The following is a 72089-nucleotide window of genomic DNA, read 5'->3' as shown; positions in this document are numbered from 1 at the left end:
GACAAAAGAAACCAGGCCCTGGTGATAGCCACACCATCCCCTCATGCACCGTTTAGGCCTCAATAGGTGCTCGCCAACAACACTTGCTCTGACAATATATACGGCGATGTAACAATGTGTGTCTGTATGTACATACCCATGAAATATTTGTAAACATTTATATCTATATAAAGTACTGCATTTTTATTGAATGTACTTTACAGACAATATTAAAATAACTGGAATAGCTGCCATTCGCCACAGCACTTGTACCAAGCTAGGTGCACTTTGAGGCCACTTGGAGTGTCTAAGGCTCGCTGTATATTTATGTATTTATATCCACACACATGTACACACATCATTGTGAATGGACGGTCTAAGGTTCTGTTGACCTAAGTTGATTCCTCCAGGCCAATCTGCCAAGAGGCAATACCTGGCACAGTGAGTGATCGCATATCGTGCACATATAAATTACACTGACAAATGCAATTTTTAAAGAATTTGTTTCACAGTTTATATATTTCTTTTACCAACTTGGGCCATTTAAGACAATGATTAATTTGATTGCGATGCAATGATGGCATTTGTGGCCCCTCCATTTCTGCCAACTCATGAAATTTTAAAGAGATCATCAGTTCGGGGTAGCATTACAGGCAGGCTGTGGCATTGACAGATCCCTCTAATAGCAGGAGCGAGAGGGCAGTGGCTCGCCACTACTCGCCCTCAGCACTCGCTCGCCCAACCCCTTCGATGCCCCAAGACTGACCTCCCTGGGACGGGCACGGCTCATGAGACGCAGAGGAGAAGCCTCGGGGCCCCGGGGCTCCGAGGCTCCGGGGCTCAGAGGCTAAGGCGGGGGGCCATGCAGCCGGAGCCCGGGTCAGGAGAATGCGACACCGCGGCGATTGCAGTGGCTATCAAGTTCAAGAATGGGGCTCCGGTTGCCGCCGCCGCCGCCGTGACGAAGGGGGTGCTTCTTGAGGTCAAGACCGGTGGAGGTGGGATCGGTTACGGTGTGATGCCAGAAGGCCAGGCCCCGCCAGCGTTGGGACATGGGGGCCCCATTCTTGCTTGGGGTCTGGGTGGGAGGAGGAGGAGGAGGAAAGGGGTGGGGTGTAGGGCAGTGGCAGCGGTGGTGATGAGTGAGTCCGGGGGCTGGGGTCACCGACGAACAAAAGCGACAACTCCCACTCGGTCGCTTGCGAGGACCGCGCCGTCGATCTGCAATCACGGCGGTGAGCGGTTTGGTGAGCGTGCGACCGGAGGCGTTCAGACTAATGGGGAAAGGAGGATATCCATCGACGCCGTATCAAGCTGTACCTCATTCACAGGGGCATTGCATACGTGAAACAATGCGTTTCTTTACCTTAAGGATAATATTGATGAACTGATATGATGTGTATCTATTTTTAAATAGTCGTTATTTTATATTGGACTCGTGTGCAATGTACGTACGCTCGTCATGTATATGCTATCCAATACAATCTTTATTACACCAGGTAATGGAAACAAGCCATTAAGACAAAAATGTAAATATGGTCCTGTTCACAAGGGTAACCTGGGGCATTCAAATTGTTATATTATACAAAATGATATCATAATTTACAACTCTTTGTCAATCTACTACTAGAAGAAGACCCTCCCCTAGGCAAGGTCAGGATTTGGCCATACGTCACCATTCTGGTCTGCGCGGGTTGGTGAAGGAGGAATCCAGGACGGGTTCAGATATCACTTGGCACTGATGTCAGCCGTGGCTGAGATGAGAGTGCAAGGTGTTCACCACTGCACCACCGTTCCACCCCACGTTCAAAATAATGTTATGGAAATTGCATTTCATACAAAGAAGCCCATGTCTTTTTTTGTTGTTAAAATAGCACAAAATGTTCTTAAATATTTTCAACACTCCTGACTTTTATCATCAAAGGTATTCCGGGGCTAAATCAGCCGTGTGCACCAAGGGTTTGTGCATAAATGCAGTAGGTGGGACAACGTGTATACGAATATAAATCTTGTATGTATACAAATTCCGCTTTTAAGGTGTCATTGTACATGTGTCACGGTTGTTCTCCCCAAACAGTAGCACATCCTAAAGCATTTCTTCACGTTACGTCTACTCACCGTTTGAGCATGCGGCAACACTAATAGTAGGGTGGGGCTACAGCACAGTTGCTTACACACTGCGTCATGAACTCGGCAACCTGAGTTCAATTCCTGGCAGACGGCGAACGTCAGTGGCGAGCGAAAGCTGCACTGGTCCTTTTTCTAACCCATCCCCACTTCACAAACTGAGCAGCGTGGTGAAATATGGTCTAACAACCCCAACTACTGACAAGACATGGGGAGGCCGTTAAAGGGCCATTAATTATGATTATTTATATTGTCTTGTGAAATGTACATCACGTGGTGAAACCAATGACAATTTCACATCTCTATTGGCCAGTCCAAGAAGAGCTACTTAGGTGACCCAGGGTCAAACGAAGAGAACAACCTCCACATTCAGAACATTTACTCTTGGGACATAACGCACAAATTCTGAGGCTTGACCACGCTTTGCTCTCAGTGCGACAAAATCGGTTTTGCAGGAGACGCACTGGCCACAGGAACTAAAGGCCTCTCGCCATTGTACCTCATTTGCCTGTGAAAAATATGATAATTGTTTTTTTACACTTTTATCTGGCAACAAAACTGACACCTTTTTCACGAGGAGTCATGTTTGCATAGACCATAATACCTGCAGTCGTAATCAACTTCAAGCGCAGTGCATACATTATCAGAGTTATTTTTTTCGTTTGCATTATGACTGCAGGTATTGTGGTCTATGCAAACATGACTCCTCGTAAAATTAACCCGTAAAAACAAAGTTTTTCACTATAAATCCTTTATATGCGTGGCGGTTAGAGTCCTCTTGTTCTCTGGCTTGAGATGGCTGCCACCTATGGGTCAGATGATTGTCTGCCAGCATTAAGCAATTGGTAATTAAATATTTTTAAAAAAATTCCATAAACAGTGTAAAATTTGGAAAAAAAATTTTACTAAAATTAATTGTCACGCACAACGAGTCTGTGTGGAAAATGTCAGCTCGATTGGATCACGGGAAGTGGGTTAAAAAACGACCGAAAGATTTGCGCGGTCGTAAGCGCGCAAGCAAGCAAGCACGCAAGCACGCAAGCACGCAAGCAAGCGAACTTAATATAAAGGATTTTAAAAAAGGTGTCAGTTTTGTTGCCAGAAAAAATGGTAAAAAACCCAATTATCATAAAGGCCTCTCGCCCATCGCGACGTAGAGAGGCCCCTCGCTCTGACCCCGTCCCACCGTCGCTGCCCTCCCAGGCTCCCTCGCCGCGGCAACGAAGTCGCGGCCCCTGTCTCCTACCCGGGGCGCGGCACCACGACTTACGACCTCCGATTTGGGCCATTCGTCATCGCCGCGCGCCCTTTGCCCCCACCGCGCACGACCTCTCGCTCACCCCGAATCATGAGGGTCATGGGATTAAGCTGTCTCGAGCACAGTTATCGACAGCTCTCTGTATTAAAGGAATTACAGTTCCGTCCGGGCCTGCCTGACAACGCCTCTCACTTCTGGGACCGCTGAAATCGGCCTGGCTCATGTCGTAATGCGTGCCGAGACCCCCAAGCTAAAGGAGCCCTGTACATGCTGATGTTATTTGTTTTTTTTTTCGTAAACTCGCATGCAATGAATTGTCGGCCTCGGAGTGCGGCACGCAGTGGAGGATCGCTCTCCGTAATCTACTTTTTTGGGGGGAATCTGATCTGGAATCTCTCATGTACTTAACGCTCTAATGGATGCGCCTTGTCTGTCCTCTCATACCGTTCAATTGAGACCTATACATATTTAAATCATAAGGAGATCATGGAAGTGCAAAATAATATTTTGGTTGTCATGATTTAAACAAAGAGCCGCATTATTGCTTCACAGCAGTGCCACAATTCGTTAATAATATCTTCCCGTAAATTGTTATTTCAAGTACCATTACGCTAATATGGATCGGGAGCACCACGCGTGATTAATTTTGATTTGAGCATCACGGTATGGACACGTATTTACGAAAATGATTTGAGCCGTCATTAGAGTGCGTGTAGGTCACGACCTTGCCTTGCCCGTCTCCTGAACGCCCACTCCCTTAGCCCCCCCCCCCCCCCACATTCTCCTCCTCCCTTGCTCATGTCATTCCCAGAATCCATGCCCCCGTTTCTGTGCCGTCCGTGCAACGTTGACAACATCGGCCGGCGTCCGGGGGGACGCGGTTTAATTACACTCGGCGCGACTCGCTTACGCTGCACAGTCCGGTCTTGGGCGATCATTACGGAGCAGCGCTACCGTTTTTTAAACAAGTTTCCGCGGCAAACTCTGGCGCATTTGGTCGGTGGTGAAGGTTTTTTTTTTTTTTTGGGAGGTTGCCTGCTCCCGTGCGCATTTCGCGTTTAAATAGCAAATGCTCGTGAAAGATCCACGTGGAATTCGACAAATCGCGACGTTGTTAACCAATCGGCGCCAATAAAATGTATAAATTAATAAGATGTGTGTTCTCTCGTGCGCGTCTCGGGCGGCAGTGCGGGAGCGAGCGCGAAACTTTACGGCGATATCCGCCGAGCACCTCGGGCCAATTCTTTAGCCCAATTCACCGCAGATGAGCGCCACTGCACCACGGGTAAAAGCTCTCAATTTTACAGCCTTCCGTTCACACCACGAGAAAGTAGCATTAACACTTAGGGGACCGCTGAATAATTTACCAGAATAAACTTTCCTGCAGCATGTTTGTTTCTGATGCTTGTTCAGTAATCTATGCAATTCTATCGAGTCTCACGCTGAAAACATATGTTTTTAATTTCCTAGAATTAGTGGGGGTCTTCGACAATTACAATTATTTTTTGTTGGTGAAGAATGTAACCTTTTGTGCAGCTGGTTGACCGCGTGCCCGCCAAGTCATGAATGCGGAAATTGAGCAGCAACATCCCACGGCACAGACGGCTCTGCTGTCCCAGCCAAAGGCGTCGCTCCGGCAATTGAGAAAGTGACCAAACAATATCGTCAGCGCGCAATCAATCAATCAATGCCTTTGTTTAGAACCAGGTGAGAGCCTGTTGGGCTAAAGATCTCTATTTGACACTGGGCATCCGAAGACCTGACGGAGCGCCCCTGGGGGAGGGCCTTTTAAGCGTGCAGTGGCCTTTTTGGCCTTTGTGCATTTATTTTTCATGTTTCCTTTAGCGCGTGTGTCTGTATTAAATCACAATCGCCATCACTTTTCATACAAACAGATCACCAATGAGGGGATCTTTCTTATTGGGGCATTGTAACCCTTCGTGGTATTTAGAATAATGTCAGGCCCAATTCCAAAAGCATCACGGTCTGAATTGTACCCGTTCGTGGCTTGTGATCGCCCAAGCCTCAACTTGCCGATGCACTTAATGAGACAACGTTTTCCTTTAGGCTCTGAGGAAAAGTAGCGAGAGAGAAAAAAAATCAAGAAAGGATACGAGAAGAGAATTTCAGATGACGCAAAGGAAGGGGGCATGGTGCACCGGACTGGCAGTGCGCCGGCGTTAATCTTCCGTTAATTGAGCCGCACCGAGCACAAGGCAGCCACCGCACGGTGGGCTGGCAGAACCGCGGTGATTGTGGTGAACCCGGGGAGAGTGGGCGAGCGATGCGTGGCGGACCACACGGGCACCCTCGCCGCCGGGTTTTTCCCCCTTCCACCTACCCGGCCGTCCGGTGGTCTTGAGTGGCAGTGCGAGGGGAGGGGACAAGGGGCGATAGCTGCAGGAGGGGGTGGGGGGGGAGAAAAACCAGCGGTGTTTGCGCTGCAGTTAGAACTCAAGCAGGGCTGGATTATTATGCTAATGAAGAAGAGCAAGATTGCCTCCCCCCCCCGCCCGCCACCTCTTCCTCATTTCTCTGCTAAAAAGTCAGGCAACCCGCCCCGCCGGCCCCAGCACCACACAGCAACCTGCACCCCCCCCCCCCCGCTTCTCGCAATAAACAGGAGCAGCTCTTCCCCTCTTCCCAGCTGGATCCCAGGCCATTAGCCAGCCTCCCCGGGCGCGTGACCACAAGCGCAGCTGCGCACTGGTGTCGGGGCCGGGCCAAGCGGGCCGCGTGGCCGTGGTGGTGGCGGCGATGGTGGCGACGGCTCAAAGCGGCGATCCAGAGCGCCTTCCTTGGAGGTGGGGTTAGTGGATCGCGCAAAGATGGAATTGTGTGCGCGTGGGGGGAGACACCCCGTTGCGTTGGCCGCGTGCGGTGCCAAAGACGTTCAACGTGCGTGCATTCTGTAGGAGATGGAGTAAAACGGTAGGCGACATTGCAGCCTTCATATAACACTGCTGGATGAAATTCATGGGGGTTATTTGGGCGTAGTTCACTGGACTTTGGCATTGCAGGTTGGTGAACGGGAGGCCTGGGACTGGTTCAGATATCACTTTCCGCTGACATTAGCCATGGCCAGGACTCAAACTGCAGCATCGCTCCCCCACAAGTACAATAGGCATGAGATGACGCATCCATTGGTTTAAAATGGGTGCTTATATTCACATGCATCCACTTGTGTGTGTGAGAACCGGATATGTTATTTTTGCCATGCACGTTGTTGTTTTGTTGATGAACCCCGATTGAAGGGTTTATTAGATTTCAGTGTACTTCAAAATAAACTGAACTGCATGGATTCGCTTGATCGCTCTAGCCACTAGAGATTCTACATTCACCACGGTGTTGGACAAGAGTTTTCTCCAATCAAATCTGCTACCCCCCCACCACCACCCCAAATTGCGACGACGATTCGTTGAGACATTTTCCGATGTGCGCCTTCTCCAGACGACCGGGCTTCCTTCTTTGTGAAAACATTCCCGGTAAAGAATGTGCTCGTTGTTTTTTGAGCAGCGAGGGGAGTGGGTGGCACTTACACGAAGGCTGTGAACTTCAGGGTTGCAAGGTTCTGGTCTCAATCTCGGATTCCACGCGGCTGGGAGTAGTGCTCAGAGAACACGCTGTCTGTCGGCTGAGACACAGTGTCAACTGTTCCATCTGCTTTGCTCCCTATCGTAAGATATTCTACACAATTGCAAGTAATTCTGAAGTGCGGCAGATTGACATGCAGGGTGTATACCTATTGGAGTAGATGTTGAGTAAGATTAAAAATAAAGAACTTAGTGATGTAAATAATAGGTGGAGGAGCGGTGGCGCAGTGGTTATCGCGCTGGTGTTTTGAACACGGTGGCTTAAAGTTTGAATCCTGACCACGACTAAGATCAGTGGCGAGCGATATCTGAACCGGTTCTGGGCCCCCTCTCCACCAAACTGAGAGCATGGGGAGGCTTTCAACCACCAGGGTACTTATTATAGCCTCAAATTATTATTAATGATTTTCAAGATTAACCAACAATATTTTTATAAAGATTTGTCAACTCAACTTGCGGAATTTTCCTTCCCAGTTCTGCTTTGCTTGAGACGTGCATAGGTGCACATGAGGTCAACAAAAGGGATTTCGTATCAATACCGAAAATACATATTTAATTTTCATTTGTCCAACAATAGCATGTTTACATCAATAACTGGGATAGCGGTTAAAATCCATATTAAATTCTCTATTGACATTCAATAATAAGGAAGAAAAAGCCTTGCTTTGTTATTGTAAACACCAATTGTAATCACTGAAACGGCAAAAAATTGATCGATATGAAGTAGATGTGGGCAGTGTAGTTGAATGAGAAATATGGTTCAGGATGCACGGCCCCTTTGGGTCAGGGTAAACAAAGTGACGGTTTGCTGAAAGAATAAAGATTTTGATCGGCGTATATCAGCCGCTTCGACGCGTGGATCAGAAACACGGACATTGACATATAGTGTATTGAGAAGCCCCTGGATCTATTAGGAATCCACTGGATCTATGCACTTTTAAATCTCGATTGAAAACTCATTTCTGTAGAACTGCTTTTTGTGTGTTTAGTTTGTTGTCCTTCCCCCGCGCCTCCAATTAGCACGGTTGGCTACGTACGGTGCAAAAGAAGCTCAACGTACACACGTGCAGTCGATGAAAGGTGCACAAAGATACATCGATGACAGACATGCTTGGAATGTATACTCTTAGTTCTTTCGGTAAAGTCACGTAGGTAAAAAAAAAAAATCATTTTTTACCTACATGACTTTACCGAAAGAACTAAGAGTATGAATCCTTGCAGTCACGAAAGCTTCAAATCTAGAATGCTTGGAATGCCTCTCTCTATGTGCCACGTCCTTTCTTGAAGTCGTGGGCGATCGTCGCCCTTATTCCATTCAACTCCGTCTGTGACATTTACTCAAGAACGCTGCATCGGATACTCCCACCAGTTGCACGCAATTGTTCAAACTGATTACGCCACTGGCTTTCTCGTACCTGTGATTTCTGTTCCAGTCAAAAACATCACATTGCAATGATGCTAACGGATGTAAAAAATGTAAAAACGGGGGAACACAAATGCCCGAACGTGCACAGCTGAAGGATGCATTGCGCCCGGAAGGAAGAGTGAGTGTGCTTGAGAGCCGAATGGCTCACAGAGCCATACCAAATAAATTTAAGTGAAAATCCAAAAACTGAAACTGAGAAGCGGGGATGATTGCCGGTGGTCAAGACTGACGACAGAGTTGCAGCTGAGCGAGGGAACGCACCCAGGAGGAGATGGAACGATGAGATCCAGCTCACGGGCAAGATCGAGATCGATTATCTGCATCGCATTAACGTGAGAGATGGCGCCGGCCTGGACAGGCCTTCAGTCAGCAGTGGATATACCATGCTGCCACATGGGAGAGTTGAGGGGGGCAGTGTTATTGACACACGTGTTGAAATCTTCGTTACGTGCGCTTGTGTACAAACTGCCGATGCACAAATGCGGTGCGTTTCACACGAGTGTTGTGCTAAGCTTGGGATGAGAGTCTGCACACTGACGATGCACAGGATACTATTGTCGCTCCCGCGTTAACAAATTACAGCCCTACGTGCGTTGAACTTCTTTCGCACCGTACGTAGCCAGCCGCGCTAATCGGAGGTGCGGGGGAAGGAAACCAAACTAAACGCAAAAAATCGGTTGTCAACAAATTAGTTTTCGTTCGAGATTTAAAAGTGCACGGCTCCAGTGGCTTCCGATATCGGAATGAAGAACGTTCCGAAAGAAAACCCCAAGATGATTATTCGTCACGCTTCGCTTCACTATCTCCTGGGATTCTTGGAAGCATGTTTCAAAAATAGTAAATTAGATATTTCATGTTTCATTTAATGTTTAATTAAATATCTGATTAAAACAAACACGCCGTGACTTCCACTCGACATCCCTCAATTCGCTCCCCGAGTTTCCGTGTAAAGTGGCAGGCGCGCATTACTTATTTATTGTTATTTGGTAAAGTGGCTGGCTCTTCGCATGACTTAAGTGCTACTTGTATCCACCAAAAACATCATCATTTTCCCCCTCTTCCAAGCACTAACAACCATTCGTCTCGATGCGCGTTAAATGACAACGCATTTGCTGGATCGACTGCATCGCGTGCGACGTAACTGAACGAGTCGTTTGAGTATGCTACTCTTACAGCCTCCGTCAATTAACTGCTGGATGGAGGCCTGCTCATGCCACGTTGATTATGACGGCCGTTTGGGTATCCTTCGCCCACATTTGCCTCTGCGGTTTGAATAAAAGGCCTCGGGATCGCTTCAGACATGACACGCCACCCATGTTTTCCCAGAACTGAACTTGAGTTGCCGGGTCCTCCCCTCCGTCTCCTCTGAAGAAGGGCCATCGCCTGAAACGTCGGCCGATTGTGAAGTATATTTTGAGAGGAAATGCTATGAGGTGGACGTGGTGATAATTGTTTTGTTCTATTTCTTTTAGATTGCGAACAAACTTGCCAACAGGAGTCGTCCTGCAACTTGTAAAAACAATTTATTTGCAGAACAAAGAAGCCTCGATTTCTTCTTGGTTCTTTCGGCAAAGTCACGTAGAAGGGAAATAATAAAATAATAAAAATAAAACATAATACAATACAATTCTCACGACGTTTCGGCCACAACGCAAGCAGCCGTCCTCAGGTGAAGAACAGGTCTGTCGGAAAGACAGCGTCTGAATTTTATTATTTTATTATTTCTCTTCTACGTGACTTTACCGAAAGAACCAAGAAGATGAATCCCTGCAGTCACGAAAGCTTTAAATCGAAAAATAAAAGCCTCTATTTGTCTGCGAAAATTCATTTCACTCCCCGTGCCCGTGTGGCGTTCGTGGCCTGGCGACTGAGGGGACGCCGAACGCGCCCCACGTGTTCCCGGGGCGCGCGTGCCCCCCGCGTGGCCGCGTGCGGGAATCTACGGGGGTCATTTCCCTGCTCACAGTGCCCTCTACCGATCGCGCTTGGGTTGGTGCCAACTGCTGCAGCTTGTCCCCCCCCCCCCCCCTTTGCTGCACCCCAACCCACCCAACGCACTCACTCATCAACAAAGACAAAGATCCCCCACCCCCCCCCCCCAGGTATAGCCTGAACAGACTGTAGGGGCAATTGCTGTAAGCGAGCACCTGTAAAGGCCGCCACGTGCACACGAGGGGCTGGGTGGCCAACACCACGAGCGGCCGTCTTTGTCTCCCCAGTGGCGATGTGTACACCGCACCAGGTACTCAGTTGAGGCTGAGTCGACCTAAGGGAGGCCCAGGACCGGTTCGGATAATCCTCACTGCTGTTGGCCGTGAGCAGGGAATCGAACACGGGTCGCAGGGTTCGTAGCGCAGCGCGCTCACCGCTACACTACCCGCTACACCACCGCTCCCCAATCATCAACAACAACAACCGCCATTCGCCACTAAGTGGCGGTGACGTCACCACGACGCTTGTGCCAGGCCATGTGCGCGCACATGCTCAGCACACCGGACCCTTCCCCACATCTAATTCCGTTCGCCAGTCCTCCCTGCAGTGCGTCGGGGTTGGTGGGCTCAGGGTTGCAGCATCCCGTAAACCCTCCCAATCCACCTCGCCCTGCAACGCAGCATCACTCCTTCTCCTGCTGTCTCTCCAATCCACAATCTCCACTGCCACCTTCGATCTGCCCGTACGCTTGCACACACACACACGCGCGCACGCCGCAGAAACACGGCTGTTTCTACCAGATCTCGTGGCAGTCAACCCCTCTTAGCAGAAGCCGTGGTAAAGTGTGACAGGGCTGCGGACGGTAATGAAATGACTAATGGGAGTGTTGAGCCTGATTTTAATAATTTAGCGATTTAAACCCGGTAATTATGCGCCACTGAGCAACCTCTGCTCTGCCTTTTTTTTTCTCCCGCTCGTTTTCGCCCCGTCACTAAATATTTATGAAAAATGAGCGTTTCCGTAACAGCTCGCCAATGGGTTATAATGCGCTTTGGCAAAAAGGTTAACGTGTGACCTTTAAACTCTTTTCGGTTATCGCGCACTTTTTAGCGAACTGAAACGCATCATTATTTATTGTTCGAGCTGACGGCTCCAATGCTGAAAGCAATCCAGAATCAAACTCCTGTTCTGGCAGATCCCATCGGTTTCTGTAAATGTGGAGCCAAAGTTCACGTTGCAATTACCTGCGCGATGAAACGTAACATACACATTTCAATTTAGTTCAAAACAAGATAAATAGTGGACTCGCAACTGATGCGCCTACTGGTAAAACGCCTTAATGAAAATCAATTGTGCTGTACACGTTGCAACTGCAAAAAAATGTGTGCGGGGTTTTTTTTTTACTCGGATTACAGTCAGTCGATGGCCACGTCACGTGGGGTGGTGGGGTGGAGTGTGGATACTCCCACTCGTTTACAATGCTTCTGGTCAACGTGAAAGAGTAGGCCAATTACTTTCGAGAGGGGCTCTACAGAACAGCCTCTAGTGTAGGCCTTTCTGCCAGCACGGGCACACCTTAATGATCTCAGTTTTACTGGCATTACGTTTGAATACAAGTGCGAATTGTGAGACAATCGAGGTTTAATATATTTTTTTTCACCCCATCGTTCACATTTTGCAACGTGAAAACAAACAAAAAAATAGCGGTCACGCTTACAAGTCTCCGACGCTCTATTGTCATTCCTAACGGGCCCATCACGGCTTTCTCATCGCGCGCGGTGTGCTTTTCAAAGATGCCCATCAGGGATTCATATCGCAGCCCAATCACTTTGTAGCTCAGGTGGAGAGGAGGAGATGGACACATGTGGCGGTGGGGAGAACGGGGTGCTCCAAAATGGAGCTCCCTGCGCTACCTGAAATTTGCGAAACCGTTTTCGGCCAGCTCAGGGGGGGGGGCAAACCCTTTGTGTGTGTGTGCCTGTGCGCGCGCGCGTGCGTGTTTGCGTGCGCGCGCGCGCGCGCAGCGGAGCGGCTTGAGGGAGAGAGTCAATTTCCAGCGCCGGGCCCGTCACAATGCGTAAGCGCCGCCCATACATGAATTGCTCTTGGGAGGACGCTCGTACGTGCACATCCACGCGTGCAAGTGCACGCACTTTCACGCCACGTACGCGTCCGCGCAGAAAGATAAAGATCCCCCATACAGCCGTAATAGTCCTTTGGGGCAAGTGCTGTTAGCGAGCACCTCTGAAGGCCGGCACGGCACGGCACGCGAGGGAGTGGGTGGCCAGCACCCCGCCCGACCCCCTTTGTCTCCCCAGTGGCGATCTTGACACACCGCACCAGGCACTCATTTGAGGCTGAGTCGACCTAGGGGAGGCCCGGGACCGGTTCAGAAAATCGTCACCGGAGTTGGCAGTGAGCGGGAATCGAACCTGGGTCGCAGGGTTTATAGCGCAGCGCGCTAACCGCTACACCACCGCTCCTCAAACACGCACACACACATTTACTGACACACACACACATACGCGTTCACAGGTGCCGCCCAGGAAAATGTATTGTTTCTTCTCTCTTTATTTTTTTTGCGCCCCGAGACATCTCTGACAAAAAAAAAGCCACCCCCCATTTCCCTGCTGACAGCCCCTAATGGACGGGCTAGGAGAGATGTCCGGCTTTCTGAAGAAGGAGCAAAAAAAATCGCATCGCCGTGTCATTTCTCTTCGCGTTTAATGGATCATGCGGTTCTTCTTCACCCCGAGTCACAAATGGGCCTCGAGAGTTCGTGGATGCTTCACGGCCGCTGGGAAAATGATGCCCGGTGTCGACAAAATGTTTACAAAGTTTGCAATTAACAGAGGTGTGGACTCGAGTCATGTGACTTGGACTCGAGTCAGACTCGAGTCATGAATTTGATGACTTGCGACTCGACTTGGACTTGCATAACAATGACTTTGTCCCACCTATGAGATGTGGACTCGAGTCATGTGACTTGGACTCGAGTCAGACTCGAGTCATGAATTTGATGACTTGCGACTCGACTTGGACTTGCATAACAATGACTTTGTCCCACCTCTGGCAATTAATAACACCAACAACAACAACAACACTGGAGTGGAGGATGGCAGCCTTCACGCGGCCCCACTCTGTCGGGTGTGAAATCACGACGACTGCCGTCAACGCGGCGACCGTACATCGATCATCGATCTCCCGGTCTCCAGAGCGACAGCACGAGACGACGACAATATTTTACGAGCAGATTTTCACAGCCAATGTAACGATCACGGTATACAGTAGGGTGGGTAGAATAATACATAGTGTAATATTACAATGTATAGTCTAAGGTATAGGGTGGTGTATAATAATGCTGTATATATCTTCTTGGTTCTTTCGGTAAAGTCACGTGACTTTAACGAAAGAACCAAGAAGATGAATCCCTGCAGTCACGAAAGCTTTAAATTGAAATGCAGTATATAATTTAATGTTGGGTTTGTCTATGGCAGTATATAGTACGGGGTACATCCGTGTGATGTAAGAAAAAAAGTTTAGCTGGAGGCATGTTATATTTTTTGCGACGTAGAATTGTAATGTATGACTTACTGTTAGTAGCTCAGCTTATTGGAGAGTATATTGAGTATATTGATGATATTGATGTAGTTTATATTTAAGTTTTTTACGTGGTGGTTTGGCTGCTGCAGCTCCTTACTATTAAAATTCCCTCCCTTTATTACTGCTAATCCTTCTTCCTCCCTTTATTACTGCTAATCCTACATAATACACGAGCATAATATGAGAGACCCCCCCCCACCACCACCTACACATTCCACAAGTAGTGACTAATCCCATATCTGCATTTGCCATAAATATGCTAAATTCCTCTGTTGATATGCAAATTCCTTTGTCAAGGCGCCCACCTCCTCCAACCCAGCTTAAATATACGCTGCCAAGCCTGGTGGTGTTCATTCAGACGCTGTCTTTCCGACAGCCCTGTTCTTCACCTGAGGACGGCTGCTTGCGTTCTGGCCGAAACGTCGTGAGAATTGAATTATGTTTCATGTTTATTATTTTATTATTTCCCTTCTACGTGACTTTACCGAAAGAACCAAGCAGATGAATCCCTGCAGTCACGAAAGCTTTAAATCGAAATTTAGATCATGGATGGCCCTCCTGTCAGTTCACTGCTGGATGAAGGTCTCCGTCGGTGTTTACTACCACCGTGCTGGTGCAATGTGCGGTTGCTGAAGAGGGTGTGCAGGATGGTTCAGGTTTCACTCGCCACCTCGTGTTAGCCGCGGTCGGGAATCGAACTGGGGGTCGCGAGGTTCACAGCGCAGTGCGCTCGCTAACGAGTGTGCCACTGCTCCACACCAATATCTGTCGCGGGCTTACTGAACCGCGTTTTACTTGGGGTTTGTCTCCCTACTGGTGACGTTTGGCAGGTGTCTAAATCGCATTCAGAGGGGTCAATAACACAAGGGCTGTTGGAAATCAACTTTAGTTTATACGTGATGTGTGTGCGTATTTATTTAATTAAACTTGCTAGAATTCCATAAGATTGGTGAATTTAAATAAGTCAAATATGCAAATATACCCCATAAAACAATATAACATCATGCCTTCACTATCAAAAAAAATACTATTATATATAACACAACAATATATGTATGATGTAAATATATTCATGATTCTGTAATAAATACCATGAATGCAGTTTAACGCGTAGACTTTCGCGACCAATCGCATCCATAATAAAGGTCTTTTTGGGTTAGTTTGCTATTTAAGCAATTCTAACCCAAAAAAACCATCTATTTTTAGGTTAGATCGCGATTTACGCAATCTAACTCAAAAACCCTCTATGATGGACCATGAAAGCAATTAACTTTTCCTTAAAACACGAAAGCATGCGCAAGCAATACCTACTATTTTACAGTCGTCATTAAATACGGTTTATAAATTATCATCTGAGGGTTGATTGGATTATACTTCACTGCTCTGGTCGCGTGCATGGATGCATGTCGTATGTCTGTTCAACGTCTTTCTTTCACACCGTACTTAGCCCAACCGTGCTAATTGGAGGTGGTCAGTGCACATTGGTGACAGGGGCATGCCAGGGTCAGGGTTCAAATATCCGTGTTGGACGAGGTCCATCAGGCTCACGTTAATAAACGTCACAGTTTGATCATCGGCAAATAACTTTCGATTTAAAGCTTTCGTGACTGCAGGGATTCATCTTCTTGGTTCTTTCGGTAAAGTCACGTAGAATGGAAATAATCAAAAAATAAAACATAATAAAATTTCGATTTAAAGCTTTCGTGACTGCAGGGATTCATCTTCTTGGTTCTTTCGGTAAAGTCACGTAGAAGGGAAATAATAAAATAATAAAAATAAAACATAATACAATTTCGATTTAAAGCTTTCGTGACTGCAGGGATTCATCTTCTTGGTTCTTTCGGTAAAGTCACGTAGAATGGAATTAATAAAATAATAAAAATAAAACATAATAAAATTTCGATTTAAAGCTTTCGTGACTGCAGGGATTCATCTTCTTGGTTCTTTCGGTAAAGTCACGTAGAAGGGAAATAATAAAATAATAAAAATAAAACATAATAAAATTTCGATTTAAAGCTTACGTGACTGCAGGGATTCATCTTCTTGGTTCTTTCGGTAAAGTCACGTAGAAGGGGAATAATAAAATAATAAAAATAAAACATAATAAAATAATTCTCACGACGTTTCGGCCACAACGCAAGCAGCCGCCCTCAGGTGAAGACCAGGTCTGTCGGGGAGACAGCGTTTAATTTTCATTATTTTATTATTTCCGTTCTACGTCACTTTACCGAAAGAACCAAGAAGATGAATACGCAAATATTGCACTCATCGTTTTTTCACATTGATATTGTCCTACCGTGTTACGGTCTATCAGATAAGAAAAAAACGATGAAAAGATCATAAATACGGGAAAATACGTATAAAAATAATTACTGATTATATTATAAGTGTAACATTTACATCTTTCAACCCTTGGGCATTGTTTGTTTAAACAAAAAAAAAAGCATGGACTGGTTTAGACTTCGCTCAGCCTTATCAGCAGGTTCAGGTCAGTTGCCTTGATTAAACAAACAATGGAGTGCATTGGTCCATCAGCCTGACTTGTTTATGCACTTGAATGTGATTTTCTTGTCGCGTTGAAACAAACAGCATCTCTCTTTATTTTATTATTTCTTTCTTTATTTTATTATTTCTTTATTAATTTTATTCTGCTATCTTGTTGCACGAGCCTCCACACTCTGCCCAAGAAAGTGCGAAATGATTTTAACATATATTAAGGGAGGCTGTCTGTATGTCACTCCAAACATATTCTTAGATTTTTTCCGGTAAAGTCACGTAGGTCAAAAAATTTAATTTAAATTAATAAAACTAAAAAAGTTTAGTTTAGTTTAAGTTTATTTTATTTATTTTAATTTTTATTTTTTACCTACGTGACTTTACCGAAAAAACCTAAGAATATGAATCCTTGCAGTCACGAAAGCTTCAAATCTAGAATCACTCCAAACATGTTGCTTATAAAAATTTCGGGACAGGCGCAGTACTGTACCGTCACACCGACTTGATGCACACGTTTTCACATAAGCTTTGGTGTGTTTGATCTGTTATTTCTGGGGCCTTCTATCAGATGCCTCGGTCGGCCTCTGCTCGGTGGGAAGTCTCTCCTCTGCTGCCCCCATTGTCTGAGGCTCCCCCAGTCATCCACACCATCCACTCCCTGCCCCCTGTGCAAATCCAGGCTCATCCCCTTCCATTTTTACCTCTGCCTATAACCGGGCTGCATCTTTCTCTCTAAAAAATACCTAAAAGAATTGTGCCTCCTACTCCCACAGTTGCCAATGTCCCAGCGTCCTATGTGGCGTCTTGAAAATGTTTTGTCGCATTTTTAGACGCTTATATAATTCAAAACTTGAATTGCAATTTTTTTTTTAATGCACCTTGTTTTCGTGCAATGCTTCCATACGCAGATGCTGTTTCTGACTGACTGCCTCTCTTGAGGCAAAGGTCTGCTAACTGGCCATGCGGGGGTGAGGGGAGGTGGGAATAAGAGAGGAATAAAATGTGAAAATGTTGAGATTTTTCCCAACGTTTCCACCGAACGGGAAGGCAGATGTGTGGAACCCTCTTCAGCCTTGCGAAGAATTCCGCACAGGAGAGAGTGTGTGTACGGGCACGCGCGGCTCAGCCTCAAATGAGTACCTGGTACGGTGTGTAAACATCGCCACTGGGGAGACAAAGGCAGCCGGGCGTGGTGCTGGCCACCCACCCCCTCGTGTGCCGTGCCGACCTTCATAGGTGCTCGCTAACAGCACTTTGCCCCAACAGTCTGTTTAGGTTATACGGGGGATCTTTGTTTGCACGCACGAGAGTATGCCGCAGATGGCACGCTGACATCAGCATCAGCCATCCGGCCACATTTAAAAGTGGCATTGTGTAAGCTGACATTGTTTTAAATTATAAATAGGACATTCTGTTCATTATGTTGCTCTATTACAGCTTTGCCCTTGTAATATGTCCAGTGAGGAGTTGGAGTTGCCCAGAGCTTCGCGGAGATGTAAAGTAAAATATATTTGAATACGAAGGAATTTCGCCTTCATCTCTTGTGACACTCGCTGGTAAAATTAAAAGCAGGTCATCGGAAAAAAAACTTGCTGCAGTCGGATGTGTTTTGGCAGTTGCACTTTCCGCACAAAATGTTTCCAAAAACACAAAAAAATTGCTGCAGAGGAACACCAACCGAGGGTTGGTGGCATGTCAGAGGAGTTCTGTCACTTTTTGAAATTGTTTTTCTTTGTATATTGACAATTGGGTCCGTGTGCGTGTATGTGAATTAACCGATGGGCGCGTGCTGTTTAAAAAAAAAAGTTACGTATTTTTCAAAGAGCCCGTTCACCCAACATCATATATTTAATCATAGTTGTAAACTTTGCTCTAAGTTTAAAACTATTGTCAGCAACTTCATTCTGAATCTGATTCAGGATGTTCATGTGCAGGATCGTGAGAGTTGGCGAATTGGGGAGGCCTTCATCCAGCAGTGGATTGAACATGATGATGATGATGATGATAAAGGGCTTGCTGACAGTTGAATAGAGCTCACCCCTGGAATGTCTCTCAAAGGAAGTATTTTCGGTTGGAGTGCCATTTATCCTTGACTGAAAAATGTAATTGTTAAACCTCTGCTTAATTGAGTATTTTGACGTATATATAGCATACACAATGGCATGACATAATAGCTACTTTGCAGCAAGTTTTGAAATTGGAAAATTAAAATCATAACAATAACAACAACAGCGTAATATTACATGACCAGCTAATTTAATTTTCGTTTTTGACTGGAGTTATTTTAAAACATCTGGGAAGCACGCTTTGACATTTTCGCCGGCGTTGTGCAATAACTTCCGACCTCCACTCGTGTTTATATAAATAAGCGCGTGCACATTTCATACAAAAACGGGAAATTACGCGCGCATTTTAATATTTTAATGCCCGTGAAATGCTTTTAAAAATTTTACAATAGAAACGGCGTGATTTATTATTTACACTTTGGCTAAGTGCCTATTGATGTAATGAACGTGGTTGCTATACGAGTCATGACCGCATTTGCTACGCGCACACATTTTTTTCAGTCCAAGCACAAATGTTTTTTTTTTTAATTACGCCGCTGTCAGTAGGAATCCGTCCACCTGTATCTTACTTTATTTAACAAAGAAAAAATTCTAACCTCTAAGGTAATAAGGGCGAAATAAAATAAAATAAGAGCCTGCATTGTAAGGACACACGTGTGTGTGTGTATGGTGCCTTGGTAGACAATAGTAGCCCCCAAGTAGTGGCAGATTCTGGGCACAACCGACATCCTTGCCTATTACTTATTGATAAGGCAAACAAAGAATGAAATTATCAATGTTCTTGAATTAATTATGACCAGGAATAGCAAAGTTGGTCTCTGGAGCCGGAATCTAATTTTCCATTCAGTCTTAGTTGCACATTTCAGATGGTTCCCGGGGTTTAAAAAAGGCAAGCCTCTCATGATACCGCTCACAGTAAGGCTGCCACGGTCCCGTGCATTACTCCGCTTGCTCTGCTTGGCCGTGAATGCACAGGTCCGTAGCTCAGGTTCATTGTAAAATGTAGTTTCATCGCGGTGTTGATGCGCGGTGTTTTATGCATTGAGGCTGTGTAAATAGCGTTGTGTTTTTTTTGTGTGTTTGGCTTTCCCTAGGCCAGGTCGAGATGTTGTTCCCGTGGACGCGCCGTGCTCCCTGCTAATGTCCACATGGCGCGAGGTGCAGGATGGTCTGGAGGCAAACACATATGACGGGAGAGAGGAATAGAACAAGAAAACATCATGGGGAGGGCGGCGGGGGCGGCACGAGGAAGACCTGATCACCTGGCTCATCGGCAGAGCTGCGCCTTAACCGTAAGACACGTAAGAGACCTGAAACTCTTTCTCTCTCTCTGCTGTCGCTTTCTCTGTGAGCCAACGATGCGTTTTGTTTTGACAATAACTTTGCGGTTGCGCTCATCGGGATGGGTGCAAAGTTTTTGAGTGCGTATCCCAAAAAAAACAACGGATTGTTGGGCAATTTAATGCATTTGTTGGGTTTGTGTGCTGGTTGGATGAGCAAATGATAATAATCGGTGTTGAGATGCGGCTGAATTTGGACACTGATCAATTCAAAGTTTGTAAAGTAATTATTTAAAAGCAAAGCACCACATCACTCACCATAATTCCAAGGAACATTTATTTATGAAAAAATTAAGGTAACTTTTGTGTTTACATTTAATGTTTTGTTCTCCGATCTTGTTTGATCACAAATCATATGTATTATGTAGGGGACTAATGATTACATATATTAAAAAAATAGATTTTCAGATTTTTTTTTAATCCTTTATTTTAGCAGCAATGAAGAGAGGCATAGCAGGAAAACTAATCAATTAACAATATTACAATGTTTAGCTTGTACCAAGGCAATGCCCTTGCGATGAGAATTTTAATCTCGTAATTAATGCATTACCCCACCAGTAAGAAACATGTCTCACCTTTAAACATTTGTAGAGAGTTTAAATTATTCAAGCGTAAATTGGTAACGTTATCACCTATAAATGAACATCGAAAATTCACCGTAAAAACAATGCTGCACGAGCAAATCACGATCAACCTTGTCGTGGCAGCACAATGATGATAAACCAGACAAAGCATGACTTTATACAAATTAAAGCATCAACACTAGTTTTGGTCTTCTTCGATACACACACAGACACGCGCGCACACGCGCTCGGTCAATACACGGCAGATCAAAGTAAATGCCCTTGTTTAATCTACATTAAGTAACTAAATAACCAAATAAAATAAAAAGAAGTACAGAAGGCCGTTCATTACGGAAAACTGCCGGGCGGCGTTAATTAGTTGTCATTAGCCCCTGTGATGAATCGCTGCCCCGTAACCCTGGGGTGGATATCGGTCCGATGTTGGTGTGAAAGCCGGCGATAAGGCAGGCCACACGCGTGGGTTGTACGTTACCTCTCCACGTTCGCCCAGATAACAGCACCCTCCCCCCGCACCACCACCCCCCCCCCCCCACTCCACACAAAAAAAAGAAATCCCACACACGGTGAATTTTGCTGACGTTGTAATCGTTGACGGCAGAATGGAGAAGCAAGGTACCGACCACCCCCCTCCCCCCCCCCACACGGTCTTGTAATTGGATGCCGGTTGCATGGACCGCGTCACTTATTGATTCTTCCTTCTTCCTTCTTCCTCTGCCTTTCTTCTTGTTCTTCTCATTTTCGTGCTCTTTACTTTTAGCGCTGCCGCGTTGTTTCATTTATATTTTTTTGAAACCCGCGTGCATCATTGTAGCTTGGGCAATGTGAGCTGGGCTGAGCTAAAAACAAGTATAACCCGTAAAAACAAAGTTTTTCACTATAAATCCTTTATATGCGTGGCGCTAGAGACCTCTCGTCTCTGGCTTGAGATGGCTGCCACCTATGGGTCAGATGATTGCATTGCACCATTAAGCAATTGGTAATTAAATATAATATTTTTGTCCTAAAAAGTGTAAAATTTGGGGAATTTTTTTTTCACGAACATTAATTGTCACGCACAACGAGTCTGTGTGGAAAATGTCAGCTCGATTGCATCACGGGAAGTGGGTTAAAAAACGACCGAAAGATTTGCACGGTCGTAAGCGCAAGCAAGCAAGCAAGTGAACTTAATATAAAGGATTTAAAAACACAACAATCCGAGTTGCCGTAAGAATGTTGACCTTTCTCCGTACGCACTTTACAACAACAACAAAAAGTTCAGCGACCGCAAATGAATGACAACAACAGGAGGGCGGCAGTGGTTGTGGTTTTCAAGTCCGTCTGTAACACGGGGGCACAATACGGAAGTAAGAAGAGAGATAAGCGCTTTGACAGGGCCGATGGGTGTTCGGAAAATCTCCATGGGAAAGGAGGAGTGAATGGGTTAAAGCATTCGCCGGGGTTACTGTAATATTCCTGGAAGGATAAAGGAGGCAAGACTGAAATGGTGTGGGCACATGTTGAGAAGAGTGAAAGAAGATGCAATTAGAAGGGCTGTCGAGATTAGATACTCATAGACTCGCATAGAAGTGCATAGACTCACACAGAGAAATGTGGACTCAAACAGAAACGTTTAGACTCACACAGACACCCATGAACTCACTCATAAGCCAATAGACTCATACAGAGACCCATAGACTCACACAGAGAGTCACGGACTCACACAGATACATAGAGACTCATGAAGAGACCCATACACTCACTCAGAAACGTAGAAACTCGCACAGAGACTTACCTACTCACATAGAGACCTATAGGCTCATGCAGAGACCCATGGACTCACACAGAGACTCACAGACTCACACAGGGACTGACAGTCTCATGCAGAGACACATAAACTCACTCAGAACCCCATTAACTCACACAGAGCCTCATGGACTAGAATGTCTATGGAAATTCCACCAGTGCAGGGCAGAAGAAGTAGAGGCAGACTGGGGGTGAGATGGGGGGATGCTGTGGAACAAGATTCAGTATAAGGACAGTGGATAGGAGTAGAAAAGAGGCACAGAATTGAAGCGCATGGAAAAATAAAATCTAAGCAGCCCACCTCTGGAGATAATGCGACTTTTGGGTAAGAATGAGAAAGAGGAAACGGGTCGTATGCACTCGTTTGCAGACCATAGCTCCCAAATGTAGTTTCACCGTTCCAAAATTATGCGACGCTGTACATCCAACAGCAGTGCACGGGGTATTTTAAAAACGTCCTGATGAGCTCTGTGTACTGCGTTTGGTCTCAGCAGGGTACCATCGCTCGCCCCGAAAACAAGGCCACAAGTGAAACGTGTTGGACAGATTGACGCCGTGTTGGACCGACACTTAATGTGATGCTGCGGATTAAGTAAAAAATGAGATTGTTATGATGAATGCATGCATGCCTCAGTCATTTCAAGCTATAGTGACGCTCAGTCTTGCTTGCGTTACTCATATTGCGGCAATATTCACCTTCGCAAGTGGAAAATCAAAGGGAACCCCGCAGTGTGATTGCGGAGAACCTGACCAAACCGTGGAGCGCATCATAAACCACTGCCAACTGTGGCAATTTAATGGCAGCAAGGGCAATTGACTCAATCTCACCTGAAGTGTTTGTGTGGCTTTCAATCCTAGACGTACATGTTGAAGTTGCTGTTTACTCAGCCATACACAGGGAAGAAGATAGGAACGTGGAGAGTAAACAAGCATTCTGTCCTGGTTGTCATCAATGCTGAGCTGGCAATACGGTCAGACATTTCTTGAATTGGCCTAATTTTGGTTTGGCTTTGAATGCCATTTTAATTGTGCAGGATTTAATTGTGTAACCGAACATTTTGTTGGTTTTGTAACACCGATTTTAAAACAATGCGCTTTGAACCAGGAATGTTTATGCCCACACGTAGCCTACAATTACATTGTGTTGATGTGGTGTATTTGTGGAGCAGTAGCGCAGTGGCGAGCCCACTGCACTATGAACCCAAGTCGCCTGAGTTACTTTCCCGGAAACGGCTAGCATCAGCGGTGGGTGACTTCAGAAACAGTCCTGGACCCCCCCCCCCCCGCATCTCCCCTAACGAGTGTTGCTACCTCTCCTGGTTTCCATGAATCATCCTCTCTTTGAGGCAGCTGTCCTGGGAAATCTCGAAGTCTTCCCGGGATGATAAAAGTCCCGGGGTGTGTTTTGTTTTCTGTTACGTAAGAACAACAATCATGTTTCTCCACTCAAGACAATTCATCGCCATGTCGTTCTCCCCTCTTCCCATAATTTGAGATGTATTTCTTCTCGCGATATATCTCGGGGTTTTTTCTTTTTGCACTTCAGAGGTGGCAACCCTACTTACCACCTTACCTTCACCGACCCGCGCTGCCCAGCGTGGTGAAGGATGCTCAAACAACCTCGTGAGTGAGGTCCGAGCCCTACGGCGAATTGACAAAGGCCTGTGAATTATTCTACAATTATATCAAGCACGTGATATCGGTTAGGTAGCGACATTTGTTATTCTCGGCATCGTATATATGAGCAAGGCGCGTTCTCCTGTAACCTCCGGCCAACTTTTCATAGCAGGAGGAAAAAGCCAAAAGCCACGTTCCTCGCCTCTGATAAACATCAATTCATGCATTTAGGGAGAAAAAAAATCCTGGCCCTGCAAATCTGTCTCCTGGCACCGCCTGAGGGGAGAGAGGTGGCTGACGCCCGCACGCACGGGGACTTGGGCACAGTGTGCGGTGGTGTCGGAGCCAGAGGTTGCGACAGAGCTGCGATTAAATCAATCTGAGAGCCACCCTTCTTCGCTCCTCGGCATGAGCCGACTCCATTATTTCGTCGAATTCAGGGGGCGACGTGATTCGACGACGCGTGATGACACCACCCACAAATGTGCGCGTGTCACGATTAAAAAATTTGATTGCGTGGATCCGACAAAAAAAAATTAAACCCACCCAGGCTGCTGCTGGTGCTACTGTTTGTGGTGCTTCCTATATTATGACTTTTTATTTTTTTTTCTCAACCCCGTCCTGATAGGGGGTAAGAGGCAGGTCTCTGGGTTGGTCCTAATTGCATTGATCTGGAGGCAAAGTGGTGGCCTGGGACATCTGGAGGCACGCTGAGAGCCCAGCGGGCGGGTAAATGTCATCGACGCCACACTGCCATGTGCCAGCCACGCTCGCCCAGTGCTGGCCTGTCGCCCCTTCAATTATTAATAAACCCCATCACTTATTTATTTATTTACTTACTCTGTCATATTTGTGTGTGTCTTAAAGATGGGGCATGGTAGCTCATATTTTGGAACAATGTGCCTGGCCGTTGCTCCCTCTCTCTCAACACCACCACCACCACCCTCACCTTTGCCTGCACCCCGACTCCCTCCGCTCGTGACCCAACAACGGTCCCCTATTGCTTGTGTATGTGTGTGGCCTTAATAGGCACTCGCTAACAGCACTTGCCTCGACTGTCCAAAGGGGCGATCGCCCTTTTTTATGTGTGTGTGTTTGTGCGTGCGTTTGCCGGGTAGGATAAAGGGGTCTTTAATGTGGCCCAAACAGTGGGCTTTTTATCATTAATTCTGGACCAACATTTAAAAAGCCATAGAGTGTTGCTCTACACAGAGCTTTCCTTGTGCTATAATCTCCATTCCCTGCAGTTTAAATGTCATTGAATAGCGATTTGTGTGTGTGTGTGTGCGTGTGTGTGTGCACGTCTGTCTGTATTCGTGTGTGTGTGCTTCATTTTACATTGAAGCCCTTGAGTTAGTTGCTGCATGATAAAATCAGCCCTTAAATTCAACCTCATTTCAAAGCAGACAAGTGGTTCCAATGCCTTAGGAGTATGTTTCCCTCTGAGTTCTATGGTTGATGGTTCAATTCCTAGGAGCTCGGGCTAAAGAGGTATTATCAAGAGACAATAAAGCTGGTAGTAGCTTGCAAGTGCACTCATTAAACCTCCCATTCAAAGAGCCTTGCTCTGTGAAGGACCAAACAAAGGCAAAGGTTTCCCCACATAGCCTCTCACGGACTGTTGGGCCAAGTGCTCTCAGCAGGCACCTATTCAGGCCGGCACGGCACACGAGAAAGCTGCATGGACAGCACCTCCCCAGGTCACCTCAGTCTCCCCAGTGCTGACGTGTACGCATTGCACCGGATGCTCGTTTCGAGGCTCCGCCGATTCCTGGCCACGGAATCGGTGGAGCCACGAAAGGAAGCGAGGCTGTCGCGGGCGTTAAGCGTAGGGCGGACGTGGTCTGGTCACAGGCAGCGAAATGGGATATTCACCACGGCGCTTGGGAGTAAAACTGAGATATTCACCTGGAGTGCTGGGGGAGGGGAGGGGGCGAGGACCATCACTCTGGACGTTGCTGTGCGTGACCTTTGCAACGGTCGTGATCGTTTCGTGATTTAAAGCGTTCGAGTACCTGCGCCTCGGCTCACCTACTTGTCTCTATCGGGGGGGGTGGGGGGGGGTACTGAGCACAGGCAACAGCAGGGTGGCCTACTGATCAATCCGCAACTGGCAGCCGAATGATGGCCGCATGCATCCCGGGCTCGCCGATACCTGCGGTTGCCGATCGTTAATGGATTTTGATTGATTGCGGGTAACCGGCTGCATCGGTGCGGGGGGCAACCGCCTATCCGTCGTTCTCCTTCACGGCTCTGCCTCTCGCCTTCCACCCCCCCCACTCCAACACCCCCACCCCTCGAAAAAAAATACGTGAATAAAAAAAATATATAGAAAGTGGCTTCCGTTTGTAATGTAATGCACGGTGTATGGGGGAGCCCACCCACAGAAGTGTGAACTTTAACAAGGCTCTTACTCATTTGTGCGGAAACATTCGCGCATTGATTTTCTGCGTTAACAAGTGATTCTGTTTTATTGTGCTATTATGCGATAACTTTGCTGTGGTCTGTAAAAAATGTTTAACGCGTCCGTTATTTCAGGCAAGGGAAGCTTCTCTCCGCCTCTGAACTTTTGCGTTCGCGTGAGCCTTCCGAAAAGCGTCGCGCAAAGTGTGATTTTTATTCCTCTTATGGTATACCTAAACGGACGCTCTTAAAAAAAAACGCTCAACGTTCCACGTTAGTTTACCTGTATCGATGGCCCAGATTTTTAGGGAGTGAACCTTAGCTAATAGAGCAGTGCCGTGTAGCGAGATGTGTGTGCGTGTACCACTGCGCTGTTGCCTAACACCGCATTACACTTGCGCCACGCTGGAAATATCCCCAATCGGACCGCCCGCCCCCCCTTGCCAAACGACCACCAGCGCTCCCACTTGGCCCAGTCCGCGGCGGGCAAAGTCCCGCGCGCGGCGGGGAGCCCGGGCTAATGAGGCCACTAAAAGCCCGCCTCTCAGCTGGCGACGGCCCCTTCACGCCCGTTAAAGCCACTCGTTGACCCTCTATTTGGGGAGACGATAGGCGACATTAGAGGCGAGCTCACGTGCACCTTAACCCCCCCCCCCCTGCGTCCGTCGGTCGCTAACCCCCCTCCACCCTTCCGACTCCATCCACCATCCCCCATCCTATTCCGCTTGCCTCCACCGCCGCCGCCGCACGCCACCCTTCTTTGCTCCTCATTAAAGCTCACGGACAGGTCGGCGGAGGGATTGCTCATTAAGGGGAAGACGTGTGTAACGAGGGGGTGTGTGGGGGTGTCGGTGCGCGGAGAGGAAGATTGGGGCACGCTGTGCCCGGGGCCCACGGCCATCCATCGCGGGATTCTCTGCCGTGGCATGAGCTCGCAGCCGGAGGCCGGGTCGCTGAGGCCCTCCCCCCGGTTTAATGCTTAATTGGCGGCTCTCCCGTGTCGTTTTGATGTTTTAAATGGCCAATTTTTGCGCCTGATGCAGAGCGCCGTGTCTTTCGCCAGCTGCGACATTCTTCACGCCGCAGTGGTTTGCGGTCTTAGTTACGGGGATCGATGGCTCGTCGCACCCGACGTTCTTTAACGCTGAAATATTTATTGTCATCGCTCATAATATCCACGGCGCGAGGTGTACCAAAGAAAAAAATCATCCCAACACAGTGAGAGCGGAGAGGGGGGTGGGGGGCATTTTTTTTGACTTGTGTGCCGCTCTTTCCGCGTCACTTTGTAAAGTGTTACAGTTTGTGTGTGAGATTGCTGGCCAACATATTTTTTCAATATTTGCCCATCTATTATTTTGGCAAGGCGTGCGTCGTTACATTGCGTTACTCTTGATGGTCGCGGTTTTATTTTCGCAGTTTGAAAGAGATGGGGGTCAGCCTTGTGAGGTCATCAAAGATATTTGGACCTAGACCCAGGCTACTAAGATATACATTGAGTTAGTCAGGCTTTTAGTGCTGAAAGTAAGGGGACGAAAAAAATGAATCACGGGTAATGGCAAGATGTACATTAAAAGGCAGCTTCAGATTAAATGACATGCATGCAATCTTCGCCGTGCTCAGTGGCTCGTGTTTCTTTGGGTGGGGGGGGGGGGCGCTAGTGATGGGGGGGGGGGCGCGCCCGTGATAGTTGAGCTTGTGTTATCTCCTTTGTGGTCCAGCAAATGTATATTAAATCGAAAGGTGAGCATTTATTTCACTCTTCATGCACAATCCAATTACTGGTGTGCGGCACCAGACTTCAACAGTTTTATATTAAAAACTAATCCGGTTTTATGCCCCCCCCCAGATGGATGGTAATCAAAAGTAAACCTCATTTTCTCTCGCTGCTTCATTTTTGAGCTAAAATAAAAGGAAACTGCTTGCAGGATTGTCATGAAATACGATTGCTGAGCTGTGAAGATTGTTTTTAAAGGTTTTAATGAAAAGCCAGGACGCGGTCTTTTGCTATCTGTCACGCCACTACAACATCTTTCTGTCGGCATCTTCCGGGGTGCCAGCGATATTGCATACGCATCTTATATCATTCGCTGTTATGTTTACTGCTGCGCCCTTCTTATCTTATCTCTCCTCCTCTCTTTTTAAATCCTTTATATTAAGTTCACTTGCTTGCTTGCGTGCTTGCGTGCTTGCTTGCTTGCTTAGGACCGTGCAAATCTTTCAGTCGTTTTTTAACCCACTTCCCGTGATCCAATCGGGCTGACTTTTTGCACACAGACTCGTTGTGCGTGACAATTAATTTTCGTAAAAAAATTTCCAAAATTTTACACTGTTTAGGGAAAAAATGTAAATATTTAATTACCAATTGCTTAATGGTGACAGACAATCATCTGACCCATAGGTGGCAGCCATCTCAAGCCAGAGGACGAGAGGACTCTAGCCGCCACGCATATAAAGGATTTATAGTGAAAAACTTTGTTTTTACGGGTTAATTTTTTTTCTCTCTCTCTCCCCCTGTTACTCCGTGCCAACTCCCATCCACCTCCTTACCTTCAAAACAACGCGCTCTCTCTCTCCTTGCTTCCCTCTCTCGCTCTCCCAGTTCCCCAGTTGCGTTTGTTGTACATAGACTCCGTAACAGATAAATGTACCTGATGCTCTCTGCCCTTCCCACCACACCCACCGTTTCCTGTCAAATGTATCGATTTCCTTCCAAGGGAACCCTCTCACATGCAGCAGAGCTTTCGTGTGCCTGTGCGTCCGTGTGACGGTGATTTGCGTGTTCGTGCGTGCGCCTGTGCATGTTGCATGCCGCGTGATTGTGCGTCTCAGCCTTAAATGGAGTGTCTACATGATGGGAAGTGTAAACATCAACACTGGGGAGGCAAAGGTGGCATGGATCGGTGCTGGCTACAGCGGTGTCTTTGTGCGCTGTGCCGGCCTTAATAGGTAGTCGCTAACAGCGCTCGCCACGACACTGTCTGTCGGCTACATGGGTGATCTTTGTCTAACTGTGCTCGCTCGAGTTCACTGGCATCTACTTGCTCCGTGTGTTTATTGTCAATGGCTGTACGGGAACAACTGCCAACCGTGCATGTGCACGGATCATTCGGGATCCACCTCTAATGTGTGTTTCTAAAACTTTGTACAAAAACCATCAAAGGTTCACACTGCCAAACTAGGGCATTCGGTGTGTCAAAGGGGCTACAAAAATCACCATTGTGCGCGAATAATTGCAAAAGAGATTATAATTATCGGACCGTAACTGCAGCAGCGAACGTACGCAAGCTAGAGACACGTCACTTTGACTGCTAAGATAATTAAGTGGGCATTCGCAGGAGGGGCGATGGCCACTGGACGAGACTAACAACAGAGTAACAGCCAAAGATAGGCAACATGCCCGGAAACCGATCGATTGTAAAAGATGGAGTGATGAAATCAGCTCGTGTGCAGGTGCTAGATGGATTGGTATATTGCAGGACCACGGGATATGGCGGATGGCTTAGGGAGGCATTCATCTGGTGGTGGATAGATAACACTGGTCAACAACAAAAAAACTTTTTTTTCTGGCCTGGACTTTTGCAGCTGTTTTAGACTAATTTCAGGGTGCTGATTCCAAATCTGATCTCAGATTTGCTCTATCACATCTCATTTTTATGCTATCGGCATACCCCATTTTCATTGATTTTACCCAAAATTAACTCTGTCACTTATGATTGCAAGTTGTTGCGAGTCAGTGACTGCTTTAGTGTTAAAATATGGTGCTGTATTTTTAGGATAGTGTGTTTATAATATTATTTTATGTAGATATCCACATTTATTTAATATTTTTCTTCTGCAGTTTTTATTGAAAATGCAATATTTGATATCTCAAAAACCTGATGTGATAGACAAAAACTGAAGCCAGATTTGGAATCAGCACCCCAAATTTACCTTAAAACCGTTGGAATACCTATTGCCAGAAAAAGTGTGTTGACCAGTGTAATCGATTAATAATGATGATGATGATGATTATGAAGACAATGAATTATAATTCGCAATTTTTCGCTCACATGGAAAAAACCCCAAAATTAAATAACCTCGAACAGAAACCAACGGAGATAAATGCGAATTGATTGAATTGGCACCGATGTGATTCCTGGGACTTATATTGTGGTTGAATGAGACAGGGAGGACTAAATAGGGTGGAGCGAGTGTGGCGAGATGATCGTCTAACACCTGCTGCACTATTACTAAATCACACGATGGACGAAATTTTATTATTATAATAAATAATAATACACAGTCACGTAGGTAAAATAATAAATAATAGAAAATATAATAGAAATAAAATCATTTATTTTAGCCATCTGACCTGTAAAATATTGAATATATTGTGTTCTATTATTTTTTCCTATTATTTTGTATTCTTTATTTTTATTATTTACTTTTTTCCTACATGACTTTACCGAAAAAACCTAAGAGTATGAATCTTTGCAGTCACGAAACCTTCAAATCTATAAATAATACACAGATCTTTGTCAATCCACTGCTGTGAAGAAGGTCTAATTATGATGTCGTAACTCGCTGAGCGTTGGGCGAGGGGCGGTGGGGGGGGTGCTGTGGGGGTGGGGCAGAACTGGTTCAGACGGAACTCACCGCTGACGTGAGCCCTGGCTAACTCGCGTTAGTGGCGTCAGAGTGCATTACTAGCGCAGTGCCAGGAGTCGCACTCAGGTGAAGAGCTCGTGGCAAAGGGCCAGAACCATTGCGGTGAGGGTCCTCGCTCTCGAATCGAAAACAGGCTGCCAGGTTGATAGTGCAGTGCGCTAACCATAGCCCCACCACTCCACCGCAATCCGTGCACTAGCATGCGATGTGAACCCGGACACTTGCGACCCACGTTATCCTGAAAAGAAAAAAGCATCCGTTTAGATATTTATCAATATCATGTGTCTACCAGGCAGTCTATTATCTGTGCATTCCCTCGTACCTCCCTACCGGTCTAATCCATCTTCCTATTTATTTCTCTCTACCTACCGTAGCTATCGATATTCTACGTTTCCTTTCTATATCTCCCCTGACGTAATATCTTTATCAGTTGAGCAATGTAATCACGATTACCTGCCTGACCTATTGCAGCTCGTCTATCTCACGAGTGTGTCTTCCTTATTAATTGGTCATCTCTGTGTTATCGATCTTCGATCGTAACCCGTTTTATTAATAAGACAAGGCGAGATATTAAAAACACACACTCTCGATATCGGAACACGACAAGATTTTGGAGGGCCTGAGTTTAACACGAAACTACATCGACGAAATGTGTTGAGCAAACCCAATTGGAATTATTATTTCGCAAATTATTGTTCTGCTGTCACGTGGTGCAGACACGTGACCATTAACATAAAATGGAAGAACAACTAAAAAGTGTGTAAAGGAAGTAGGCTGCGATGCAGGTTCGGAACTGCATTGAGAGACAGACTTTAGGAACACGTGGATTCGAGAACACACACAGACGTGATTCAAACTGTTCAGAGAATCAAGTGGTCGTGGGCTAGACGCGTTGTTGGAATGGATGATGGTTGGTGGTCAGGAATTGTGACCGAGTGGCGCCGCGTCCAAGAGAACGTTCACCGAGGAGATGGAGCAATACAATGATTTTGCGTGCAGGTGTCGCGTGGATTGTGCCATCGCTGGATGGTGGAATATGGCAGTGGCATTGGGAGGCGTTCATCCAGCAGTGGATTGGCCATGACCGACGGTGATGACTAAAAGGGAATGTTTTGAAATTTCAGCCATCTGACCTGTAAAATATTTAATATATTGTGTTGTCATGGTTTGCTATGAGTAATACATTCAGTTCCATCATTAAGGCCCGCCAACTAAACCATTAAGTATTTATCTCCCGGCATGTAAGATAACTCCTATAATTTGTATTAAACCTGCCTCTTTTGTGGTCAACTGACATCGTATATAATTTTTAAATATATGTATTTACATTCGTTGGCAGGCTCGTATGTAACATAATATAAGCGCTCACAATTTTACATTTTGATTGATAAAGTTGTCCGCATCGTGGCGCGTCGCTTTTTTTGTTTTTGTTTCTGTCAACATTTCCGATTAATACGGTGTAAAGGGAGGGAGAGAGGGGGGGGATGCTGATTTCTATTGACTTATAGACAGGACTGACTCCGGGTTACATTTGGGCTTCATAAAAGCAAATTGCTTTGGGGGAATATCATAGTGGGGGAGAAGAAGAGAGAGAGAGAAAAAAAATATCCCTCCGTTCTTTTTGAAATTTTCTGACTGAGCATGACCCAAGGACACGACTGATCGAAAATCTGGACATTAGTGTCATTGGGCCCTCAATTATTCATGAATCAATATGTTAGGCTGTTTGATTACCATTTGAAGCCATCACAACGTCGCCGAGTCCAAGTCTGCCCGATTGCCGTGGCCTCGATCCTCCTCCGTCTCTCCCCGCGCGTCCCCCCCGCCCGAGTTTTATTCGCAGCCCTCATTAACGTGCGAATTAAGTGCCACGAAGGCTGCTGGCTTGCTTATGGAATGGAGTGTGGAGTGGAGGGGGTGGCAGGGGGGGGCGGGGCGGCTGGAGGCCGGTTTTATTTTTAGACAGACTTCAAAGTGATTGCGGCTGCCCGGGAGGTATAGAGGCGGGATCTGGAGGGGGAGCGATGGTGCATAAGGCGATGGTAAAGGGGTGCTGGGGGACAGCCGGGTTGGGTGAGCGGGGGGGGTGGGTGGGTGGAAATGATTGGGGGTGGTAGAGTTTGAGGAGAGAGACAGAGAGAGCCTGAGACAGGGAGCAAGAGAGAGAGAGAGAGAGGTTGGCTAGAGAGCGAGCTCTAGGGTTGCCATACATAATTGATGATCAAACTCCTCCCTACTCCGGCTGTTGGGGTCCGTAGGCCACGACTTGCACGCCCTCTTGAGCACACAGACGCGTCGACAAGAGGGCATTTGGTGCGGCTGAATACCAAACAAATGTGTTGCACGCCCATCGCAATCTGCAAATGAGCGGTTGTCTCAATGAGAGCATCGCTCTGCTAAATCTCCGTGACTACGCCGTGACAATTCTAATTGCGTTTTGTTACGTTTTGTTTTTTTTAAACGCAATCTACAAAACATTCTCGTGCGTACAGCCACACACAGCAGCATAAGACTGATTTTTACATATAATTGGCACGTTTGCATATTCTTTGTCAGAAAAAGAATGAATCAAGGCCTCCTAAGACGTAAAATATTCGTTACAATAACCGGCAGCGCTCATTTCATGTGTCTTTGCTGAGCCCGATGTCAGAGTTGAGTTTTCCAAACCCAACGTGGGATGTGGAACAGTGGAGGGGAGGGTGAAAGAGCGAAGAGATGGAGCGGGTAGTGAGGGCTACACGTGCAGAGGTTGAAGTCTTCTGGCCAAGCAGGTCGAGCGTCAGGCTGCTAAAATTTCCTGCCGCACCGCGTGCCTCCCTTTTGGGTCACCTCACATTGGAAACAAAAAATGTCACGAGGGTGCGACCCCCATTTTTGCACGGCGGAGACAAATTCGGTCCCTCTCACTGTCACATGCACTCATCCACCTCGTCCCACCCGCTCTGTGCCCAAGCGCGCGCACGCATGCTTGCGCACACACGCGCCCGTGAGTGTGTGTGTGCGTGTGCGCGCGCGCGCGGAGTGTGTGTGTGTGCATGAGTGCACACGCCCCAGACCCTGCCGCTCGGAGTGCGCGCGAATTAATGTGCGTGCGCAGAAACTCGCGGACCACCCCCGACAGATGCGCGCAGCCCTCGCCTACGCGAGCCCACTAATGCGTATCGCACAGTCCCCCGAGATCCCTTTCATTTGCGACATTATTTCTCGGTCTTGGGTTTTTTTTTTTTGCGCGCGAGCACTCGTGTGCGTGCGTGCGCGCGCGCGTGTGTGTGCGCGCGCGCACGCACGCGCGTATTGGGCCTCTTCCAAATACAATTAAAAACGGTGAACGAAAAATGTAAATTGCGCTCCCGTCCGTGCCTGTCCGCCTCTCATAATCTCCCGCGTGTCCACCCGACTCTGCTCGTCCGGATCCTTCCTTGTGATCAGCAGCAAGGAGAGTAAATGGGAGCTGACAGGGCCGGGAGGAAATGGATTGGGGTGGGGGGGTTTGAGGCTCGAGATGGCTCCGGATGGAGGTGGGAGCTGGTGTGAAGACCCCTCGCGAGCACCTAACGCTGATGGGAGCTGGCAGTGCATGCTCGACACACATACACCTTGACTCGGACTGGGAACAATATTAGCTCTCGCTTGACAAAAACCCTTTTGCTTCGGCACTTGAAGTATAAAAGCCCACAGGTGTCAGAGCCGATATATTTTTTTATCCGTACATATTTTTGTTTATATTTCCACGGGTGATTTTTTTATACGCTTATGTATTTATTCCCCCGCATGACAATTCCTTAAAATTTGAAATTCTGTAAACGTATGAATGTTTTTTTTTGTTTAAATGTAGGAGTGGAACAGTGGTGCCTTGATTAGCATACTGCACGATGAACGCAGATCATTTGAGTTGGATTCCTCGTCAGGATCAATATCAGGGCCAATTTATATCTTAGTCCGTGATGCGACTCCCCTCCTCCCCCCTCTTCAACAACCTACACTGACCAGTGTGTTGAAGTATGGTCAAGCAACTCCCACAACTGGCATGGCATGGAGAGGCCTTCATCCAAGATCGGATTGACAATGGGCCGTAATTTATATTTTTTGTGTGTACTTTTAAGTGGTATTAAAGTATTATTTCACCTGTGAACTGCATAGCACAGTGTCGATCAATATCTTAATCTCTCCGCTGCATTGACAACCCCTGACATTTACAAGGGAAAATTTCGGGGAAAACCCCAAGGTGCGTCAGTGAGAAATGGCATCAAGCCAAAGCTGGGACAAACCAACTACGCAGAGACGGACGCCCATGAATTCCAGCACAGCAAAACCGGATTTGAACTCTTACCTTGATGGGGTACAATTATTTGTTCACTGCATTATCCATCCGCTGCTCGATGAAGACCTTCCCAAGCCATCGAGCTCCTGCACATGAGCCGATTTGTGTCGCTCTATCTCCCGTAGTGGAGGTGCTCTTTCGGGCGTGTTCCCTTGGCTGACAATACACAACATGTGAAACCAACCCCTTGCAGGCGGGTGTGGCAGCCCTCAAGCTGATGATGTCTTATCGGCGAAAGTGCCCCCCCGCCACCCCTCTGAAAATTAGTGAATAACACTGCTCCAATGGCTGTCTCTCCGTTCTTACTTTCCATCGCTGATATCGTCCCTTCTACCCAAGCCCTCTTATTTTTATTTTTCCCCAACAGTCAACACGATGTCCCTAACTTGCTTGCATCCTCTAATTCTCAACATTATTAATTAGCCATCAATAAACCACATCTACTCGTGAGATTTCTGGGCGTGACTCTTTGTTTATTTTCGCTGATCTGCGAACTATTTTGTATGTGGCAGGTGGCGTGTGATTGTTGTACCCACACACACACACGTGGCTACGTGTCAGGCGGGTGCAGTTACACGTGGTGTAGGGAGTTGGGGAGGGGGGGGAGGGGAAATTGTAACTTTAAGGCTTGTTGTTTTTTCTTTGTCAGCAGGAAGAATGAACGCCGCTGTGAGAAGAGTAAGCAGTTTCAGCAGCAGGCGGCGGTGGCTGTGAGCGGTGCATTTATTAGCGCCAACACAATTAAGCACCGAGAGTCAATAGTAGCGTCCGTGGCCGACAGCGGCACAGTTTGCATGTCAATCCCGCCGCGTTAGCTGCAAAAAAAGTGGATTTGCCGCTCCGCTAATTCATTGAATGCCACTTAACGCAGAGCGTGCACGCACCGATTTAAAAAATGAGCGCAACAACGTAATCATTGCTCGGCTTCGTTATCAAACCGTCTGTCGGTGCATTTTTTGTTTGTTAAATTTCAATCAATTTTGCTGGTAAGAAAATAACTTGCGACCTTTCGTCGCGGGGAATTTCCTTTAGCGAGGCCTGCGAGGCACGGACAGGCCCTCCCCGTGTTTACACGGGTAACCCACAGGGATGCAAACCCAAATGTATCCGCTCAACAAAGGCTCGCGTCGGTGCCTGAATTAATGCCGCTGATTTTTTTTTTGTTTTCTCCAGGTCCCAACTCAGTCCGCTCCCATAGGCCGCGCATACGATTAAAGTGTCCACTCCTCTTCGTTTGTTTGAGATCCCCGAAAGAGTCCTCCGCTTTATCAAGCTGCGGGTTGTTTACTCTGTTAAAGGTTTTTTTGTCTCTCTCTCTGCTGCATCAGCTCTGCAGGAGGGATCCGCTGAAAAATATTGCCTCGACTTACAATTTTGGTTTGTGAGAATGATACTAAAGATTTATTTTTTATTTAAATAACTGCTCGATACGAGCTATAAGTGCTCCGATACGTGCATTGTCTTTGTACTGTTCGCTTTTTGGCGTTCTCTGATCTGACACTGGTGTGACTAGGCCCTAAAGAAGGTTGTCTCTCGTGTGGACCAATCAGTTTCAAAGGGTGTTTAAAAAGATGGACTCAATTTCAAAGCAGTATATTTCACGATGGCAACACGTTACAATTACACGAACAATTTCAAACGGTTTTAATGAGTTATCAAGTTTTACTAACCATTTTATAAATGCTCTATGTGCCCTCCACCTGCTGTACGGACAACATCGAGACGATAGTTTAATTCGTCCCAAACGCCTCTCAAAGTGTCGTCTTCTTCCACTGAAGTCACCGCTGCGCGATTCTGTTTTTGAGGTCATTCAGATTAGTCGCTAATGGTGGCACAAAAACAACACGGTCTTTGGCGTATCCCCACAAGAAAAAGTTGCAGGGTGTGGTGATGTCTGGGGATCTTGGGGGCCAAGAGTGTAGCGCCAAGTCTTGGGGTCCCGTGCGACCCATCCAACGTTGAGGCAGCGCGTCTTGCGAATGACTGAGGCTAGGGGCTGTTTGTGCGCTGGGAGAGGCATCGAGCGGTAATCATTTGAAACTCTCTGCCCCGCCCTCTCTATGCCCCGCCCTCTCTATGCCCCGCCCTCTTTATGCCCCGCCCTCTCTATGCCCCGCCCTCTCTATGCCCCGCCCTCTCTATGCCCCGCCATTTCAAGTGGTAAGTGTTTCATTCATGGGCGGTTCGTAGTTGCAGAGATATAGCGATTTCAAATCGGGTCCATCGTTTTAAAACACCCTGTATTATCAGAGCATGTTTGCTTGCATGTTTTTCCACAAGTACGTGTGGCTCACGCAGACTTGATGCCTTGCAAAAGGTATCTATTTGGTGTTTCAACATCTTAACACCTGTTTTATTGCCATGAAGGGTAGGTCTATTATTATGTTTAATAAATGTTTGATTCTGGCAAAAAGGTCCCATAGATAAAATAAAGCAACGATCCAAAATATATGCAGTATATATGTATAGTCCCTTTGTTAATACACTGCTGGATGAAGCCCTCCCCTTGCCGGCCCACATTGGAGGGTTGTTTGGCCATACTTCCCCACGCTGGTCTGAACTGAAGATCAGGATTTAAGTTATGACATGAGATGAAAGAGAGCATGATAGGGTGCATTTGGAAAACTAAATTTGATCATTAAATGTGACATACCAAACATAACGGAAACATTGACAATGCCAAAGAAAATGGATCAAAAACTGAAAAGTAACCAACAAAGCATGCAGATATATGCTGGAAATTACGCTGAGAGATGGAAAATAGAGCGCATGGATCAGAGAGGAAATGCAAATTAAAGACAACATCTTGATTCTAGATTTGAAGCTTTCGTGACTGCAAGGATTCATATTCTTAGGTTTTTTCGGTAAAGTCACGTAGGTAAAACATCAGAATTAATGAAAATAAAATAAAACAAAAAATCACGACGTTTCGGAGGCAACACAAGTCTCCGTCATCAGGTGGGACCGTCACAGCCGAATTAGGCTTGTGTTGCCTCCGAAACGTCGTGATTTTTTGTTTTATTTTATTTTCATTAATTTTGATGTTTTACCTACGTGACTTTACCGAAAAAACCTAAGAATATACCATCTTGATTGTCAAGTAAAAGTAAAATGTGTGCTGGGCAGGCCGCGTCGCTAGATGGGATGATGGCATAATGGACGAGATTTGGTGAGAGAATTTCATCCGAAAGTGAATGCACGCCCGAAGAGGACATGCACCGCAGAGACGGGAGTCATGAAATCAGCGCGTGCGTAGGAGCGAAGTTGGATCGCAGCATCGCAAGACTGTGGGGGATAGTGGCAACATGGGGAGTCCTTCATCCAGCAGCGGACTGAGCCCTCGTTTCGATTTAAAGCTTTCGTGACTGCAGGGATTCATCTTCTTGGTTCTTTCGGTGAAGTCACGTAGAAGGGAAGAAATAAAATAATAAAATAATAAACATAATAAAACAATTCTCACGACGTTTCGGCCACAACGCAAGTAGCCGTCCTCAGGTGAAAACCAGGTCTGTCGAGGCTCCAAGCACGTGTGCTGTTTCATTCAGACGCTGTCGCCTCGACAGACCTGGTTTTCACCTGAGGACGGCTACTTGCGTTGTGGCCGAAACGTCGTGAGAATTGTTTTATTATGTTTTATTTGTATTATTTTTTTTATTTTATTACTTCCCTTCTACGTGACTTTACCGAAAGAACCAAGAAGATGAGCCCTCGTTGTAAGTTACTTCTGAACACCACGGAAGCATTATGCCCGTGTGAACGTTGCCATGTACTTAGGGCCCTGAGAGCAGTCCATAAATTTGTAAAAAATAAATAAAAAATGAACTGCTTCACTGACTTTGAATTCAATTGAAAAAAAAGTTTAAAATTCAGCACTTTGCAGGATAAATTAAATAGGAAGCTCCATCCAACCATCAAGCCACAGGTGAAGTGTATTTTTAATGATCCTTGCGGGCAACCTTTTAAATTGTGCTTCTCTTCCTGATCGCTGAATTGGTCTAAAGTGAATGTTTACCCAGCATGCCGATCTCGTGCGTAGTGCCTAGGGTTAAAACCAAAATACGCATCGCCACCGGCTAATTCCGGGTTAATTATTCTTTTTTTTCTCAGAAACTTCCGTGACCGGAAAATGTGGCAGGATAAAAAATAAAATCTGTTACTCAAAGCAAGCGCGAGCTTGGGCAGGGAACGTCGCTAGATGGGGATGATGGTTGGTGGTCGAGAAGAATAAATAATGACAGAGGGGCAGCCAAGGAATGGAGCACTCATGAACATATATCCACCCTGATGGTGGTGGTGGTGGTGCGATTAAATCAGCTCTTGTGCGGATTGCTAGGTGGAATTATTATATCGCAGGATCAGAGGAGATGGCCTTGCCTTGGGGAGGCCATCATCCACAGTGGATTGATCATGTCTGGTGATGATTATGATGAGTAACAGCCAGAAGCTGTTAAAAATGCAGAATTATTTGCGAGAAGTTGGCAGCAAGGAGCGATAATTTACCCTGGCCAATATGTTTATCGGACGCGCGTGTGGGCGCGCAATTTGGCATAATTTATTTAATTTTATACTTTTACTTTCGACGTCGTGTGCAGCCACAGCGCTTTTTTTCCGCGGCTCCCAGATGAGTCGTATCGGCACTTCCGTACGGTTGCCTGCGATCGACAGCAGCAATCGGAGAGCTTTTTGGGCGGAAGCGTGAGAGGCCGCTGTCATTAAAATTGATTTACCCCCCCCCTACCCCCCCCCGCAGCCTCCACCCCACCAATCCCCCCTCCCTTCTCTTTCCTCTCTATTTTTTTTTTTACGGAAAATGCTCAACAATTTCCGTCGTCGTTGTCGTCGTCAGACTACCGCTGCTGCTGCTGAGCAAGCAGCGCTGTCATCTCAAATCTTGAGGGTTGGGAAGCCAGGGTGGGAGGGAGGAAGGGGAGGGAGGGGAGGGAGGGGAGGGGGGAGGGGAGGGGAGGGAGGTCAGGCAGGTGCCTTCGCCGCTATGGTGCTGGTAGTGCAGCAGCGGGGGATCTGGTGATGGGTTTTTGAGGGTGATTTGTGTTTCTTGTTGGTGTCTATGAACACAGTAACACACAATGGGACTAATGCTACACGGGAAACCCGCGTTATACCTTTGATTCAAAAAGGGGGCACATAAGCAAACAAAAAAAATACGAAAAAAAACGACATGATGAACGAAGTAAAGTGCCGAAAGACCGAGCATCTTTCTCGTCTGATCGTTAAAAAAAAAAGGAGGGCAGATATGGCCGGCCTGGAGGTGGGAGGTAGAAATGGCTGTGTGGCTTTTATACGTGTGCACCGGTCAAGCCGTTGCCATTCCGCTTGTGCTTGTCCCTATCTCCAGCTGTGTCCCCCACAAACTGCAAAGAGAAAGAAAATAAAACACAAACAGCTGAGCTCGTCTCAACTTTGTCCGGACGCACAACTTTAATGGGTCTCAAAGCCACCACGACGGCCGCCACTTGCAGGCCACGGCATCTGCACTGTGGCTTTTGTGGTCACGTCAGGATGCACTCCCCGACTGTTATTGTTTTACACGCAAAGAATGCAACGAGAGAAATTGTTTGGTTTGCTTTTGTGCTCAAGTCTTGAGTTGTTCCGGTTTGTGCTCCATTATTAAGATTAATTATCATCGTGCGGAAAAGAAGAGCTCTTCTCGTTGGCCATGGCTTCTCTGCCCTCCTGAGGATGCCCCAGGACTGCGTTTATTCTACCCTTGCTGCCCCGGCTATCGCTTAGGCACATTGGTGGTGGTGCTATGAGTATGTGCGTTGAACTTCTTCAGCACCGTACGTAGTCAACCGTGCCAATCGTAAGTCTTGGGCTGTGCCACTCTCTTTTAATCTCTCTCCCAGAGTGCCCTGCCATGACTTCCATTCAACCCCCACTCCACCCATAATGTGATTCTTCGTTTGCTGTCAAGTGTCTCGGCATGCGGGTGCGTTCACCACGTGCTCACGTAAACCCTGAGTGTAAACCCACTGCCTACTCCTGCCCCGTGCAGGCAGCGACGGTTATTTGACCATTCCTCACCACACTGGTCAAGTAGTAGGGAACAATGGATTTTTGCCCAATTGTTCTCCACGAACCGCAGTGCCCGACTAAACCTAGATTTGAAGCTTTCGTGACTGCAAGGATTCATATTCTTAGGTTTTTTCGGTAAAGTCACGTAGGTAAAAATTTGAAATTAAAAATTATTTATTTTACTTTTATTAATTTTAATTTAAATTTTTTTCCTACGTGACTTTACCGAAAAACCTAAGCATACCCAACTAAACCTGTTGTTTTTTTTTACGTCTGCTAGGTGGTCACCCATCCGAGCACTGTGCAGGCCCCAAACCTCCCCCCCCCCCCGCTTAGCTCCCAATATCTCGCGGATTCGGGTACAATTCTGGCGATTTGGTCACAGCCATTTGCATTTGTTGTTGTTATAAATCCTGTATCTCTTTCACGCGACACTTCGTACATGCGCGGCGTGCAACGCACCGGCATCAGCGGCGTACAGTGCGCGTTATTTATCTGAAGCAGCACTGTATGCAACGGCGCTGCGCCCTCTTTTGCCGCCAAATTGATCGAGTGCGCCCCGAGCTTTATAATGCACAACACCTGCAAACCGCGGTAATAACAATCTTTCTCTCCGGCCGCTATAAGTAAGCGATGGGGCTGCGTCGCGTTCGGATTCCGCGGCTGCACAGAGGGCCCATCACCATCCCCACTCACCACCACCACTCATCACCCCCGCCGCGCTCAGCTCTTCGGCTGCGGGCGAGGTGGAACGGCACGAGTCTCGGAGCTGCTTTTCCACCGCCAAAGTGAGCGGAAATGGCCACATCGATCTGTTTATCTGTGGCCGCCTCCATGAGCTCAATTCAGCGTTGGGCGGGTGCGGGGTGGGCGGGCAGGCAGCGTGGCAAGCAGAGGGGTTAATAGCACTGGTCAACACACTTTTTCTGGCATAAGGTATTCCAACGGTTTTAAGGTAATTTTGGGGTGCTGATTCCAAATCTGGCATCAGTTTTTGTCTATCACATCAGGTTTTCGAGATATTAAATATTGAATTTTCAATAAAAACTGCGGAAGAAAAATATTTAAATGTGGATATCTACATAAAATGATATTATAAACACACTATCCTAAAAATACAGCACGATATTTTAACACTAAAGCAGTCACTGACTCGCAACAACTTGCAATCATAAGTGACAGAGTTAATTTCGGGTAAAATCAATGAAAATGGCGTATGCCGATAGCATAAAAATGAGATGTGATAGAGCAAATCTGAGATCAGATTTGGAGTCAGCACCCTGAAATTAGCCTAAAACAGCTGCAAAAGTCCAGGCAAGAAAATAATTATGATTTTTTGTTGACCAGTGTAATTTGATCCATCAATTTTTTTTTGGTTGTTGTTGTTGTTGTTGGTCTCGTAGGCTTTGTAAAGCGGCCCCCTCCGCGGCCTTACGAGGTCACCCTTCCCCACCTCTCCACCGGTTTTACCGGCAGCGAGGGCGAAGTTTTGAAGACGCCCATCGCTGCATGCCGATGCCCCCCGTGACCTCGGCCCTCATCACCACTAGCCCCCCCCACCCAACCCGCCCATTCCCCCCTATATGCCCGCAGCGCACACAATTATTAATTACCGCTCTTATTGTCGCGAGGCTTTTGTAGCCTGGACCAATTATCGCAGACACTGCCCTCTTAAACCGAGGCACTTATGCCTGTTCCAGCCACATAAGATCATCAGCGGGTCCCCGAACAGTCATTACTATTGCCGGGCAAAGGCCAACGATGCTGTAAAAGCAGCATGGTGGAGCATAATTGTCTCGCTCTTATTATTCGGTATTTCATTTACCTTTCAGCAGAATACATAGATATTATTTTATAGCCTTTTTGTGTGTCCGCTTTGGTTTTTTTTTTTTCGAAGGATGTTTTTTTTTACATAAAAGTTTCATACGGCTTGATGGTCAAATATGCAATTCTACTTTCCGTTATTTTTATTTTATGGATTAGCAGCCATCGGGAGTAATGTTTGGTGGGCGGGGAAAAATAACATTTTAATCCGAAACGACGTCCCCGGCTTTAGGGTCGTTCGTCGCGTTTAATTTTGCGTGCGAGATGCATCGGAGTGATTTCAATTTGTGTAAAGTTTTTTTGTTTGTGTGTTCCACACCACCACTTAAGGCGGATCGATCGCCGCCGGTGCTCCCGCAGGTTCCGGCTGCACATCTCGCTGGGCAAATAATAACAATACAGCCGCAACGCAAAATTCCTGCGCTCGCAGCCCCGAGACGGGAGCACCTCTCCACGCTCGCTAGAAGAAGCAAAAAAAAAAATAAAGCACGCTACCGTACACAGACAGGTAATGACAGCTGATGTTTACAGCCACAAAAATCTGGCCCGCTGGGACGACTCCACGTGTGTGTGTGCACTGGGTCCTGACAGACAGCCCATCTCTCCCCCCCACCTCTTCAGCCACCTCAGCCATCAAGTGCTGCCCCCCCACCACCCAACTATTGCCGTGTGTGCAGTGAATTCGGCAGTGAATGCACAGCCCCCCCCCACCCCCTATTCCCTCCGCACCTCCCTGTTGCCACCAGTCATTGAGGGACATCCTCTCGCGGGGTGGATGAGATCAATACCCTGGCTGCTTGATATCATCGCTACAGGTCTGTCTGGCGAAGCTTTTAGTAAATCAAAAACACATTTGGAGTCCTCCTTCCGAGCGCTGCATTAATCCTCGTCTGGACAAGGCGTCCTTCCCCGAAGGAGACGGTGATAGAGCGGAGAGGGGAACGGCTCCTGCTGAGAGATAAAAGAAAAATCTGCACTTTTGCTGGATCATTTTAAATGCGGTGGCAGCTCTACGGATAATGCAATACCAGTAATTATAATAATGCGGTAAAAATGTGTATTGCCGGCTGCGACATATCAGCCTGAACCAAGTAGCTGCCCTCATCCAGTACAGTATTTGTGCATGTGATCTAATCCATCTGCTATATATGTTCATAAATCTGACCTTTTCACATAAGTAATGTATTCCCAATCTCGTGAACATTCTCTTACGTCTGGGATACAGTACATAACGTTTCCCACGTTTAAAGCAGCTTGCGTTTTTCGTCCAGAAAACTGTTTGTGTACGAACGGTGTGTCACTGCCATTTTCTACAGATGCTCACATATCCGACCCTTGTATATATATATCCGCCTACGCTTTTAGTCCCAAAGCGAGCCAGATATGAATGCCCTCTGTTTACGCAGGAAAGCATCGGCGAGTGTTGCCAATTGGGTTGTTTGGTTAAATCCGTTATGTACGAGTGTCCTCCGTGTGGGAAGCAACCCGCTGCACCCGGAGAAAACCCCATCACTCGTACGAGGTGCACACGATACGCTCCGTGTAGACGGATTCCGTCCATACACTCAACGCAATACCATCGACTGAGTCTCAGCAATTTCTGCACGATCCACCTACCCTCATGTACCAAAGTGCTGGATCACATCGCGAGGCACCGCCACCACGCCCGCAACCAAGTTTGTGTGAAGATTACATTGGTCCAGTTCGCCTTGATTTACATTCCTATCAGAATTTCTATCACGATTTGATATAGTGTTCTTTTCAATATGTATACGGCGTATACATATATAACCATTAGCTTGTTATATATTTTTTTCAAGATTTGAGATTCACTTCCTCGCCTGGCCATCGGGCTGTTGGTTCACGTAGCTCGCGCATAATGCACCCGAGATCGATCAATCATGGATTCATCATCATCATCGTCATCATCGTCTCTTTGGTTTGGAGCTTAGAAACATCAGACGCGTGATGTACGGTGCTCCTGGGCTCGGGGCAATGCAGCAAAGGGAAAGTCATGCGCCGGCCTCGAGCGAGTCAGAAGCCGGAGTGTACCGATGGGTCGATAGTGTTGGAACACGAGGTGCTGTCCTTGCCCTTTCACTCTTCAGCCGTAAGCTCTGCTCGCTGGGAAGGCTGAGCGAGCGAGCGAGAGAGCGAGAGAGAGAGAAAAAAGCAGTGTCGAGGCAAAGTGGTGGAATGTTTATGAGCAATGAGACGGCACAGCTTTTGTAATTGATACGTATCATTACAGCTGTGTTGGCCTATCTTAATGTGTTAGAAAATAAACAATTATAATTTAGGCTTGGGATGCAGCTGTGCCACGTTGATTAGTGAGTTGTGCTCTATGGGCCCGATAACCCGAGTTCGATTCCCAAACGTGGCTTAGATTAGTGATGATATCTGAACATGTACTCAGCTCAATTCAACCTTAAATATGTAATAAAAAAAAACATCAGCACTGGGAAGACAGCTAGCCACGCCGCCCACTCATGCGGCATACTGGCACTAATAGGTGCTGCTGTTGCATCAACAGTCTGTGTTGGAAACATGTCTTTGTTTTTCATGAGTGGGTATGTCTGTGTGCGAAAGAGCGCGGTCGTGTAGTGAATCCGGCAACCCGAGTTAGATTCCCGCTCACAGCCAACACCGGTGACGATTATCTAAACCGGTCCTGGGACCCTAGGTCAACTCAGCCTCAAATGAGTACTCGGTGCAATATGTAAACATCGCCACTAGGGAGACAAATGCGTTCGGGCGTGCTGCTGGCCACCCACGCCCTCGTGTGCCACGTCAGCTATCATAGGTGCTCGCTAACAGCACTTGCCCCAACAGTCTGTTAAGGCTACACGGGGGATATTTGTATTTTGCGAAAGAGAGAGGGCCGGAATATTTGGGTGCAACCCGCATGTGCGCGCATGCATGCATGCGTGAGTGCGTGCGTGCGTACGTCTGGCAGGATTTGTACCGTTCGCAAAAGGCACGGCACGGCATGGTCGGCAGAGCTGACCGAGGGGAGAGGCTCTGTTTGCTGGTCGTGTCAGTCCATCCCATTGATCTGCGAGTGATGAATCGCCCTTGTTGATTCAGTTCCGTCCAATATTACACCACCCGCCCCCTCCCACACTCGCCCGTCTCTCCCCAAATTGACTGCAGAGAATCAGAGCTTCCCAACGATGGCAAACACTCAGATAAGAATGCTATTCCATTAAATTGTGAGGTTCCCCCCCCCCCCCCCTCTTTTAGAAGTTTGGTATGAGTGGAACGGACTGGTCCTAAGTGCGGTAGGTGGCAATGTTTGTGAGCGAACCAGGATGGTGTATGCGGTCTGCATGCCCTAGGCACACTTGCACAAACTCATGGAATGTAACAATTGCTCTCGAGTATGGATGGATGAACAGCAACTTTTAAGTCTACGTTCCATACTATTTATTCAGAAAATGGATTCAATTGGCGTGCGGCAGATTGCTTCAATGCCTCCGTGAATTTTTTGGAGTTCACAGTGGTTCACTACATTGTGGTCGATGGTCTGGTCGGCGTTTCTGCAATTGCACACTGGGCTTTCTTTAAATTTCCACAAACCAAAAGGTCGTGGGCAGTTCTGCCGTGAGACATAATGATGAAACTTCAGCCCAGTGGCAACATCGGCATCAGCAAACCTCGCTAAGTCTTAGGGCCCAAAGCAGGCCACGAGCCTCCAAACAGCCTAAGGAGCCCCATGATCATAAAATAATAGAGGATTTTCAAAGATCGGTTCGAAATCTAATGTCCTGAGCCAGTTAACATTAAGGATACAACTAATGTATTTAGTCTCTACATTGTCTGCACCTCTCTTCTCTCTCAGCTCACCACATTCGTCCTTTTTTGTCTAAATCTCTTCCGTCCTTTTCCCTCGGATTTCCATTCACTGAAAAGGCGACCGTCAACCCTCCAGATAACATTTCTCCTTAGGCGGGCCCCATCCCCCTGCGCCCTGTGAGCCAGCCACACCACTTGTCGATGCCCTCTCCCTGCACCCTGCGAGACAGCCACACCACTTGTCGATGCCCCCCCCCGCACCCTGCGAGCCAGCCACACCACTTGTCGATGCCCCCCCCCCCGCACCCTGCGATCCACCCACACCACTTGTCTATGCCCCCACCCCCACACCCTGTGAGGCAGCCACACCACTTGTCGATGCCCTCCCCCCCACACCCTGTGAGCCAGCCACACCACTTGTCAATGCCCCCCCCCACACCCTGCGAGCCAGCCACACCACTTATCGATGCCCCCACCCCCACTCCCTGTGAGTCAGCCACACCACTTGTCGATGCGCCCCCCCCATCTCCCCCCCCCATCTCCCCCTGTCAGTCGTCGCCCTCGTCGGATCGCCCACGCGATTTGAGGCCCTCCGCGTGGCGGTGTCGAGACGCCGAGTTGGGTTGAGCGCCCGCGCGCGGGGTCACGCGCGGGCTCGGCCCGTCGAGACCCCCGGACTTTAACTCCACGACTGGGAGCTTGCACGCCGCTCATAATTGGTACTTTCCAATTAAAATGGGCTGATTAGGGCAGGCATGTGCTGCTCTCACACTGTGAGATAGTGTTTTGGAAACATCTCCCCTCCCCGGAAACCTTGCTATTTTGAGGCAATTACCACACGGCCAGAGGGCCTTAATTGCTTAATTGTGCCACGACCCCTGGATGAGGTTACGAGCTGCCGACATGCTATTAACGTCCCGCTTTATCCGGTTTTATTGGAAAAATTATACACAAGTAACAGCGTGAAATGCAGGGCTGGAACGATTCACCCACGCCCCCAGAGATCCGATGATTGGTCGCGATTCAGTCATTATACGTTTCAAGAATCAATTGGTTGTTTTTTTTTACTTTGCGTGACTGGTGGAACCTCTCATGGCTGCAAGGTTTAGGTGAACTAATTCGGTACGTACATATAATAAATTTGCGAATAATTCACAGTCCTTTTCCGATCCACTGCCGCACGAAGGCCTGCCCACACAGTGTCAGTCATGAGTGTTGTTGGACCATACTTCGCCACGCTGGTCAGTGCAGGTTGCTTAAAAGAGGGGTAGCACGCAAAACAGGTTCAGATATCACTGGCCACTGATATTAGCCGTCGTCAGAAATCGAACTCGGGTTGCCAGGTCCATGACCAGTATGCGAACCACTCCGGGCAGTGTTGCTTCTCCCACGTGTGACACAACAAACCATGAATGTGGCGGGGGGGAAATGCTGATGCTTACACCTTACACATGTGTAATGCGGGCGTAAGCGACCTTCCGGAGGTGACGTCACGGGGGGTGGAGTCATGTGACGTGGGGGTAAGGTTCGGGGCTTTAAGCGGGGAAACCGGAAGGGGAAGGTAGTCGGGGTGTGAGCGGAAAAGAGTGAGGCCACGCGGGCAAGTGTGGAGAGGGGGGGCGCCGACGGCGATCGGGAGCCAACCCCGAAGATAAGAGGAAGCTGCGGAGTGGTGTGCAGCTGGGGAGGAGACAGCCAGGAGGGCTGCGTGTTAGAGGCAGCGGTGTGGCTGCCAGGAGGAGCTGCGGAGAGAGAGAGAGAGGGGGCTGCTTGTTAGAGGCAGCGGTGTGGCTGCCAGGAGGAGCTGCGGAGAGAGAGAGAGAGAGCAAGAAGCTGTGAGAGCTGCGGAGGGAGAAGAGCAGCAGAGAGTACAGCCAAGGGGGGCTGTGTGAGAGAAACAGCAGCGGAGCTGCTGTTGTGGATCGGGCCGACATTGGAGTCAGCACCGTGGAGAAGCTACAGAGTAAAGACAGCCGTGTGGGTGTACAGCACGAACCGAATAATAAAGGACACTGAGCCAGACATCGTGGTCCAGTCGTTTATTACACTGGTGTCGGAAGTGCAACGGCATGTCGAAACAAGTGAGGAAGAAAGTTAATCCGGCGCCTGCATCGGCTTCTTCGTCCGACGACGACGAACTCCCTCCAACCACGGATCCTGTTGGGGTGGTGGAGGAGAGCCAGGCTGAGGCGACCACGGGAACGGGAGTGGAGGATGTTGGCGCGGTGGCGGGTCCGTCGACATCATCAGACGCGGATCAACGATGGCAAGCGATGGCGGTACAACTGGAGGCACTTAAGGACGTCCTGGCGCATCTATGCCATCTCGTCGCGCCAGGGACGATGGATGATGCAAGTGGTGCTCCGCGGGCCGCCACGTTGCCTGTCCTGCCGCCGCCATTGCCCACGCGGCAAGAGGCCGCCATTTTGCGCGCTCCGTGGCGCCAAACCGCCATCTTGGCCACGCCGCGGGCCGACGCCATTTTGAATTTGCCATCACAACCACCACCATTGGAAGACGGCGGGAAGAGGAGTCGGAGTCGCCACCTTACAACGGTTAAAGAATTTTCCGTCGGTGGGGACTGGAGCGCGTTCGCCTGCCGCTTCTTGGCGGCGGTACGCACAGCAAGATGGACCGATGCGGAGGCTTTGGAGGTGTTGCCGACTCTCCTGGACGACGAATCTGTCCGATTCTTCCGTTCCATAGCGACCGATAAGAAGGCAACTTTATGTGGTGTTTTTCAAGAAATGGCCGATGCTTATGAGCCACCAGATGATGCGCATCGGCGATTCGCTCAACGACAACGAGCACCAGAGGAGTCGCCCGTGGCGTTCAGGGGTGCGGTGCTGGAGCTGGCCATGGCAGCTTATCCTGAGACGCCACAGGACCTGCTTGAGCCTCTCATATTAGGGAAAATGTTGGAGCTGTCTCGGGATCTAGGGATCCCCATGCCTGTGTGTGGGCATGAGAAGCTAACTTCCCGGATGGCTGCTAAGTGTCTCGATGCGCAATTCAACCTCCGTCGCTGGAAACAAGTGACGGCGTGGACGGGGGGGCCCGTCAAAGATGGGGATGCGCTGGGATGGAACCCTGCGCAGGCCGTCTATGTTCCGGATGACCGGGGCCCTCAACAACTGACGGCCGCCTCCGCTCCATGGACGGGACGCGGCGGGCCGAGACCGCGCGCGGTGCTACCAGAACGGGGCCGTCAGGAGGCGAGGCCTGCGCTTCGGCGCAACGAGGCCGAATGTTTCCGCTGCGGGCGTAGGGGCCACTACGCCAGAGACTGCTGGGCCCGCTTCCCGGCTCCGCCGCAGCAGGAGGCCTCGGCACCGGTCAAGTCGGCTAAAGATCCTCCGAAACAGGCATGTCGGCACGCACCAGACACTCGGCAAGGCTTTCCACCTCACCCACCACCTGTGTTGCGCGATCCTATTGTTGTTGTTAAAGAAAGGCCATCGACGGGGCCTTGTCATTCAGTTACGCAGTGGCGCAAATTGGCACGGAGAGTTGTCGCGGCCGCTACGGGTTCGTCCACTGTACCGGGGTCCATACAAGGTGTGGACGTGCGCATTTTGGTCGACTCGGGGGCGTCTGCGACTATTATATCGGATGTCATTTTCCATCTGTTGGGCATTCCGTCGGGGGCTGTGCGTCCGGTTTATGGGTCGTGCGTCGCTGCGAACGGGGGTAGCATGGGCATCGTGGGTCAGGTGGATGCTAAGATATCTATTGGGGATGTGTCGGCCTCGGGTGTTGTGTTGATATCGAGATCTTTGGCGGTTCCTTGTTTGTTAGGCACCGATTTTTTGGCTAAGATGCCCATTTTGATCAAAATCAATGAGAATTGTATTGAACTGCCGGGGGGCCGTCAAATCTCGTTTCTGCCGTCGCCCTGGGGGCGACCTGCTTCGGCCGTACAAGTGCAGGCGCTGTCCGTCGCATCTGTGGACATCCCACCTGGTACACAGATGCTTATACCCTTGCGGTATCGGAAGCCCCTGCCTGATCGGCTAGGAGCAGTAGGGGTCTTGTTGTCACCGTCCGCCACAATAACAACCGGGTTGGCGTTAGTGGGGGCACAGACCATCGTCCGGCCGGATCAATTACCGTTTTTACAGGTGCTTAATGCGGGGGGAGAAAACGTCCGTGTCCCGGCCGGTACGGTTGTGGCACATGCCACTACGGCGTTTGCGACCCATGATTGTCCACATAGCCGGGGAGTTGTTGCTGGGGTTTCCGAGCCAAGGAGTTCGGATGATCGTTGGGTTGCTCAATTATGTGACGAAAATTCTTCCCTGTCCATGGAGCAACGTGGTGCGCTGCGTAAATTGTTGTTGACATATTCCGATGTGTTCAGCTCCGATGATTTGGATTTGGGCCGCACTTCCTTGCTTTACCATCACATTGAGACGGGCGATGCTGCCCCTATTCGATTAAATTCGCATCGGATGAGTCCTGCGGAGCGAGAACACGTACGGGGGGCAGTGGAAGACATGTTGGCTGCGGACATTATATCGCCATCTAACAGCCCATGGGGCGCTCCAGTCGTCTTGGTTAAGAAGAAGGATGGCAAATTGCGATTTTGTGTTGATTTCCGCAAATTGAATAAGATATCGGTGGCAGATGCGTACCCTCTGCCGCGTATGGATGACTCCCTCGACGCATTGTCGGGGGCTAAGTTCTTTTCCACACTGGACCTCTCTTCGGGATTTTGGCAGCTTCCCCTTGACGAGTCCTCACGGGAGAAAACCGCATTCCGTACGCCTCAGGGGTTATTTCAATTCAACTGTCTCCCGATGGGATTGAATGCGGCCCCTGCTACATTTCAAAGATTGATGGAGCTCGTTTTGACGGGGTTGCAGTGGGAGACATGTCTTATATATTTGGACGATATCATTGTCTTCAGCCGCACATTCGATGAACATTTGACGCGGCTGGAGACAGTGTTTACGAGGATGCGTTCTGCCAAATTGAAATTCAAACCAAAGAAATGTCACCTACTGCAACGGTCCGTCCGCTATTTGGGGCACATTGTGAGCGCTGAGGGAGTGTCCACGGATCCGGAAAAGACGGCGTGCGTCCGGGATTGGCCGACTCCGGCCACCGTGGGGGATGTTCGGCGGTTTTTGGGATTTGCCTCGTATTACCGAAGATTCGTGCCGGGTTTTGCGACGATTGCGAGGCCCTTGCATCTCCTTACGGGTAAAGGACGGAAGTTTGTTTGGGGACAGCCGGAGGAGGCGGCCTTTCGGAGTCTGCGTGATCTATTGGCCACGGCCCCAACATTGGATTATCCCGATTTCGATCACCCATTCATTCTTGATACGGACGCGAGTGACACAGGTATTGGGGCGGTGTTATCACAGTCTAAAGGGGGTGTAGAGCGTGTCGTGGCGTATGGTAGCCGAGTCTTGTCTCCTGCGGAAACCCGCTACTGTGTCACTCGCAGAGAACTATTGGCGGTTGTTTTTTTCCTACGGCAATTTCGACCATACCTCTACGGTCGTTCTTTTATTGTGCGTACGGATCATGCGGCCTTGCAATATGCCCTTAAAATTGACCAGCCATCCGGACAGTTGGCACGTTGGTTGGACACGCTACAGGAATTTTCCTTCCAAATTCAACATCGGAAGGGTGTGCGCCATGCGAACGCTGACGCACTTTCCAGATTACCGCGGCGCGGCCCTTGTAAATGTGAGTCGGGGACGCATAGGTGTTCGCCGATTCCAAACCCCCCTCAGCCGCTCACGCTGGCCGTCGAGAGGTCGGACACTCCGATGGAACCGGGACCGGCTGACGGGGTTTTGAATCTGCCGCGGTCTGTCTGGATCCGGGAACAGATGATGGATGAGTCATTGGTGTCCTTGCGGAAGCGGTCTGCTAAGGACAATGGGAGTCCGAGTACGGCTGTGGGGCCGCAAACCGCTCTCCGAGATGGTCTGCTTATGTGGCGGGAGGGGTTCCAGGAACGTTGGCGCCTGGTGGTACCAACGTCCTTGCGGTTCGAGTTGATTAGAACCCTCCATTGTGACACTCTCTTACATTTAGGGGTGCAGAAGACCTTGTTGACGTTGCAACGTCATTATTTTTGGCACGGCATGGCGACAGATGTCGTAGGGCACGTGCGCGCGTGCCCTGCGTGTGCACAACGTAAGCCGCCGAAACATCCTTACGTGCCGCCTCTCCAGTCGATTCAGGTGTCTCGAGTCAATGAATTGGTGGCACTGGACATATTGGGACCTTTTCCACCATCGGCGAGGGGTAATAAATATTTGCTGGTAGGGGTTGAGTACCTCTCCCGTTGGCCGATGGCCTGGCCGTTGCCCGATCAGTCGGCCGCGGCCATTACCGACGCCTTTTTGTTTGGGTATATTATGGATAAGGGGGCGCCTGAGAGACTCCTCACGGACCAGGGCAGGAATTTCTCTTCTAAATTATTGGCGGAAGTGTGCGCGGGCCTTGGGACTAAGAAAGTACGGACATCCCCATACCATCCGCAGACGGATGGTATGGTTGAACGGCTGAACAGGACATTGTCTGCCATGCTTTGCCATACCGTGAGTGAACAACAATCAGATTGGGATCTGCACATCCCCGGGGTGCTTTCGGCGTACAGGATGACGCCTCATGCGGCTACAGGATATTCGCCGTTTTACCTTATGTATGGTCGGGAAAACGTGCCGCCGGTGGATGTGCAATTGGGAACTGGGGTGAAGGGACCTCGGAAACCACTTCCTGAATACATCCAGGACACGGTTCGCCGAGTCACGGAGGCGCGGGAGAATGCCCGCGTGGCTACGGCCAAAGCCCAGGCCCGGAACGAGCGATATGCGCGACGGTCTGAGGGGGAGTGCCCTTGGAAGGTTGGGGACCTAGCCTGGCTTCATTGTCCACAGGTACGTCCGGGGACCTCGCCGAAATTGCACAAACCCTGGCATGGTCCCGTACGCCTCATTGCGGTTCCCAACCCACAGACAGCACGCGTCCAGATTGGGTCTCGTCGCTGGGTTGTGCATACGTCGCGCTTGAAACCATATGTTGCTCCCTTACATGATGCGTCATCCCCCAATATTGCCTTGCCGGGGTCTGTTGCTGCTGACTCTCCCCTGCCTGCGTCCATTGATCTCGCTAGAGCGCCTGTCGTACCTGTTCCAGACAGGCCGGCCGTGACATTGCGGGGGACGAGGGGCCCTGCTCGGAGGACGCCTGCCAGGTCTGCGGGACCTTCGAGCCCTGCAGCCCTTCCGACCCAGCTGCGGGCACGGTCACAGGACAAGCCCAAGACTAACTCTTTAGAGACACGGGACGGCGGTGGACTTCCAGCTGCGACAGGGGGATTACCCCCTGTCGTTCCTCGACTTTCATCGCGTTCCCGTTCTGCGAGTGGGCCGCCGACCGTCCGGGACGGGCCGGCGACCCGCACACGTTCCAAATCGCTTACGTTTCGTTGATTGTTGCTGTCTTGTTATTTTTTTCTTACAGTTGTATTTATTGCATGCTTTTGTACGATCGTTGATGTTGATTGCGTTGTTGTTGTTCTTGCTGTTACATTATATGCTTAGTGTCCTTTAGGGGGGGAAGCTCGGTTCGCCGCATTACGATTTGCTATTGGTCAGCCGAGGTCGGCTGGGATTTTTCTACGGGGGAGGGTGGTGTAATGCGGGCGTAAGCGACCTTCCGGAGGTGACGTCACGGGGGGTGGAGTCATGTGACGTGGGGGTAAGGTTCGGGGCTTTAAGCGGGGAAACCGGAAGGGGAAGGTAGTCGGGGTGTGAGCGGAAAAGAGTGAGGCCACGCGGGCAAGTGTGGAGAGGGGGGGCGCCGACGGCGATCGGGAGCCAACCCCGAAGATAAGAGGAAGCTGCGGAGTGGTGTGCAGCTGGGGAGGAGACAGCCAGGAGGGCTGCGTGTTAGAGGCAGCGGTGTGGCTGCCAGGAGGAGCTGCGGAGAGAGAGAGAGAGGGGGCTGCTTGTTAGAGGCAGCGGTGTGGCTGCCAGGAGGAGCTGCGGAGAGAGAGAGAGAGAGCAAGAAGCTGTGAGAGCTGCGGAGGGAGAAGAGCAGCAGAGAGTACAGCCAAGGGGGGCTGTGTGAGAGAAACAGCAGCGGAGCTGCTGTTGTGGATCGGGCCGACATTGGAGTCAGCACCGTGGAGAAGCTACAGAGTAAAGACAGCCGTGTGGGTGTACAGCACGAACCGAATAATAAAGGACACTGAGCCAGACATCGTGGTCCAGTCGTTTATTACACATGCAATTCGAAGAATCTATATTAGTCAATCAATTGACGCTTTGTCCCACCCCCAATGTAGTGTAAATACGTGTGGTGTGTGTTTTGATACAGTGGAAGATGAACAAGTATGCACTTCCCAATTAGTTGTGGAATTCATGCTATTATTTTTTTTAGTTCATTTTGAATAACCACGTGAGAAATTAAGAGACCAGAATAGTCTCATTTGCAAGAGCGAACTGCGGTATTGGTTTGCCAGTCGGGGACAATGTTTGCTATGTATCAGCCTAATTGAGTAATTTGTAGGTAATTTTAGAATTTTGGATTTTATGAGTCAATACAATTCCCAGCTTTTGTACAGAAAACCCAGGCGCAGCCCCGTAATGTATGTATGTTGAACTTCTTTTGCACCGTACATAGCCAACCATATTAATCGGATGTGCGGGGGAAGGACAGCAAGCTAAACACAAAAAGCACTGCAGGAAACGTTTCCACGAGATGGAACTCTAAGAGATCCTCTCTACAAGGTATTTTGATCTATCTTTCCCTTTTTTCGTCTACTCTTCCATTCTGGTTAGAGGTGAGAGTACCATCATTTTCCGTCATCGCACACGACCTCTCGATTGGCCGTGGTGTACCGATTTATACGGCTAAGTGGACAGAGGAAAGGGGGGTGGGTGGATTTGAGAAACTTGCAATCGTTGTTTCAATTTCTGCGCCCGAGAGAGCAATCCGGCGACCTCTGGATCACAAGTCCAGTGTGCGAACCATTGCATCACGGCAACATCCCCGAGCTCTGAAAGTTGATTTTAAAAAAATATTTTGTGCGTCCATTAGATAGGCTCGATATGGATCAAGTCGGCTAGGCCGCTGCTATATATTTCTATCGGTTGAGAGATCACAAACGTCCAAGGGAATGAGTCACCTTCAAAAGATAACTTTTAAATATCCTCAGCAGAATCAATGTGCTTAGCGTGCGCTTATTTTCTGCAAAAATAGATTACCTCCGGAGTATTTTATTTCTTAGCTTTATGTTTTGATCCCCCCCCCCTCGTCTTTCCTGTACCAGGCAAACCACTATATTCTGTGAAATGCCTGAATTCACTTTCACGGCAATGCCAATGCCATAAAATCTCGACAGGCGCAATCCCGGTGCACACCGCTGCACTTACATCGACGGGTTATTTTTTTTGTTACTTCTCTTGCTCTTTAATGCATTGCTACTTTTTTTCTAAGTGACTCCCCTCTCTCTCTCTCGAAATGAGACGGAAACGCGATCGAGTGGGCTGAGCGGCATGAACGCAGTTGCGCGTTTCCAGCACAGACGGCTTCAGGCGAAGGTTTCGGGGTGGCGGGGATGGGGGCGGCGATCAGCAGCGGCGCTGGGCATCATCAAAACGCCCAAGCCAAAGCGTAGGGAGGGCCCAATGCATCTCAAAGGGGTCCCTGGATTCATTCAAAAATAGGGTTGCACCAAATGTCAGCTCGTTTTGAGATTGGAAGAAAAAAAAAACATAAAAGGCCAATTAAATTACACAAACTAATGAATCGCTTTCATTTCTGGGTTGTCTGCGGCCCTTTTTTCTCATCTCACCTCATCTCTGGCTGTTGATTACAACTCTCTCATTTCACTCCATTTTACATCTCGTGTTATATCTCTTCTCTCATCTCGCTACATCTCGGTCTCTTCTCTATATCGGACGAGGAGGATGGGGGGGGGAGGGGAGGTATGGCGCCTCTAATGGGTCTGCACCACCATTAGGGGCTCTCCGTACAGAGGAAGACTTGGCCAGGATTCGTCGGGGTCCACTGGAGCTCCGCGCAGCCTTCCTCTTACACTCAATAATGCCCCGTAGCCAGATTGAGCTAATGGGCCGCACGTGCTCAGCTCGGAGACTTCGAGTCAATTGCTTGAGCGAGCGAGGCGGATATTCCGCTGGAAGAAAGCACGGCTGGGTTTGTGGGCAGAGTGCGAGAAGCGTGCGCGCCGTGGAGGAGAGCGAGAAAATGAGAGTGATTTGAAGGTAAATGAGCTCTCTAGGGAACTTTAGGTTCTAATCATGGTCCTCAGCAGAGCCGAGGCTAACTGCTCGCCATCAGTATGTCTCTGTTTTTCACTCTCTCTCTCTTTGCTTTCTGCATCTCAGCGGTTGTTTTTTTTCTCTCTTCTTCTTTCCCCGGTGCTCCTCCTCCATGAGCTGGACTCCATCGCGTGGCTATTACGTGCGCGCAATCGGTGCACGTACGCGTTAGCAAACGCCGGTTTCGAGAACTCGGTTCGTCCACTTTGTTCAACGGCGTTCTCGCCGGCTGCCGCAAAAAAGAATCTTTCACGAATAACAACTTTTAGGTGTTCTAATGTAATCTACCGCTGGATTAATGCCTCCCGCATGCCATGTTAGTCACGTGTGTTGAATGGCCATACATCACCGCACTGGTGGGTACTGTGGACGTTATCAATGACCTGGAATCAAACTCGGGATACCGGGTTCATCTTGCAACAACATACTAACCACTACCCCAACACTCCACCACTCCACCGCCAAATAATTAATTGTAATGTATTTGGAGGGGGGGGGCAATATTTAAATCTGCAAATTGGGTCTGTGGCACTAGTGCGCACTGGCCTATTATGTAAGCAGCATCACCAGTTGTCTGACATGAGTCTTCAAAGCAAATGATGCATTTTGTTTATACCCAACAAACAAATACCAGGCAGCTGTGGGAATTGAACCCATCGACCATGTGCGAAGTGGCTCGGTAGCAGGGCGTGGTAAACACGTGGCTTTACACCCACCCTGGATTCCAAAGAAGGGTGCGTAATTGGGCACCAAATCCGGCCTCGTCCTATTTATGTGTAATCCGCCAATTGGGTTTGTGTGCCGTCGCGCCTTTGAAAACGCAGATCGGTGAGCCCACACGATCGCGTCCAATCATTCGAACGATGTTCGTCGTAGCTCATTGCGGGTTTTCTCTGTAAGTTGTCAAAAACAAATCGTACCCTCTTTTTTTACCAGTTCATCTTTCCCAACGGAATTGCAATGGCTAAGGTAGGAAACGAAACTGGTCGGAAAATTGCATTTTAAAATTTAACAAACCAAATAAACAAACAAATTAATGGCATATAAATCCAATCAAAATGAAACGCCTGGCAAACAAAAAAAAGCATATTCATTGGGCCGTTGCATTCTGTCTAGCACAAGGGACTAATATTTCTTGTACGTCAGCTCGCCGTTTGTATGCGGGGGGGGGGGGGGTTATTTTTATTTTTTTCCCAGAGCAGCCCGTTAAGAGATAAATGATCGGTATTGCTGAGCGGGGGGGGGGGGGAGAATATTGCTGCGGTGGTCTGTGTGCATCGATTGCCTCTGGGTTGTAGCGGATAGCCGATCGGACTCCGCTAATTACCAGCGCCCCAAGGCCAGTTACACAACCCTGGCAGCCCGGCCAACACAGGGGGCCTCTCGGTTCATTTGTCAGCGGAGCAAAGGGGGTGTGGGAGGTGGAGGTAAATTCTGTTTGTTGCAGGCGTTTTAGCAAGCCGATTTGTTTTCTTTTGATGTCGGGAGAACCAAATTAAATCTTAAAAACTCAACAACCCGTGTAGGGGCCAAGCGCCCGACTCGAAACGGCACCGTTAGAAAAGCGGGGAAATTGTTACAAGGCTCTTTCAGAGGTGTACTTTACCCCACGCCTGGTGCGATTTCATTGTTCATACAGATTCTATACATATACGCATTCAATAAATGAAGCCATTGTTTATATATCGAATGAATTTCATTTTGATAAAATATTAAATATATTGTAATGTCTATATAATTATAGGTAAAAAATACTAGTGTTCAACCATGTCCGTTGCTTGCATTTTCAAGCAATAGATTCCAGTAATGTCCGTGGCAATACCATCCGGACCTTGCTAATGCACATCCTAAATGCCATTTCTCACATTCAGAAGACATATATTGCTGTGGCAATCCCAATCCTATCTGAACACCGTTGTTTATGCTGCTATCGTGCTTAGGGTGCCGGTATTCGAAAGAATCACGTCCGGCTAGTTTCGGAAGCATCAGATTCCATCGGAAGGTCAGATTTTTAGCTGGCATTTGTCAGCTCGTTTTGGCTTTTACTATTGAACTGTGACTCCAACCATCCATGCAACGGCTGTCGGAAAACGGAAGGGGGGGGGGCTGGTTTGGAGGTATTAGTGGGACACCTGGGAAATAAGGATGCTTTGCAGTTCTGCTCTGATGATCCTGTGATGTACATCAGTTTAGCTTCAGCCCAAAAAAAAGGGGATAGTGATGGGGCCCCTCTCAAAAAGCCTGTTAAGTAGTGACGGCCGTAAAATCAGCGTGTCTTCCCACCCCCCCCCCCCAATCTTCATACCCTCCCGTTTCAGATCGCTGCCCCCTTACTCTGCACCCCCATCTCATAGCCTCCGCCGGCACCGCCCACTAATGTGTGCGAAATATTTCTGCCGCTCCCTTCCGAGCGTATTGCCCGCAGGAGAGCGGCAAACGATTTTGGAGGGAAATTGGCTCGCTGAGAGGCCGTTTCATTTATACAGCAGCCGGCACGGACGCGCTACAATCTCGACAACCCACGGCCGTGACACATTACAAATACAATCTGAGGACCTCTGTGCATGGCCAACAGACCTCTGACCACTCCAATCCTCGTGCCTCCCTTCACCCCTCCTGAGTACCCCCCCTCCCACCCCCCCTCCCACCACACTGCCTCTCAACCCACCGCCTATTCCCCTCTCCGCGTGGATTTGAGAAATCGTTTTTACGGTTTTTGGCGTGAGATTGATTCTGGAGGCTCGCGTCCGCGTGTCACATTGCTCGCGTGGCGTTCGCCGAGTGAGGGGGGGCGGTGTCGGAAGACCGGGTCGCGTCGAGCGGGCGGCCGCGTATGACGGACCCGTCGCGATGTCGCGGGTCCTTCTCCCCACCCCGATCGCCCCTTATCGAACACGAGTTTTTACAACGTGTCAGACAGACCTCAAGCGTCCAGCCACTCGATACGACTTCTCCCAGCGCACGGCCGCGCCGAGAGGAGAGAGAGAGAAAAAAAAATACAATAACCAGCGCAAACGCTGCCATAATATCAACCGATACAAACAATGTCAGTGGACTCTGGCTGACTCGAGCCATTTCGACCACTTTACAAGTGCACAGCAGCGATGTGAATTGTCGAGCGTGCAACGGTCCTTTTGTTGCAACGCTATGATGTGGCTCGTGGAGCTTGTTTCTCCAGATTCCACAATGCCCCTCAGTGCCGGTTGGTGAAGGCAGGGAGCCTAGATACGAGAGCATAGAAGTACGCTACAACAATTGATTTGACTACACTGCCCTCTGCTGCACAGGAAGAGGTCCCGCAGCAACCTATAACGCCTTTAATGCCGGTCGCCTATCCAAGCACTTTGCAGATGAGTGATGCTTAGCATCTGAGATGTGATGAGAGCGGGCGCATTCTGGATGATTGTAACAGAGCAGTTGTGCAGTTTTATTCTACACCAAACGATAAGATGAATGCGTACTGATGGGTTAATTCAGTTGTTATATTAATCTACTTGCGTTTATTTCACAGTGTTTAAGTACCTTTTCCTTTATCGATATGCTAGGCATGCGTCTGTTTTGTGTATTGCAACGGTGCCGTATTAGTCATCACACTTCTTAATGTGAAAGCGAGACGTGGACTGGGTGTTTGTTTGTTTGTTGAACTTGCTGAACTGCACATTCCATGTTGTGTTTCACATGCCTGGGGGTGGAGTGGTGGAACAGTGGTTAGCGCACGCTGAGCTGTGTTCGATTCCCGCCCACGGCTAACATTAGTTGCGAGTGATGTCCGAGCCAGTCCTGAGCCCCCCACTGACCAGCTTGGTGAAGTATGGTCAAACAACCCCCATGCAACACGGTATGGGGAGGCCTTCATCCAACGATGTATTAACAAAGGCTCTATATTATTGTTATTATAGTATATTTCATCTACCTAAGTGAATGGTAACAATATCGGCGTGGGCTTTACCGTATTCTTGAAATGAATGTTAAATTGTCTACTCCCAATTTATTTACATATCCCATAAACATGCACATAATTATCGCCCTTGCTTTAATCTTTAGCTTTTGTTAATTATTTAACCATCATCAATCTGTTGCAAGGATCAGCTGGACCAATGAATCTTTTTTTTCATATATACCTGAACATTCCAGTCTTGGTTTTAATCACAGGACATGGTCAGGGACGCGGTACACAATGCCATCGTACCGATGATGTGCCTGTTACTCATTTCAGTTTTATTCTACACCAAACGAACAGAGCTTGTTCCCAACAGGTCAATTGCAAAACACTAATTTGAGAGAAACTTGATCACCCACAAAACCTAATTGTCTTGCAAGTAGGCATTTGTTGAGAGTAAGTGAATTCAGTGGCTGAAGTGAGTGAATTATTCTGCAGTCGTCTATAGGGAGATAATACAATGAAAACGACTGCAAGTGAATAGTAGTGTTCCATTGAGGCTGGCGTGGGTTATCTTAAAAATGTGGGTTTTCATGTTTTTACAGCACTCGTCATGATTAAACAGCCATAAAATGCCAGCAAAAAGCCTCATCGAGCACGAATTTTTGTTATTCAATAATAATGAATATTTTCAGGCGGCAAATGTATGCCTAAATATATAAATATTCATATATTTTGACTACATATAAATCCATGGTTTTGCTGTTTGACAATGCCAATTTTAAAGGGAATCCAATACCTAAAAGCGCAATATTTATGGAACTTCACAACATATGAATGTTTCTGTGCACTTTGTGTTGCCTGGCACCTTCGTGAACCATCTGCAAGATCTCTAGGAAGCCCCTCAACACAACATCTCATGTCTCGCGATGCAACCAATGCATCTGATTCCTGCACACGAGCTGACTTCATCGCTCAACTTACGCGGTTAATGTCCCCTTGCACGTGCCCCGGCCTTCGCCTGCCACTCCAGCGTTAGCCTTCACCGCCGGCCATCGTCTCCTCCAGCGACGGTGTCCTTCCAAAGCCCACGTACCTTACGTCGTAATAGACTTGCTACGAGACGTATGCGAACTGCAACAACAACAACAAAATGATGGCACAGGGTTGAATTCTTACGCGTAAATGCGCCACGTAATAGTCTCACAAGGGTGACTTTACGTTTTCGGTCACATCATTTATTCACACGGTGGGTTTTTTTCTGCTTGTGCCTCTTTCCGCTTTGTAGGTGAATTTCATCGGCGTTGGCAACCAGCAGGGAACGCCTTTTGACCAGCGCCATCTCATGGAAGTTTACTTAATTGACCCCGTGCCGTTAGGTATTAAGAAACACACAGTTTACGCTTTCGCACCAGAAAGAAAAAAAACGCAAAACAAAAGATATATAATCCTGCGCGTCTGTTGTGTGCAGCTGATCTAGAGGCATCTACACAGGTGCAACACGCAACAGAAATGTGATTCCTAGCAGGTGACGGCGACCACATCACTTCAAATATTACAAGCTATGGGCCGCTTGTGACCTGTTTGGTTTTTCGTGAGTAATTTTCCATAATCCACGGTGCCCCTGTTGAATGTGTGGGCATCGTAAATTACTAACAGTTATGATATTCTCCTTGGTTCTTTCGGTAAAGTCACGTAGAAGGGAAATAATAAAATAATAAAAATAAAACATAATAAAAAAATTCTCACGACGTTGCGGCCACAACGCAAGCAGCCGTCCTCAGGTGAAGAACAAGTCTGTCGGAAAGACAGCGTCTTATTATTTTATTATTTTATTATTTCCCTTCTACGTGACTTTACCGAAAGAACCAAGGAGATGAATCCCTGCAGTCACGAAAGCTTTAAATCGATATTTACAACGCTTTGTGGATCCACTGCTGGATGAAGGCCCCCCCACATCGTGCTGGGTTGTCAATGTGGGTTGGTGAAGGGGAGAGGCCAGGACGGGTTCAGACATCGCTCGCCACTCAACGTTAGCCAAGGCTTGGACTCAAACTCATGTCACTGGTTCCATAGCGCAATGTGCTAACCATTAAGTCACTGCTCCACCAATCAATATATATATACGCATATATATTGTAAAAGACATTTCCGAGCATTGATAGCCATACGTATTGGTAGACATATAATGGTAGCTTGATTGTGATCAAAAGGGACAGCTGCCATTGAAGAAGTGATCCACAAAGCATATCCAGTACAGCAGTGCCAATAATGCTCCAGTCAACCTCGCCAGGCCAGCTCCCAAATGCCCCCAAGTTCACCACACCACAGGTGCCCCCCTCCCCCCAGCAGCTCACTCCACACCTCTCCTGCATCCCAGAGGTGGTGCTAGACATCAGCAAACTAAGCAAATGCTTCGGGACTCAAACTTCTCAAGAGGTCACAGATGTGTGAAAAGAGCAAACAAATTGCGAGTGAACAAAATATCTGCACGAATTTCGCTACTGATATGCATTCAACATAACTCATTTACACACTAATCTCTCCCATCCCCACCTTATCTGTATCTGTCTTCTCCCATCGAACCTCATCTTCGCCCCTGCGTCTCTGTGATTTCACTCCACCCCTGTCTCAATTGCATCTCTCTGTGTCACCTTCATCTGTCTTCACGATAGTGACGTCTACATTCGTCGACGTTTCTCTCTTCTTGCTGCAGCTCCGTCTCCTCTCTATCATCTCCCTTCCGACATTTCGTAGGATTCATATTCTTGGTTCTTTCGGTAAAGCCACGTAGAAGGGAAATAACAAAATAATATGAATATAAAACAATAAAAATTCTCACGACGTTTCGAAAATTTCCTTGCTGTGGATTTCACACCTGATGATGATTGCTTGTGTTGCAGTCGAACCGTCGTGAGAATTTTTATTGTTTTATGTTTGTATTATTTTGTTATTTCCCTTCTACGTGACTTTACCGAAAGAACCAAGAATATGAATCCCTGCAGTCACGAAAGCTTTAAATCGAAATTTAAATCTCGCTAGGAGTTTATAAATGGAAAGATGGGTGGGTGGCGTGGATGACGGGAGGAGGGGGGGGTCATCCAAAATCATTTCCGCTTCGGGCACACAGTGGGCAAATGCCACCACTGCACTCCCCACTCTCCGTGAATGTCCCGCTAGGCTGCTGCTGCTGCAGGCAGAGGCGATGTCTTTCTCGCATATCCTGGCTGCCTCTCCATCGCGGCTCCCCCCCCCCACGCCTTATCTGTCTGCAATGACGGATAATTAAATATGTATCGTTTGCTGAAAATTTTCTATGTGGGCTAACGCTTTAAAAATTTATGGCCTGAATGAATAAGGGCCAGCCTCGGCGGGCCTTAATTAACGAAGCAAAGTCAAATGACCCGACTGTGTAATTAAGGAAGAATAAAATATCAGCTAATTAAATACATGTCATATTACCGGTAATTACCCATCATTATTCCTATAATTTAGTTGCATGCCTAACTGGAAGCTAAAAGCCCTGCTTCCTTTAAGCCAGCAAAGGCTTATCAACAAGAGGCCTAGGTAAGATGCTGTAAAGATTGCCAGAGGGGACATGCATTATTTCTTTTACAACTCTGCACAATTAAAACATGTACAGATATGCCCACATGCAAAACTGCTACGCTCCGCTCTGCCAGGCTACTGCATGCAGCGCAATCACGCTTCCAGCAAACGGCAAGTCTATTGACGGTGATTTAGCGCACACTGGACTTGCGATCGAGAGGTTCGCAGGTTCACTCTCCCAGCGTGGCAGTTGAAACCGTGGGAAATTTTATTCACATCTCCCCTGCCCCGCTCAACGGTATTAATGGGTACAACACAGTCGATCAAGCAGGCCACGCGTGGTGGGGTGAAGTGTGGGTTTAGTGGATGCCCTTCCTTGAACAAGCAATTGCGTGGGACGGGAAGACTAATGCGTTACCATTAGCCTTCACGTCCCACTGCATTTGTTTGGAATTTAAAGTTTGCCTCATTGTCTCAAACCTAGGCACGTAGTATAACCAGAGGACTAACGTGGGGGGTGGAGTGGCAGCACAATAGTTGAGCACGGTGCTCACTGTGAACTTGGCAACCTGAGTTTGATTCCTGATGACGGCCAACATCGGTATCTGAACCAGACCTGAGCAACCCCTCCCCCATCCTTCAACAACCTGCACTGACCAGCATTGTGAAGTATGGTCACCCCCCCCCCCCCCTATGAAAAGCAGAGCACATGTTGAGTAGGGTTACCACATTTTCCACTGTAGACCAAACCTGACCATATTTCTCAGTCGGCCTTTGTCTGGCCAAACTGGGCAGTGAACCGTGTTGAAAGGCAACACAACCCCAGTACCAGATGTTTGTAGAAAACCAAATGCTGGCATCTGAACGCAGAGGCCAATTCCTGGACTGGCGAAGTCAAACGTGGACATTTGGCTGCTATAAATTTACGCATGATAAGCCACTTCGTTGAGCTACCGGTCGTGGCCAGGTCTCTTCTGAAAAAGAGCTGTATAGCTCAGTTGGCCTTACCTGTTAAAATAAAAATTGTAGTAATAGGAAGCCCTCATCCAGAATAGGATTTTGACAAAAGGTAGTACATTAAATTAGCTATATAGCTAAATGGGCCTTACATGGTAAGATACAAAGGTTCGTTTTTAGTTTAGTTTTCATCCAGCAATGGATTAACAATAGGCTCTAAATTATTACTGTAATCGTTATCATAATAATATACCGCAGTACAGGGTGCAAATAATATTCACTCACACGTAAGCATTTATAAACAGTGGTTATGGCATTTCTATTTTATCCGACTGGACCGGTTCAATTGCCGGCCATTGCACATCACGTGGCAATTGGTATATGAACCTGTCCCTGGCCTTCCCGTAGGTCAGCTCGGCCTAAAGTAAGTGCCTGGTGCCACGGGTCAATGTAAACACAAGGGACACATAGGCAGCCATGCGTGCATGACGAAAGACTCCCCATGCCACGTCAGCCATGGGGGTTGTGTGACCATACTTCATCACTCTGGTCGTTATGTGTGTTGGTGAAGATGAAGATGTAAATTCCGGGTTCAGATGTCACTCACCACCGTGGCCATAAATCAAACGCAAGACGATGGGTTAATAGTGCACAAGTGTGCTAACCCATTGCGCCCACCAGTCTGCTCATCGTCCCATGTTGTATCGGCCTGAATAGGTGCTCGCTTACATCGTCACTCTCTACTCTTTGATTCTTTCGGTAAAGTCACGTAGTTAGAAATAAAATAAAGCAAATCACGACGTTTCGATCGCAACACAAGCGGTCGGCATCAGCCTGATGGATTCCTGCAGTCACGAAAGCTTCAAATCAACATCGTCACTCTCCTCGAAAGCCTCTAAGTCTTTTAACAGAGTACTGCACGTTTGAACTATGTTTTTTTATATTCTTCTTCGAAATGTACATAATACAGTCGTACATTTAATTATATGTACGTACATTTCCACGCATAAGTATGCGCGTATGTACGAGTAGAATATTTATGACACACACGTGCGCGTAATGCTGATATAAATTAAAATTAAAATAGCAATCTCGTTAGAGTAACGGTCCTTCGTAATATGCCCCCCACTCACTATGGCTCCCAAAGCCCCCTTTGTGTTGCAACCCCCTTTTGCTACAGCAATAATACATGAAGCCATTACAGCTCCATCCCTTAAATAAATAATCTGAATTTGTCGATTTTTAAGGAGTCTGCATGTGTGGCGTATGTACGCTAATGCCTTACACTTAACGCTGGAATTTAACCGTCAGGCTGAAGGGCCAATGTCGGCCTTTGTGCTCACGCGACTCCAGTCCAATATTCGGGAAAGATGGAAAATGTAACGTCGGCGACAGGACGTAGAGATACAATGTCGGTGTCGGTTAGATCAAGGCACCTTTCTGGTTAGGGGCCGTCCATAAATGACGTCACGCACCTAGGGAGGGAGGGGGGTCAGACATTTGTGACTATGACGAGGGGGGGGGGGCGGGTTGAGAAATGTGACGTCACATCAAAATGCGCAACTTTAAAAAAATATAGAATTGTTATAACAACACTAATTGTTATAAAACACTCCTAGAACATCAGAGTGCAGCGCCACATTAAATACGCACTACAATGACGATAGTTTAAAGCGATTTGAAGCATGTTTTATTTTCAAAATAGAAATATGGTTTTGGGTAGGGGTGGGGCAGAGTTTTGTGACGTCATATTCGAGGGGGGGTCTGACTTTTTGTGACGTCGTGTGACGGGGGGGGAGGGGGTCAAAAATCGTCTAAAATCGCGTGACGTCATTTATGGACGGCCCCTTAAGGGGCATCTCCAGTGCTTCGGCCAATACCCTGTGACGTCATGGAACGCCAGTTCAAAGGCGATTTTTCTCTAAAACAAACGGTGGTTAGGCAGTGGTTTGCAATGCTACGCTCTGAAAACCAAGCAACCTGAATTTGATCTCTAATGTTATTTGTAGAAAAGAAACATATCACGTGATTCATCTTCTTGGTTCTTTCGGTAAAGTCACGTAGAATGGAAATAATCAAATAAATGTTTCTTTTTATTATTTTATTATTTCAATTCTACGTGACTTTACCGAAAGAACCAAGAAGATGAATCCCTGCAGTCACGAAAGCTTTAAATCAAAATATCACGTGATGTTTTTGTCCAGTCTCAACTTGAGCCCAAGTTTTCAGCGGAACTGACTCAAACCCTCTGACACGGCCACTGATCCACTGAGCCTCCAGGCCACCTTATGCTTCCTCCATTTCAATGCAACTTTTGTATTTATTCAGGAGCATCTCGTGGGGTGTGAGTATTATCAATAGCTAATGTTGTATAGCGAAGAGCCTACGGGTAGCGGCTGTGGTCACAGTGGTTTAGTGCAGTGGTGCTATGAACCTGACGACCTGAGTTTAGTTCCCGGCTGCAAGCTGATACTAGTGGCGAGCGTTATCCGGCGAAGTCGTACTGACCAGCGTGGTAAAGTGTGGTCAAACAATCCGCATGGCTGATACAATATGGAGGGGCCTTCATCCGTCAGTGGATGCAAATAGCGCTTTAAGTTGTATTCCTTTTATGGAGGCTATAGAGGGTTTGCAATAGCCACGTGACGATACATCAATTCAGTGTTTAAAATATATTCTTACACTCACAATACTTGCATCGAATCAGGCAAATCTAAATCTTTGATCGCAACGTATTAAAATGATACCCTCTTGTCACGTTTAGGATAATGGATCAAATCTTCTCAAACGCGATGGGGGGAGGGGAAAAAACGAGAAGAAAAGTAATCGAACATTACACCGCGTTCATCGAATTTGCTGGGAGATGTGAAATCAAAGAATGACTAATCTCAAAACAACGTATATTTCCCATTATGTTACCATTTAGACGTCAGGGGCCGTCCATAAATGACGTCACGCACCGGGGGGGGGGGGTCAGACATTTGTGACGATCTGTGACGAGGGGGGTGTTGAGAAATGTGACGTCACATCAAAATGCGCAACTTTAAATAAATATAGACAACACGTTCTACTTAATTAAACAGACTTTTTAATAAATGTTTCTCCTACAACATCAGAGTGCAGCGCCACATTAAATACGCGCTACAATGACGATAGTTTAACGCGATATGAAGCATGTTTTATTTGGGGGGGGGGGGCAGAGCTTTGTGACGTCATATTTGAGGGGGGGGGTCTGACTTTTTGTGACGCCGTGTGACAAATGGGGGTGGGGGTCAAAAATCGTTCATAATCGCGTGACGTCATTTATATACTGCCCCTTACAGTTTTTTTTTCCATTGGACAGCACTACACGAGTATGCAGTTTGTCCGGACTAACACATCTGTATATCCCTACAGAGCTAATCACGTAGCTGCCTCTTCGTTCTCTTTTGTTATATCCCTCTTGGTTTAGATGGCATGCGGATGGACGGACCTCACAATCGACAAGATGCGACAAGTGGGGAGATAACGTGCCTGGAGGTAATCCATTGCATTGTTTTCAACACCGGACAAGTGGAAATTAGTGGCGCGTTAGTTAACCTTGCGTAATTAGCCTCGCTTGCAATGAGCCTAATGAAACAGTGCAATAATAACTCATTAAAATTTAAGCTGTGTGTCTGCAATTAGGCCTAAAACAAGCACCCGCTTACAAATACACACACTATTTGCTTATTTATAAATTCGATCATTTATTTCTTAATTCATTCACTTGTTGGTTCATTCAGAATCTGCAGAGGGCTGTGGTTATTTAATTACTACAGGACTGAATTTCGTGCACCAGGGATATGCACCAGTTTAGCACTTTGATGCTAATTAATTACTGTAAAACTGGAGGGTGCTTCTCTCCTGTATATTACAAATGGTCAAAGTGATTTCCTGCTCAACTGGGTATTGAGACTGTGCTCATCTCTCATATACAGGTAATTGTGGAAATTCCACATTACTATGGTGGGGGGACGAGTCTATCCATATCCATTGGCTAACCACTATTGACTTCTGCAACAAGTTTTACAAATTCCAATCTCAAAAACTCACAATATCTGACAAATTAAAAAAAATGGAAGAGGGGAGCGGTGGTGCAGGGGTTGCAGCAGTGCTGTGAACACTGCACCCTGAGTTCGATTCCCAGCCACGACTGACATCAGCGGCGATGGATACGTGAACCGGTCCTTGGCCGCCCTCCAGAAACCCACACTGACCAACGGTGATGCTGTATGGGCAAAGAACCCCGATGAACACTCCGGAATGGGGAAGCCTTCATCCAGCAGTGGATTGAGAAAGGGCTGAAGAAAGTAAAAGTTACTAAAGTGTTCATCTTCTTGGTTCTTTCGGTAAAGTCACGTAGAAGGGAAGTAATAAAATAATAAAAATAAAACATAATAAAACAATTCTCACGACGTTTCGGCTACAACGCAAGCAGCCGTCTTCAGGTGAGAATTGTTTTATTATGTTTTATTTTTATTTTTTTATTACTTCCCTTCTACGTGACTTTACCGAAAGAACCAAGAAGATGAATCCCTGCAGTCACGAAAGCTTTAAATCGAAAAATACTAAAGTGTTGTCAGGGAGGACCTGAAGAATCTCAATAACTGAGAGTGAGAACACGGCTAGGAGAGGGGAATTCAAGAAAGAGGAAGCAATGGAGGAAACTGGCAATGAGACCTGACCCCAGCAAGTAGGAAATACGAGTGAGAAATAATTGCCGGCCGTGGGGGGTTATTTGACCGTACAACACTTCCACCACCACACTCGTGGCGATGCCAAAGGCTTGTGTGGTTTTGTGATTGCGTTCGGCACAGAAGTGGGCACGTAAAAAAAGTGCGGTCCAACAACAGATCACCGGGTGGTTTTCGAGCCTGTAAAGTCACCTACCGTAGCGATCAACCTCCCTTGGGCCGAGGCTCAACATATTGCCAAGGACAGGGAGAAAGTGGAGGGAACTCACTGCAGCCTCATGTCCCGTGGGGGATGAAGAGGATTAACTAACTATGTCACTTCCCATGACTGGGCGGTGGAGGTCATAATTACCTCTCCCAACACTTCTCGTGGACGAACACTTAGCCAGGCGTTGGCGGCGACTCAAGTCGACCAAGGGGACAGGAGACATCTGCGATGCGCTTGGCTTTGAGATGTGGTTGATCAAGAGCACGAGCCCCGTTAAGCGTGTTTGTGAGCGAGGGTTGCCTTGTCGCCGCACTTAATTTGCGTGCACACCCAGACTTTTTACAGAGTACACGCCGGAGAGCCAGCGCCTGCAACATTAATGATCTAATGCAGCCCAGGGCTGAAGCCGAGGCTCAGATGTTCACACCGTTGGCTTGTGCGCTTGACAGCCTTGGCAGGAACTACAGAAAATTGCATCCAAAGTCTACGCGAAAATTACAACAAACATAATGAATAAACTAAATGTACATACGTCAATGAATTGAGAGGCGTGTTTGTTATTTTACTCACCTTATTATCCACCTTGTAATAAAAACGCAATCGTACTCTGTGAACGGAGTAATATTTGACGCAAATCTACGATCGAATTACGAGGAAACACGAGTGACCTCGTCGGATCTCGGAAGCCAAGCGGGTGCGAGCCTGGATAGCGCTTGGATGGGTGACCACCATGCACGCACAGGTCGTCCACAGGTGGCTCTAGGGCCGTGCTACGTGCTTTTCAGCAGAGGGCAGCAAACCAGGAAATTGTCCTTGTGTTCTACAGCACTTCTATGCTCCCGCGTCTATGCTCCCCACGTTCCACAACCCCGCATCGACCAACATGCTGAAACATGAGTGGGAAGGTCTTTTAGCAGCGGATTTCAAAGGGCTTTAAGTAAATGTTTACGATTATTTCTACTTTGTGAATGTGAAATTAATAATTAACCGATGCTCTCTCTGAAAAGAACACCGAATGCTTCGGAGATTATTCCTGTCGATTTCCTTCTTCTGTCACGCTGTTTCTTGACGAAATTAACCCCTTTTTTGCCCGAGGCAATGCCAGTTGATTTTCCCAACAGCATTCTCAGATAAAATCTCTTCGGAGACTAAAACGAAATAATGTCCTCGCCGGGCGTATAGGCACACGCATTGCAATCCTGCGCTGTGGATCGCACAAATGTTGTGAAACTCCCTTTCCATGGGCGCCGAGGATGTGCCATACCCTGGCTCGCCAAGAGACGGCGGTACAGCAAGTGGACTAACTGCCATCTGTTTACATCTGTACGGGGGATTAGTGTTGCTCCCTCACCCGCGTGGGTTTCTTTTCCAGGTGCTCTCCAATTTCCTCCCACCACGTGTCATTAGTCGGTTGAAAATGGCTTCAAATACAAACCCAATGTCGTGGCAGGACTCTCTTGAAAAAAGAGGCATACGGCTCAGTGTGGCACTCCTGGGTAAATAAGTAAATTGTACGTACAATAATAATAAAACTATTAAACTAAAAACACAAGTGATAGCTCCACGAAGTGGCTTATCATGTGGACATTTATAGCAGACAAATACTCTAAATATGGAGAGAAAAGCCAGAGGACCCGGAGA

General features: G+C 47.8%; 1 long non-coding RNA gene across 1 annotated transcript; it reads left to right on the top strand.

The window, feature by feature from the left end:
* Window positions 1–19388: 19388 nt before the first annotated feature.
* On the top strand, window positions 19389–69628 carry LOC144722694 (uncharacterized). The gene is made up of 3 exons (XR_013586080.1): window positions 19389–19455; window positions 19575–19781; window positions 68977–69628. It is a non-coding gene; the product is annotated as an uncharacterized LOC144722694 (long non-coding RNA).
* The last annotated feature ends 2461 nt before the right edge of the window (window positions 69629–72089 follow it).

This window comes from Lampetra planeri, chromosome 15 (assembly GCF_965212315.1).
Source record: "Lampetra planeri chromosome 15, kcLamPlan1.2.h2, whole genome shotgun sequence".
In the NCBI taxonomy this organism is placed as follows: domain Eukaryota; kingdom Metazoa; phylum Chordata; class Hyperoartia; order Petromyzontiformes; family Petromyzontidae; genus Lampetra; species Lampetra planeri.
Note: the sequence above shows the minus strand (reverse complement) of the source record. Positions and strands in the feature narration are given on the sequence as shown.